The sequence below is a fragment of the Pinus tabuliformis genome, chromosome 2_2 (assembly GCF_031772625.1).
Source record: "Pinus tabuliformis cultivar Carrire ecotype Pingquan chromosome 2_2, CPIR1, whole genome shotgun sequence".
Lineage (NCBI taxonomy): Eukaryota > Viridiplantae > Streptophyta > Pinopsida > Pinales > Pinaceae > Pinus > Pinus tabuliformis.
Genome location: NC_142300.1, coordinates 133977021 through 134049109, shown reverse-complemented (window position 1 = coordinate 134049109; position 72089 = coordinate 133977021).

Here is a 72089-nt window from a genome sequence, read left to right as displayed (position 1 = left end):
CTCCTACTAAGAAGATAGTGCCTCCACATATTCAATGCATGTATGACCGCTACCAACTCAAGATCATGTGCGGGGTAGTTTTGATCATGCTCATTCAATTCTTGTGACTCATATCATACCACATGTCCATCTTGCATAAGGACTCCACCAAGTCCTCTCTTGCAAGCATTTGTACATACTACAAATTATTTGTCCAAATTTGTGATCTTTAACACTAGTGCATGTGTCAACAACTACTTGAGCTACTAAAGAATGACCTCACACTCCTTTTTCCATTCAAAATTCTTACCTTTCCTTTGCAATGATGTAATCGGATAAGAAATTTGTGAGAATTTATTGATGAACCTCCTGTAATAATATGCCAATCCCATGAAGTATCTCACCTCATCTACATTTCTAGGAACTACTCACTCCATGATGGCCCTTATCTTTTCTAGATCTACTGCTATGCCCTCCTTGGAAACATCATGTCCCAAGTAGTGTACCTTAGTTTGAAAGAAACTGCACTTGCTAATCTTAGCATACAACTGATGCTCTCTCAACAACCTCAACATTGCTGCTAAACGATCTAACATGATCTTCTTCATTTTTAGAATATACCAATATATCATCAACGAACACAATAACAAACTTATCCAAATACAGACACAACGCACTATTCATCAAGAACATAAACGTAGTTGGAAAATTAGTTAGACCAAATGGAACTACAACAAAATCATAATTCCCATACCTGGTGTTGTCACCTACTCTACCCCTCTTGAATTCATGCTTGAGAGGCCCTGTTTTTCATGAGATGAAGCAACATATTTAATTTTTTAGAAGGAGGGGCCTAAGAAGTGCTTAAGTACCAGAAGAAAAGGGATTAGACTTCAAATCAAAGGAAAATGGGAGATTTTAGAGGCCCAAAAGTCTTTCTTCTCTCTCTTCCCCCCTCGTAGTCGTAGCCCCTGGTCCCATGAAACAAAAAAGATAAAGGATACGAGAAAGGATCCAATGTTCTAATGAGGGGCTTGCTAGTTAAATATCGTGTAACTTCTGGGCGGATCACCGCTCATCTCCCCCTTGCCACCTTCCATAAATAGACTGGACGGGCGACTTGCTTGGACGTTAATATTCTTCTCCCCTCCGGAGTTGACTATTCAAAATTTGATTCAATGACATAGATTAAATCCAGGGGGGTAGAGAAGATGTTTGTCCTCCAACTATTCAATCTATGGAGCAGGATGGGGTCCACGCTACTAGGTAGATTTCATCCATCAACTCTATGATTTTAGAATAATGGAAAGATTTCAAAATGTATATGGTAACTCATGTTCTTCCCCCTTGCTTTTGTCCACTTCTCCACCCTCATTGTTGAATCCTTTCATGACATGTGTTGATCCTCTATGATGCCATCATGATATCACTTGAACTTTGGCCCCATTTTTTTTAAAAGGGCTTCCCCAACTCAATTTTTTATAATTTCTTCGTTGCTTCCAGGTGGTCGTCCTACTTGTAATCTGCAAAGAATTAAGTTTGCACACCCCATCATCCTGGCAACTCATCCTAATGTCATTTTCGACCTCCTCTCTAGTGACCAGGTAACCTTATCACATATACTCTATGATTTTTGTCAGATAACAATCTAAATTAAAAAATTACAGCCTCAAAGCCCTCGAAAACCCCAAGGACTCCAAAAGCCCATGATCCCAATCCTTCATCAAGCCTTGACCCCCTCATGCACCTACAAATACGAATTGCAAACCTGGTATACTCTTACAACCTGGATGACCTCCGATCTAACCTTTTTAGTAACTATGTTAGGGTGGAGGACCCCTTCCGAGTGGTGGAATTAGGGTTGTACTACCAAATTGCACCCTCTATGCATTACTTCCCAGAGTTTTTCTCCTAGATAGAAGTAGCCTATATCAACAAGAATACCTACTTCATTTCCTCCTAGGGGGTCAAAATCCTATAAATCACCCTAGAGGTAACTGAGAGAGCATTGGTGTACCCTTCTCCCCCCTGACCTTTTTGTAGTTCACTGACACCACCCTGATGTATTATTATTCTCTCCTAGCCAATAAGTAGCATCCCTTCTTACAAATCATCCTGGTTCCTAGGCTAGAAGCCTTTGTTATTGCTAACAGCTTCCCCATCACCCTCTATACAGATCCATCCATCCTATCTTATCCATCATTATTCATGTGCTGGGAGAAGAGGATGCCAAGATATCCAACAAATCCACGTTGGGCTTCCTTAAGCGAATTTTACAGCCTAGCTATGTGCTTAACAATCCAACTTACTTGTCTAAAGCCATCAGATTCCAAATTCACCACTTCTCCACCACTTCATACTTTAGATACTACTCCTTGTTGTTTTATCCATTTTTGTACTCTCATGTTGAATAATTCGAATGTTTGGGCATGAACTTGGTCTCTAGGGACAAGAAGAGAAACTTAGTCTTTGGTTGGGATGGTTCTGTTAGAAAAATAGTAGACTCTGATAACTATTCATAATTCATCTCCACCTATATGGCCATTGCGTATAGGATCATTCATGGTGTGTCTCCTCCTAGAGTTCTACCCCAACAGAAAGAACTCCTATAGCTCAACAAGGACACTAGGGTATGGGACTGGTATTTATTTAAAGACCATACAGAGATTAGAATTTATGGGTGTGAGCTCCCCCTATACCACCTTCTTGTTTTCATGCCTATGAGGATATTTTCTTTAGCATTCATTAGGAAGAGTCTATATACAAGTCAACTTGATTTTGTCCCTACAATGAAAGGACATCTTTTCAAATTGAGAAAATATGTGGGGTCTTTTGTTGTTAATTCTAGGAAGGCCTTCGAGCTAGTTGAGGCCTTTCTCAAAGAGGTGAAATTTGGCATAGGAGAGGTTTAGCACTGTGACCCTCATGGTGTCATTGCTTAAAGGGGATAAAAGATACAAGTTTTGACTTACTTACATGAGTCTAAGCCTGAGGTGGAATGGAACGCTGACATTGAATGATGGCCACTTAATACAGAGATGGAGATTGAGACTCTGTAACCTAAAGAAAAATCACACAAGAGGTCGTTGGGCCAGATTGGAGATACCAAGATGGTAGATGCACCCTCATCTATAAAGTCTAAGACTCAGGAAACAAAGGAAGAATAACTGGAAACTAGTTTAGTGGAGATAGATCCAGACCAACTAGGTTTTCATGTCTCATTAGAATATCTATCATAGTCCACTACCTCATCGTTTTCACAAGTAGTTGTTTTGGGTACACCATCTAGTACATCGCTCATAGGATCAAGATGGCCTGTTGGAAAGGCCATTGAATAAACAAATAAGAAAGTGAGGGAGGGGATGCAACAACAAATGGCATCTCATTTAGCCCCATATCACACCAAGTTGCTGGCTACAATGGATTTGGAGAGGAATCAAATGAAATTCTCCCTTCAGCATCCTCTAGCCTAGTCTTTGCCTTCAGTTGGACAATTAAAAACTTTGGATGTGTCTTTGGATTTGGCAAGTGTTCCCCTCCCAAAAAAAATCAATTTACATAGATAGGTTGGGAAATGTTGTAAAGTGAGATGAATAGGAATGTATTGACCATTAGCAAGGCATAAACACTATTGGAAAACATTGCAAATGAGCTAAAGAAAGAGAAAACCAACTCCTATGCCCTTCACATCCAAAATGAAATACTGAAGGAGCTGGATGTAAATCTTGGGGTGAATCTTGAAGATGGGTCAACTTTTGAGGCTCTGCACAAGAGTTCTTAAATAGAAATTTAGGAGCTAAGGCATAAGCTAAATATTCTAGGTAGCAAGCATGTCCAATCCAAGGAGATAGAACAAGTAGAAGAAGAAAAAAAGATCCTATCAAACAAGATCATTGACAGGAACAATGAGGTTGTAACCCTCAAGTAGTAAATAATTGAGCTACAATGGAAGATTGACTCACATGTATGTACAATGATCATTCTTGATGATCCCCAAAACCCTATTGAATAGCTTACCAAGACCCTTACTAAACTTCATCTTTTAGAAGGGGAATTGAAAAGAGTATAAAGAGATCTAGAGGCTGCCCAGAAGAAATGATCCCAGAAGGAGAAACAAGTAGAGGTCAACAGGACTAATGCTGAGATCCTCATTAAGGACCTACATGAATCTAAACAAGAGATCTCCAAACTAAAGAGTAATGTGAAAGGTAGCATGTCACCATTGTAAGCTAAACAATTCATGTGGGATGAAATCATTGAAAAAATGGGAAGGAACTGGGAATTCATAACCATGATGCATGAGAAGAAAACAATGGTTAAAGATTTTGAATACTTCATCCTATCAGGTAAGGAGGATGGAATAAATAATTCCTAGATTTATGGAAATTTCATTAGGTTTGTAAATGAGAGGCCACTGCATGAACTGATTCTTATCGATGTAGTAGATAGAGTGAGTGCCATCATGGAGATCACTAAGGTGGTCCAAAAGGAGGAAGCCGGAGTCAAAGCTGAATAATGATTGGGGGTAGTGGAAACGAATGTATTTTCTTTCAATGAGGAATTTGAATCATTGATAAGGGTAGGATTTCGAAGTGGTTTGCAATTGGAGGAGCTAAACCCTTGGGATCAATACAAAGAACGAATTGTAGAGGCCAAAGGTAGAGTAGACTCCTCCCACAAGAAGTCTGCCACTCTAAAGGGAATAACAATGGTAAATTGTCTCAAGAAGGACTTCCAATTACTTGGGTTGGTAAAAATGTTATTCAGAGACAGGATGGACTATTCAGACTTAACAAATATGAAGATCTCATATCACTTTTTCTTCTAGTCTCCTCAGCTAGATCAGGTACTGTGGTAGAGATGATAGCAATTCATTGATCCTCCCATACTCTAGAGCATTAACCCCATGATGCAACCTCCACACCCTGCCCAACAAAACTGAAGATATGTCCAATTAGGTCGATCATGACATTTTTATTTTTACTTCTATGTAAATATTCTATTTCTCAGTCAATTAGATTTTCTATTACAAACAATTATTCCATGGAGCACACTTAATTTTGACATGATGACTCTCTGTAATAAAATCAAGAAAGGATATTTTTTGTAACGGGTTCTCCTTCAAAGGCCCTATAAGACAGTTAGATGATATTTTTAGAACTTTTATGAATTCGTTTCTTTCCAATAGAGAAATGTTGAGTATTGTTGACAGATTATTACTATGTTGAATATTAATACAAGTTATGGGTGATTCTGGCTTATGAGAGTTTGTAGTATTTGTTCTTTCTATGTAACTTCCATGTTTGTTCCATTTTTCTATCAGATTATATCATAAGTAGCTATTGGATTTTTTTCTCATAAATGTATGGATTCGTTGAATTCAAATATTGATGTGTAATGCATGTATGGACATAGAAATTAAATCATTAAAGTGCACATTATGTATATTTGCATCTCATCCTCCATCCCTTCTTAATCCGATTCAATCTAATTTTTGTTGCATATGATTCTTAGAGATAAGACCTGTGTATTGAATTTTCTTATTGTTTAACTCTTATGCCCCATATACTACAATGAATTATTAAGATGCAGACCCAGGTGATGAAGGTCACTGTAGATTTGCATTGATGTTTTTGTGAGTTAATTTTTCATCATATTGTTATACGTTTCCTCTAGAGGAGGGTTATGAATCATCTCTATTCATGACATATTGAATATTGAGTGTGTGTGACAACTCTTGTAAACCTGCAAGCACTCATCTAGGATTTCCTAGGCATTGGTTTTTCCTTTAGCCTGAGGGTTGTCTCTAGGAGGCTGATTCTAGCCACAACACCTGCTCTGGAAAGTTGTCTTGTAAATGTACTCTTCCTTGATGTGTACTTGATGGTATCCTGATGTCAAGTCTATCTTCGATAACATTGTTTATCCCTTCAACTAATCAAACAATTAATCAATCCTCAGTAACTGATACCTGTTCTTGATGGTCACTTTGTTCAACTACCTGTTGTCAACGAATAATATGAGAGTACTTCAAAAACAATATCGGTGCACCCCATGGTGTTACAATTGGCATAATATACCCCTTGTCCAAAATTTCCTTCAATTGCAACATTCAACTCTACCAACTCAGGTGTACTCATACTATAAGGTTCCTTTGATGTTGGAGCTACCCCTGGCACCAAATCAATAGAAAAGTCTCCTTCCCTGTGAAGTGGAAACTCTGAAATCTCACTAGGAAAGACATCCTGAAATTGTTGTAGAACTAGGTACCTTCTTAAAACATATGCATCCTCAATTTCCTTACCTTTTTCACTAGAAATATGCAAGACAAATAACACACACCCTTTTCTGCGACTGTGCTTGGCATGCATAGCTTTCACCATCCTAGCTAATGTTGCTTTATTCTTGCCCTGCAAGATTCTTTATTCCCCATTGTCATCCAAGCACTCAATGGCTTTTTCATAACAATCCACCTTGGTCCTATCAATATACAACCAATCCATGCCCAACAACATATTGTATGATCCCAATGGTAATACCTTAAAATGTGTTGTGGTAGGAATATCATTCAAATAAAATACACAAGATTTTACCCAATAATGAACTCGCTATTTTGTACCTGTAGCCAACTGTACTAACCAAGATTCTGCATGAACTTATTTATTCAAACCACACTTATCTACCAAGTCAGGACTAACACAACTATAATTAGATCCAGGGTCAACCAAAATAGAAATAACTTGATCACAAATCTTACCATCGATGTCAATGACAGAGGCCTAATGATTATCTATTATCTCATGCTACATATATACAAGGAACACTTTGTCCAACATCACCAATAGTCTGCACCTTCAGTGCATTATATATCTAAGGACTACCACCTTGATTTTGTGGACAATATCTCTTAAGGTATTCGCTACCACATGTCTAACACTCCAGTTGTCCTATACCATCACCTCTATGCTATTGTTGTGATCCATGTCCCTATTTAACTACATTGAACTTATTTTGTGGTTTCACATTTTCTCTCTTCTGCATTCTAAGGTCTTGTTCATTTTTACTGCCATTTACCCTTACCTTTATCCTTATTGTTCCCTTCTCTCCTTTCTGAGATTCATTCTTAGGCTTTAACTATTCATAGAAATGCGTCAATTTCCCAATAACAACCTCAAGTGACTGAGGCTCATCATACTCATTCTAATATCTAAGTGTTAATGGAAAACAACTGACAAATCATTGAACTTTAGCCTTCTCATATTTAAGATAAGGCATATACCTCAATAGCTCCAAGAAGTTGGTTGTATACTCTTCATCTTTCATCGATCCCATCTTTAGCTCATAGAACTCTTTGGCCTTACTATCATAGTACCTTTCTGACAAGTACTTGTTCTTGAAAAGCCTCTTGAAATCATTCCAACTCAAGTCCTCAGTCCTGATGTCTCTAACCCAGTTCACATATTCCCACTAGATATCTGCTTTACCTCTTAGGTTGAATTCTGGCCTTCATGTTATCTGTTTAATTATACAACTCAAAGAAATTCTTCATCCCAAGTATCCAAGTCTTTTCATCTTTTGGCTTCTTCAAATATCCATCAAAAGTAGGTGGCCTTTCTTTCTTAAATTCATCTAGAAAGTATCCCCTATCACTCCTCCTATAAGGATGATAACAATGACGATCATAATGCCTATCCAAAACATAACTAGAGTCGTATTTGTGTCCATCATCTCTCCTATCCAGAGATCCAACAACCTTCCATCTCTCACTATGTCATCTCTATCCGACTTGTGACCACTAAGGGACCTACTGCCATATGCCCCATTAGTTCTTTCCTCATGTCCATAGTTGATCCAAAGTGGCCCTTTTTACTGAAATTATGACAAACTCTGAAGACATATTGCATTAACATCTACTTGTTTCTCTTGTGCCTGAACGATATTGTCATTGTTCACCTTACAACTCCTTATTTCTTATTTCAAGCTTCTCAATGTGTCTTCTAAATCAGAAGAGTTCCCAACACCACACTGCTCCTTTGATTCATAGGTAGAGTCTTTGTAGTTTACCATGTTTCTAGTCGTTTCTGATCTCTTTTTTGCAAGGCATATTATGTTAGCTAAAAACAATCACAATAAACCAACGTAGCTTATTAAAGTTCAGGGAGGATATCTTGTTTCCAAGATCAAACAATCAGCATAGTACATAAATAAAATAATCATGACAACATATATACATATAATACATAAGCATATAATCATGTAATCATCATTCTAGCTAAATTCTAGTCATCAATGCATGAAAATATCAACTACACATACTGTTAGGGTCCTATATTTCATAGGATGACTTGACTGTAGCTGTATTTTTGTATAAGAGATGTTGTAAATAATCTTCCATTTTGCAAATTTATTTCCAAAGAAAATAAAAAATAAAATAGAAAAGTAAAGAAAAGAAAAGGGGATATATGTGTGTGTGTGTGTGTGTGTGTGTGTGAAAATAACAAAATATCAAAATATGAAAAAGGAAGAAAAATAATGAAAATACCACATAAAAAATATTGATCCAAGTGAGCAAGTCAAAGTGCCACTCAAAAATTAAAAATTGCATTAAAAGTACCTTAGAAAATTTTCAATAAGGTGTGTAGCTTCTTTAAATGCCATAGTGAATTAGGATAAAGTGGATTAGTTGGTTTCATCACACTGTTTAAATGTGATTAGACTAGAATAAATAAAACTAGTTTATGTTACTAAATAAATCAACCAAACAATCTAATCATGGTTGAATTAGGTTAGTGAGAATAAAATTAATCAACCACAATGTTTAAACATGGTTAATTAAGCTTTAATGTTAAATAAACTGCCTAGTTAAATACAATTTTGATTTGTAATAAAGTTCCTTGGATTCGACATGTTTTGTCACCACATGATAAAGGTGAATGCAAGTTTCAGAAGCCACGATCTACCACACCAAATCAATGATGGGGGATCATATTCACACCCCCCCTTGAGCCCCTCCAAGGTTTAATCAATAGGGGGCATTCAAAAGGGTGGTAATCCATTTCAACGTGGCAGCTCCAGAGTACTCCTGCCCCCACATATATTCCCGCTTACCGCTTTGTCCCCCCTTCGCAAATCTTCGTCCCGCTTTCCCCCTTGCATGACCATTGAACTTTTTTTCTCCCACACCACTGACCTCCCACCATCTAGACTTCCCCATCCCCACCATTTGCTCATACATCATCCTCTCCCCTCCACTTACTATCTGCCACCTCATGCCTACAGACCCCACTACCCTTCCTCTAAAGTAACCTCCCACTATTACTTTTCCCCCAATGTAATATTGCCATCTGGCACTCCTACCACCACATCACACATACCATTGTTAATTAATGTTATCCGCTCCCACCATAACGGACCCGCTCCGTTGTAACAATAAATTAACAATGGTAAACATGTTTTTCTATATAACCCACCAAAACTTATTACATCGCCTCCTTTCTCCATTTTATGATAACAGGTAATCAAGAGTTCCAGTGCATAGTCAATCAAATCGAGTCTTCCTAGTGCTTAGTAAGTGATCCATGACATCTTTGTAACCAATCAACATAACCATTCACTTGAAACTAAGTACCTAGCCTTCAATTTGCACCCTAACATCAGATTCACCTACTTTTCCCTTCGATAATGGCACCTAGAACAAAATATAAATCCTCTAATGACAATCCTATGATGCCCCCTACCATAGACCTAGATCACCAACCATTAGTGGACTAACAATATAAGATTGTTGAAACCAATTGCGATTTTGACCAGTATGAGATTTAATGTTTGTTGAAGCAAACGTTTCTTGACCTCACTTATCAATTGGGCTTGTGGGAATATTCCCTGCCCCAATCCATCTTCCCATAGACCTATCACTTCTTAGAATTCATGTCCTAGTGCCAATTTTGATACATCCCTAGCCAAAGGGTAATTTTGTCCCATAACGGTGATATCCTTTTCACAATCATATGCTACAATTTCAAATTATAACTCCCTAAAGCCATTTTCAGTAGATTCCCTCATGGAATTCTACAAAAACCTGACCTTCCCACAAAGAGACAAGATTTTTGAGATTTTTCTTTGAGAGGATGCCCAATTACCTAAGAAAAATCCCCCCCACTCATCCCCTATCTTCCCTGAGATGACTAAATAGTTAATTGAAATTATTTTATGTATACCTGGGTATCAATCCGATTAGTGGGTTGATGAGGCCATTTTCTGTTTCCTATCAGTCTTTACAACTGTTGATAAACCCCCTATTTTCAGTTACAGCGAGTTCGTTGCAGAGTAAATTCATGACCAACTCCTCAAGTTCTCTATTGAGGGGACTTTTAACTATTCTTTAGTGTTGGTGTATTTATTTCTTTACCATCAAGCAGATATGTTTTCATTCCTTTTGTATAAATTAGATGATTATAGTAATCCATAGTCTGTAATCCTCTGGACCTCCCCGGTGAGGAAACCTAGTACACCTTCTCTTGTTATGTTGATAAATTCCTACATGCAGTTTCCAGTTTACTAAATAGTGATGTAGAGCCTAGGATAGTACCAGAAATACAAATAATTTTACATCTCAGTGAGCAGGCTAAAACATGGGATTGGTATTTATACCAAAATTATATAGAAATCAGAGTTTATGGGTGTGAGATGCTACCCTACAGGCATCCTAATTTTTTACCCATGAGAATATTCTCATTGGAATATATCAGGCATATGGTACATATGGATGATTTACATTTTGTTGCAGCAAAGAATATGTCCCAGTTTAAGGTCAAGGCACAGGTGGGACCATTTATTTGTAACACTAAGGCAACATGTAAAGAGGCATATTCACTCCTTAAACAAATGAAGTCCAAATTTATCTTTACCTGGTCATATGACCCATTTGGAATCATCTCCAAGTTGAGAGTGGAACAAAAAACCACTCCCTACACTCACACTCCAAGACCAGATATAAAGAAGTTCATGAATCAAAGTCAATGGGAGTAGAACACAATATAGGAGGCAGAAGAACATGTTATATATACAACAACCTCACAAACTCCAGTACCTCAAGAGAAAAAATAAAGGAGACCAATGGAGGAGGTTTTCACTTTAGTGACAGAGATTGGAGTCAAAGAATTGTGATATACAAAAAGAAGCACAAGACTAGTTCTCAGCCAATTTTTCAGTAGAAGGATGAGGAGCAGACCACCATAGTCCCAACAGACCATCGTACTTTTATAAGAGGAGAAGATATCTTGACATGATCTCCAACTTCCTTGACTTCCCAAGATCCACTAGATACAACGTAGACATCAGAATTGCTTCAGGACAAGGATGAACCAAATATCTTTAGAAAATATAGAGAAATTAAGAAGAAGAATGAGCACCTCAAGGCCTCCATGTACACCTAATTTTTGAAGGAAACAACCTCTTCACAACACAGGCTTTGATGAGCACCAATATTGCAGCAAGAATGTTGCAACTCCTCGGGCTACCAACTTTACTTCATCAACCTGGGGTTCGTACAAACTTGGAGGTGATAGTGATGTATACACAAGTAGATGCAATGGGTCCACTCTTTTGTCACTACTGAGTTGGGCGATAAACCACTAGGGTTTCTCAAACCAGCCTTCTATTAATTTAGAAGAAGTTTGATTACCAATTGAGAAAGGATAATTTTACCCTAATTGAGAGAATTGAAATGTTATCTACTGCACTAAAGAAAGACTAAAATAGATGCTTAAAACACACAACTCATCTAGATATTTGTTAAGATGCTTTGCTTCAGAAGAATTCTAAGCTAACACATGTGAAATCCTAACTGACCCAAGCATGCAATCTATTCTAATCAAACACTTAACTGTTGTGCACATGAATAAGCATAACAACCTTTTTCTTTTTGTCCTTTCTTGTGAAACTTGAATCCTAATTCTTCTTGATTCTATGGAATGTGGGTTAGGTGTGAAGGTAGATGGTTGTGATGGGCCAGAAGGCTTGGGAGGTAAGTAGGGGCTTTCTCCTATCTTTTGTGATGAATTTCTCACAAATAGGTCTCAAAACAAGCCACTATAGGTCATCCTACAGGATGTCTACAGGACGTCCTAATTCGCCTATAGGATCCCCTATTTTCCTACAGAAATAGGCCGAAAGCATAAGGATTGATTTGGACAGTGGTATGGAGCTTATGGGAGGTGAGTGAGGGAAGGAATAAGGCCAGAAAAGGGTTAGGACTCCCTCAAAACTCAAACCAAAGTTGTATGATGGTTGGATTTGCTCAACAAGCATGGAAAGTTGTCCTTGTGAAATGATAACTCGATTATGGACTTAGTGGCTTTTGGGGATCATGGATGGGTAAGGTTAGGTTGAGGCTACTGATATGAGTTCTTCCTACACTATTGAAACTCCTATATTATACATATCATTGTTGGCACTTACCCATAAATCATGTAAAAATAGGAGAGGTTTACATTAACATAGGAAAGTAGAATTTCATCATTTATTTTCCTAGTTCATGCATGGAAATTATTACAACCTATTGTTAAAACACCATGAAATCTAAGAAAAACCTGAAGTTACCAGAAATGACAACTGAAACCTATCTTTGAAAATTGAAATATGTTGACCTAGTTAGAAGAAAAAAACCCTAAATTTCATAAGAAACTAGAATTCTATCTTTTTGGGCTGAATGAGGGGTTTTCCTCAAACCATGGTCCCTGAAGGGAGGAATGAGGCAAGATCCACCTGTTGTCAAAATTTTTGATATTTATTTATCTCTCTAAAGTTGTTGTTAAAGCTATGCACAAATGGAAGAAAACTAATCAAATTCACCAATACTTGTAATGTAACAATGTCAAAATCATTTTAATAAGTAGTATATGAAATAACCTAAGCATACAAGTGCAGTAAGAGGAACCTCTGTTTCTAGGTTTGGGCCCTAACCCAAGAGCTTTAGCTTAGTGCTGGATCAAGGGAATTCTCTTTTTCATTAACATATAGAAAAATATACATAATAGTGTTTTTGTCACAATCCTTCAACTCGAAAGTGCTTAGTTATCTTGCTTAACAAATTTGAATCCTAATGAGGCTCTAGGCCTCCTTATTTATACAATTGAAGTTTCCAAAAAATTCCTTAAATACAAGGAAGCTTGGCTCCCAATCTCAAGATAAATTGGTTCTTAACTATCACTAGCTTGACTGCCAATGATCCTCATGACTCGATTGCCTGCAACTCCGAGTTGGTGTGATTTGATTGAGGGATCTATGAATGAGTTGGGATTTAATGAGGAAGATCCATCTCCTATAACCTCTCCTTCTTGTCTCATTCAAGTTCCTGCACCTTAATTATCCATTATTTTCCATAATTTTCTCCCAAAAACCTGCAATCAATGGACATTACAACACTAGACATAACATCTTACTTTTACTCATCACATTAAGAAAAATATAATTAATACATTTAAGGAATTATGAGAGAAGTTTATTTTAGTAAGCTTGGAGGTGTATTAAGGTCCGTATATTTTACCCAATGATGAGCTTCATCATCACCCCCTACTGAAAGTGTTGCTCATCCTCTGAGCAACTCAATATATGTCCATGTCCTTCATTTCTCTGGTGGCTTCCTTGACATCCCATGCTTTCTGTTGTAGTCTCTTCTTCCTGTGAATAAAATTCTTCCTTCCTCTCTATCTCTTTTGGCTACTTTCTTTCTTCTTCTTCTTTTCTTCCTTCCAACATTCCCAAAAGAAATGGTGGATTGAGCCTCAAGCCAATCCAGTTGACTTTGAGTCTTTGTAGTTCCTTCTTATACATTGGGGTTCTATTTAGTGCCTCTCATTCTGTCAGGAGAATGATATTCTATGATTTTTAGGCTTTAAGGCAAGGTGTTCCATCTCATTTGGAAGGCTTGTTGGCTGTCATCTCCTAGTAATCTAAACATGTCTTCAAAGTGTGTTACTTCTTGTTCTTGGAAAATAAGGTGCCTTGGTGCAAGCTTGGGGTCATTTGCAATGAGGTTGTGGGCATTGATGACATCCATTAGGTTAGATTTTTCTTCTCTGATCATAAGGGGTTTTTTCTCTTCTTTTTCCATTATATTTTTCATCTCAGTGGCTCTTGCCTCCTCATGATTAATCAATGATGCCAAGGCCATCAATTGCAAGTCCCCTAGCTTGGGATTTGAGTCCCATACATTTAGATCTATCAAGGCCAAATTACATAGGTAAAAATCAGATATTTTTTCTCTATCTTCCAAAGTACTTTGATTAGATATATTAATGAATTGTCTATAGTATTGGAAGGGCATAGTTCCTCTTTGTTCTAGGGTCTTTATTTGGAATTGTAGCCATTTTTCCTTGAGGTACAAGGCATGAGACTTTGCTGGCATCCTACACTGGATTGCCTCCATGGACAAACTGACCATAGTTTCTAATTGGATTTCCATTTCCTGTAACTGCTTCCTTAGCCATGTCTTCTCATCCTCTAGCTAAGATTTCAACATTACTTCTCTGTCTCTTATGTTGCTCAGTCCTCTACCCATCTCCTGCAATTTATCCTCCATGTGGCCTATATCCTCTACCCCTTTTGATTTGGAATTTTTCATCCACCTGTGTGTCCTTGCCCTCTCTTTTTCAATTTCAAATAATAGGGGAATGGAAAAATTCTACGCTATCACCCTACCTCCTTAAACGAACCTGTAGTAGGAGCTGAGGTTTGGCTATGGACTAGGTTCTCTCAATTCTTGGTCTTCTTCCTTTGTTTCTTGTTGAGTGATACCTTCGTGGTCTCTTTTATGTGTTTCCTGTAGGTTTGACAGAGTTTCCTGTAGGATCATCTCCACTTCCTGTAGGTCTAACTGTGTCTCCTATAGGGGACCTTTTCCCTTTAATGAGACTGACCTTGTGATAGGCCTCCTAACATAGGTAACTGGAGACTTGGGAGAAGCTTGTTTTGATGATCCTTCTCCTTCATTTTTCAAGCAGTCAAATTCAGAAAAAAGCATGTTTTCACTTTGCTCACGGCATTGGCGTGATTGTTTTAAAAACAATGGCGCTAACAACGTGATTGGCGGATTTCTTAACCCCCAGTCGGTGTGGATCCATGCCCGAAAATCGCGTTGACTGAGGGCGATTTCTTTTTCCAAATCCTTCCCATGAAATCCAAAAAATGGATAAAAACAAGTAAAAATAGTATGAAAATGGAGCTTAAGGTCTTGTCTTTTACCTGCAGCTGACAACTTGGCAAATGACCTCCTGGATTTTCTACAATCTGCTCCAGAACAATTATGACACAAAAGGGTAAAAATATCTTCACACAAAGGTAAAATGGTAAATGGTAAAACATAATTAATTTTTCCCAATTTTATTCATTTTGATGAAAATATTAGGGTTTTTAAAGTGTTTTTGCCCTATTTTTCCTCAGAACTGCATAATGCATTTACCTTTCTTGTGCAATGATAGGTAACAGATTGTTGACGATGATACTAGAGTCCCATTTAAGCTCTTTTCTTGGATCGTAAAACTAAAATGAAATGATCGCTGAGTAGTTTTCCCTTTTGAATCTTAAAGAAAATAAAATGGGGGGGGGGTTGCTTTCAACTCTTTTCTGAATTTTTAAACATGAAAAGATTCCCGAGATTTTGTCATTTTGAACTTGTTAAAATATTCAAAATGTCATTTACCCAGTATATGTTTACCCATTTTTCAGGCTAGGATAAACTATTTACGAAAAAGGTACTCCTCGACTAAAATGTTTAAGCGGTTCTCTCAAGTATCGTTTTATACCCTTTTGGGGCTCGAGAGACATAAATGTACAAAAAGGGACCATGTGGAGTTTTCTTTTCTGTGTCTTTTTCAAACTCTATAAACATGAAAAAGATAATGAGTTACACCTTTGTCAAACTCGTTAAAGCATTAAACAACATTGTATTCATCACCATGAAAACTGTGAGCTTCTCCTTCCTAGGGCTCATTAAACTTACTAGGTCAGATTCATCCAAAGGATGAACTTACAGTGCAAGCACATGCTATCCCCTTCAAGCTCGCGATCAAAAATAATTTGGGTACCTGCCAGAAATGGTGGGGGGGGGGGGGAATTGGAAATCCTATTAGTCGTGTCAGAAGCTCACTATTGAGCATGACACTCTCTGTTTCATGTTGGGGTGGGATATCTCCCCTTCATCATTGAATTTCTTGGGTTGGGCCATTCACTTGACCTTCCATTCAATCTCTACCACATCATCATGACCACCAATCCCATGGATCTGAAAGCTGCCAAACTCCAGAATCGTGTCACCGATATGTTCAAGAGTTAGTCCCTCTGCAGTTACACTTACTCCTCATTATTTGTACCATCTGCAATAATTTGCATCCCTTTGTCTTGTGTCAATGATGTGGTATACATCATGGCCCTCCTTTGACATGGTCACTTCTTATCGACTTCAGCTCATTATCTAGGAAGCAGACCGAGAGACTCCCTTCTAGTACCTTAGAGCTTGCATGCCCTAATGGAAAGTTCTTCACACTCGATGACAAGTCCACGTCATTGGCTTTCGATCGGGTGATTTCACGGGTGTTCAACATCAGTTCCTTTATTCACATTCCGTGAACTGTGCTGTCAGTACCTTGAGATCCATTGTCATTATTGATGGTTTCTCTCACACTTGTTAACAATTCACATCATTGACCGATAATAAAGCGACTTCTTCGCATATTCGACTTCAACACATTCATTTGGGTGTTAGGATTTGTACTTTGATCAGGTTGTTTGGAGCATAGGACCCTAGGCTAAGATTTCACAACTCTAGGTTGTGAGGTGATGTGACATGGTCATCTTGATATACATGTCTCTTTCAAATGGATGGCTACAACCATACCATGAGTTGTTATATGTGATCCTTCTCATTACTGAATGGTTGCAACCATACCTTGCTTTCGCTATGATCCTTTATGCTAGATGGTCGCACCCATGCATTGGATCCATTTACATGATCATTCTCTAGATGGATGCATCCATACCACGATTCATGTAATATTATTCATATTTTTTAGTGATTTATATGTATCTATGCTTTCTTGCAGGTTCTTCGATGACAGACTCTGGTTCCTCGCACGCACTTGTAAAGCATTTCAGTCCTCATTGTAGTTCGGCCTTCATGCTTTAGGGGGCATCTGTTAAACAAAATTTTGTCACTATCCTTGTATTCCCTGTTCCAGGATCCTGGAGGACCTCTAAAGTGAACCCTACATGCTTTTCCATCATGAAGAAACTCCCATTTTGTCCCTCTTCATGAGAAGAACAATTCCTTTTTGCATCATTTCCAAAAAATATTTTGTTTACCCCAATTTACATGACCAGTGCTAATGACCCGTGTCCTCATCATGTCAATATGTAGAGATTACAACTCTCCCTAGTGCCATTTAAATCGATTGATCCCTTTCTCAGTCGTGTCGATCAGATCGATTGAGCCCTTTCGTAGTCGTGGCGATCCTCTTTTGGAAAGTTCTTTAAATATGGAGCCAAAGCTTCTGGCTCTAGATGCTTCGTAACAGAAGTCTGGTAAATGGGTAGGCCATGTGGAGTCAAGGAGGTAAGTTTTGGCTCCTTTCCCCTATTATGATGGAACTAATCCAATAGATAAGGCTTTCTCCCATGAGAAGAGGAACCATCTCCGATCCATCCAAGCTATATAAACCTCTCTTTTCCCAAGAAAAAGCTAGTTTTAGTTTGGAGTTAGAATAATCAACAACATATCTATAGTTTGAAGTTTTATAGCATATGTTTGAGGGATAATAGTGTGTCTTGGTGTGACTTCAGACTAGAGAGAAAGAGGCCTTAAAACCTCTATTGTTGGGGTTGTTCATGAAGTGCTAGAAAAAGTGTGGGAACCCAGATACATTAGAGGAGACTAGCAACGTTAAGGCACCGGTTGTAATCCCTTTTTGATTTATATAAATGCTACTATCTATTGATTTCCTACATGAAGTTTCATTTTACATCTTTATGGCTTAATGTTCCTTGACCTGTTAAGTAGGTTGAATACAATATTGTATGCTATTACATTTGTTATTGGTTGTTGTTTGCTTGTTTCAGGTGTGCAATGGAAGGAAATGAAAGATAGCTGGAGCAAGGAAGCAGGATCATCACCAAGTGGAATAGTGTTCTAAGAGGTAGGCCCTCTTAATTGATTCTAGCTTTAGGAAATCTTCCATAGATTGTTTGTTTGTGACTGGACCCGCTCTCTCGGGCTAGAGGAATTGTTTATGTCCACACTTAGAATTTACCTGCATCACAGTCCTAGTGAGGGGTATGAGTGAAAGGGAAAATTCTCTAGCCAAATCATCATCATATCCTCTCATCCTCTAAAAGAGCCCCATCCATTGGTTCCTTGTGAAAATTTCCACTACAAGAGGATGTTGGTGGATCCTTGTTGTGTTTGTGGGTTCTCTCGTGTTGAAACCTCCTGTCATCTTTCCCTGGTAATTGTGGAGGCTTGTGTGGACACAATTCAAAAATTTTGGTAGGTGAGGGAGTTTTGAATGTTAACTTTTAGTTATGTAAAATACAATTATCCTATTCTAAGATGCACTGCAATTTCCTACCCAAATTGAGGATTTTTTTCAAATGGAAAATATGGAAGGTAGAGCTCCTACCTCACTTTGCTACGTTCTAGTGAGGATACCTTGATTTCACCTACCTTGGTGCCCACTGACAGCCCTGTAGGTTGATTCCTCTATATCATGTAGGCTTCCTGTGCTATAGATGCTAACTGTTACCTGTAGGTGCTGCTTCAGGAAGGCCAAGAGCAAACTCTTCATTCGATGAATTCTTGAAGTTGCTTTTGCTCTCTTTGTATGGGAATCGATGTTTTATTTCCATATATGGATGATTGTGTGGGGTGTTGTGCTGCCTATCTAAGTATGAGCACCTCATTTTAGACTGTTGGTCCCACTATCAGTCCAATATTCTACCTTACCTCATAATCATCTCCCACTCCTTTCCTCCGTAACTTAATCATTTTTGGATTTATTCCCTTTTTATCTTGATTTCAATTTTGCCACATGTGGAGTGGTCTAACTGTTTTCTTCTTGTCTACTAGTCGAAGGTGGCCAAGTTAGCTGGGCACCTTTACTTATAAAACCAACTTTCACATAATCCTACAGTTTTTTTCATATCGTACTATCAAGAGAGAATGAGTAATATTACATACCTATGGGTAAGGTGCTTCGTTGATGATGTATGCTGGAGAGTGGTGCCTCTTTGTTGTGCTTTTCAATTTGCATATTTTTATGTGTATTTTCCTCTTTTGATGCTTGTTTCTTTTGATGTGTAGGTGTTGGACCTTATTGTTGGTGATCTTCTTGCTGCCGTTGAGCTCTGGAGGAGCTTCTTCATCCTTGTAGTCCCAGTTCTAAAGATGGATGCAAAAAGTGTGGTTTTCTTTGTGGGATAGGTTGCTATAGGAATTTCTACAGGATACCTACAGGATGTCCTATAGCTTCCTCTCCCTTAAACTTGCATATTGTTTCTCATCTCTAAAGCATAAGGGATGTTGAAATGAGTGGAGAAGGGTGGTCAAGAATGGTAGGTGAGAGATATTGCCTCTAGGTATGGTTCCTCTTTCCCTCTTCTCTCTCTCTCTTCTGTTTTTTTCTTTTATCTTTTTTTTGTAATCTGTATTTTTTGAATTGATTTCTTTGATGGATGCAGGGATGACATGGTGATGAAAGGATTGGCTATGGTGTGGTGGAGTAAATCTTTTTTCATCTAGACACTGGCTTGTGTCATCACCTTTCTCTTAGACTATCCCTCTTATGGTTTTCAAGGTCACTATCATTCCTACAGGAAAATCCTGTAAGATTACAAGGAATCTTGTAGAAAACACAGAGTTTGAATGAGATGAGCTGGAGGGGTTTATAAATGGAAGACTAGTTGAATAGTGGAGGATATGAAATGGGTGGATTAAAAAATGGATCTTGTAGGTCCCTCTATCCTTCTCATGGTGTGCTTATCTTCCTCTTATTAACCTGCAAAACGAAATTTCCATCTTTTGTAATTTTCTCTCTCTTTTTTTTGTAAAACAACTAGTTTGCCTCCAAGGAGGTTTTCATCCTAGTTTCCTACCATGGGTGCCTCAAAAGAGGTTTTTACCGAGAGATATTTTTATTTTTCCTCTTAAAAAAAAAAGACCCTTGGGCCATCTCAAGAGGTTTTCAACCCAACAGTGGGACTCAGGTGCCTCATGGAGGTTTTCACCTAAGCCTCTTTATTTATTCTCTTTTTATTTTTTTCTTTTTCTTTTTCTTTTCTTTTTTTTTTCTTCTTCAAGGAATTGGTGGGGTGGCTACTAAAACTTTCTCCACCACCATCATTGTCTTGCTAATGCTATTGATGAATTCCTGCTTTGACAAGGGCTTCCTGTAGATCTTTAATCTATACCGATTGACAAGCAACAAGATAGCCTCTGCATGAATAGTTCTTATCTACACAACACCATTATCATGACACTTCGCTATTACATAAGGCCCTAACCATCTAGTTCTTAACATGCCTTTAAAATACTTGTACTAAGAATCATACAACAAATCCCAATCATCTTCTTGAAATTTTTTGTCTTTTATATTATTTTCATGCCAAATTTTCCTTTGAACTTGAGTCACTTTTATGTGTAGGAGGGATTGCATCCTAACTTCATCTAACCCATTTAGATGGAGAAATATTTCTTGTTGTGCCCTGGTGATATCTAGATTCAATTGTGCTACAATCATTAAGGTGTTATATTCATATTCAATGGACATCAAGGCTTTCTTCCCATAGACCAACTCATAAGGGGTAAAGATAGTGGTGGTATTCCAGGTGGTATTGTAGGCCTAGGTGGCCTCAACTAATCTATCATTCCAATCCTTTCTGATGCTACTGATCACCTTGGTCAGAATGCCTTTTAGTGCTCTATTGGTTACCTCCACTTTCCCATTAGCCTGTGTGTGGTAAGGAGTGGATGTTCGATGCTTGATCTTGTGTTGGATTAACAAATTTTCAATCATGTGAGATGTAAATTGATAGCCTTGATCAGTGACCAATTCTCTAGGGTACCTAAACTTATAAAACACATTTTCCCTTAAGAATTCAACCACTTTTCATTTTGTTGCTTCCTTGATGGCTTTGGCTTCAACCCACTTTGTTAAGTATTCAGTGCACACAATGATGTACTGCTTCTGTTTGGATGGAGGGTCAATGGGTCCAATGAAATTCATGCCCCAGTTATCAAATGGATTGAAATTCACTTGAGGTTACAGAGGCATCTCATCCCTTGGGGTAGGTCTCCCCATCCTTTTGCACTCATCACACTAATTGGCATACCTCGTCATATCTTGGTGAAGAGTGGGCTAGTAATAACCAACTTGTAGTACCTTGAATGTTGTTCTTTTGGCTGCAAAGTGACCTCCACAAGGCCCATCATGACAGGCTAGGAGGATGTTAAAGACTTCCTCCTTCCTAACACATCTTCTTAGAATTTGATCCAGACCTAGCTTGAAGAGATTACCCCCAATCCAAGTGAATGGGGCGCTCTTCCTTATGATCCTACTCTTTTCCTTGGAGGAAAGGTTTGGTGGAAACTATGTAGACACCAACTAATTTTCTATGTTAGAAAACCATGCAGAGAGAACTAAAATGGCAAATAAATGTTCATATGGTAACTTATCATAAGCTATTCCTTCATCCTCTACAGGAAAAGTCAATTTGGATAAAAAATCTGCAACAAAATTCTCCTTTCCAGGCTTATCAATAATAGTTAAACCAAACTATTGTAATAAAAGTAACCATCTAATAATCCAGGAATTTACATCAGGTTTATTCATCAAGTATTTAATTATAGCATGGTTAGTATGTACAAATTTTTGGTAACCAGTAATGTAATGCCTAAATTTATTCAATGAATGCACAACAACTAGGAGCTCTTTTTCAGTCACTATGTAGTTCAACTCAGCTTTCGAAAACTTCTTACTGATGAAGTAAATGACATAAGGTAACTTGTCATCTATTTGGCCTAGATCTGCTCCTAAGGCTTTGTGAGAGATATCACTGTATATATGAAAAGGAAGAACCCAATTTGGGCCTCGGAGAATAGGTGAAATAGTCAACTTGTCCTTTAGGGTGTCCAAGGCTTCTTGACAGCTTTCTAACCATACAAATTCGAAGTCTTTGGCCAATAACCCAAATAAAGGAGAAGCTAACTTGCTGAAGTATTTAATAAATCTCCTATAGTATCCAGGTAAACCTAAAAAAATTTGGCATCCCTCTGTTTTTGCAGATTCGGGACCCTTTTGATAATGGTCATCTTATTTGGTCTACCTATAATCCTTCCTAAGATATTGAGTGGCTTAGAACAATCCCTGCAGTCATCAAGAACTCACATTTCAATGAATTTGTTCAGTACCTTACCCATGTTAGAGAGAGTCTCCTGGAAATCACACCCATATGGTGTAAAGTCATTCATATAATTTTCTACTACATCATGGACTAGCTCTACAAAGATACTCAGGACCACCCTCTGGAAAGTGGCAGGGGAATTGCATAGACCAAAAGGAAGGACCCTATAAGCGAAAGTACCCCAAAGAAAGGTGAAGGTGGTTTTATCTTGGTCCTCTGTGTTAATCTGGATTTGGTTGTACCCACTGAACCCATCTAAGAAAGATAAAAACTTTTTCCCTGCCAGGCCATCTAACACTTGGTCAATGAAAGGTAGAGGGAAATGGTTCTTCTTTGTTGCTTTATTTAATTCTTTGTAGTAAAAAAAAATCATCCACTTTCCATTTTTCTTTCGAACCAACACCAAAGGATACACCCACTCACTCTTCGAGATAGGGTAGATGAATCTTTCATCCAACATATTTTGCAACTCTTCTTTGACTATATCCTTGAGAGATGGATTCATTCTCCTTTGGGGTTGTCAGACTGATTTGCAACCTTATTTGATATAAATGTGGTGAGTACACACTGAGGTGTGAACTCCCTTCATCTCTTTGTAATTCCAAGCAAAGGCATCCAAGTTCTCTCTTAGCATATTACATAACTCCTCTTCTTGTTATACAGAAAGAGGGGATGATTTTCAGTGTTCTTTCAGGGCTGAATTCTATTGTCTTGACACGAGTAGGGTTTGAATAAGCTAAGAGTATATCAATATGATGGTTGTTCTTGGTTTCCTTCACTACTTCCTCTAGAGACAAGGTGTTGGGTGTTGGATTTTGGAGGATGTGTTCAATAAAATCATCTTCATTCAGCTATCCTCCTCCCATTGCAGTTTCTAGGGTATAGAGTTGGGTAGAGTAGACTTCATATTCCTCCTCTTCTAGCCATAAGGGTAAGTCATGTTCTATAGATGGCTGATCAGGAGGGTATAGGACCAACTACTTGGATAGATGCCCATTTTTTATAGTCATGTTTCCAGCTCTGCAGTTGATGTAGGCATCGACAGTGGCTAACCAAGGCCTCTCAAGTATGATAAGATAACCATGAAATTTTGCATTAGGCTAGAGAACTAAGAAATCTATAGGGTAGTCCCAGGAGTCAATGGAGACCATCACATCCTCAACAATCCCCTCAGGGGCTACTATGGATTGATATGCAAGCTGCAAGACTATCGTGGTATTTCTTAATGAACACTGGAGATTCAATTTGAGCATGGTGTCTGTTAGTGTCGGTCTTGAGCCCTCCATCGGTGATCAAAAGCTTTTGGCATATGCATAAGTAGGTGTCTCATCAGTGTCAGTCTTGCATCCCATTAGGCATGCCATAACACTGATGGAGGAGCTGGTCTTTTGTTCCCTTCTTGGTTTTGCTGGAGCAGGTCATGTCATTTAATGAGCTTGTGTTATACTTGTTTATTTTGGTCTTGAGATCCCAAGTCTTAGGTCTAGGGTTTTAAGTCAAAAATCACTGCAAAGTCATGAGTCAAAGGTTCATGTGCCCAGAAAACCAGAAGGAAGCATGTACATATGTTTCATTAATATTTTTCATCAGTTGCAGCTCATTTATACCTTGGTTTTAAAAACTCTGTTTTTAAACCCAAGGTCATGTGAAATTTGCAAAAATAAAGAAAATTTTCAAAATTCTCCAAAATGCCGGTAATAACCCTGGTCTCCTCACTAGCATCCCTCAGATGGCTAACCTGCAAAAAGAACGGAATTAAAACATTCAAAAGGCCAAAATCAGGACAAAATGAACTCAAAAACAGTGTTAAAATGAATGCCAAAGCAAAAACATTACAAAGTGGGTTTGGTAAGTTAATTTTTTCAAATTTGGGCATATAAAGGCCAAATTTCCCTCTAAGGAGCCTCATTATGCATTTGAGAGCAAGAAAACACACTTGAGAGGTCGAAGAAGGCGATTTGCAGCAAAATTGGGTATTTGCCTGGTGCGCGACCACTCAGGCAGGGTGCGCGACCACTTGGGTGGGGCGCGACCACTCAGCGCAATTTTTGCTATGTAAATTTACAAGGGCGCGACCACTCAGCAGGGGCGTGACCACTCAGCACGGGGGCGCGACCACTCAGGTCAATTTGCCCAGGAACCTCCAAAATCGACCCAAACTCTCTCTCATTCACTCAATCGGTCGAGGTAGGGTCTCTTTATACATTTGAAAGCTAGAGATATGAATCCATGGGCTTGATATGTATGTTATCACAGAAAAAATGCATGGAGAAAGGATAGGAATGATTGTTTGTGTTGTAGGCATTATGCTAGGGTTATGTTTGTTTTTCAAGGTTTATAATTCCTTTTTCCCTCCTTGGTTTCCCATTTTGGTTCACAAATGTCAGTGTGTCTCTCTCTTTTATCTCATTTGCAAACTATACTAAAAATCCCATCCCAAAGTTCCTAAAACCCTAACCCCTCCTCAAAACCCTAATGCCTATCTATCCTTCCCAAACCCTAATGCCTATATACCCTACTCAAACCCTAAAGCATTATCACACAGCAGTTAATAAAACAAAAGATATATAAAAACACAGCAAAGATAAAAAGAAATGTTATGAAAAAGAAAAGAGTATATATATATGGCAAATGCATGTGCATGTTCGCCACAAAAACAGAGTCAAGTATTACCATGCCATAGCCTAGCCACTACAAGAGCAAAAAGACATATTGTTGTGTAAAAATCAGAGGCAAGGATGCTGTGTAAACATTCATGCCAAAATCAACAATATATAGCTGTACATGATGCTCAAAATGGACAGTTTGCTGTGATAGGGTTTGCACAGGAACAATTGTTGCATCTCCCCAATTTTAAACTTTGTTTTCCCTACTTTTCCCTTCATTAAAATCCCAGTTCAATTGCTCTATTCCTTCCCTAAAAATCCCAGTGCAATTGAAATCCCTCTTCCCTTTTGTCAACATGTAACTAAAGCCCCTTTTTCCCTCATGACAAATGCAAACTAATGCTTTGTTTCCCCTTAGCATCAAAAGCACATAAACTTGAAAAAACAGAGTATGCTTATAAAGTACAATCAAAGACAAATTAAAGGAGCAGCCTGTTGATGCTAATGATTGATGCTACCCCATACCCCTATGATCATGTTGTCCTTTACCCCATGTTAAAAAAAATATATTGTCCTTTCCCTTGGTGATCATTACACATATTTTCCCTAATAAAGTATTTATTTGCAAATGATTTCCAAAATGATAAGAGATGAGGAACATGTTTGATATTTTGTGAATCAATCCTTTAAATTCCCTGTTTTTATATATTTCCCTTTCCTTATTAAAAGTCCCCCCCCTAACATTTCCTTCATGATTTTTTCCCCTTGAAAACAACATACTTCTCAGCATTTTGCAGGCAGGGCAGCAATCAGTGGTGTTCTTTTTCTCCACCTTGCTCAATAACATCATGTCAACCACTGAAACTAATAAGCAAGGTGATGACCGGTCTTCTTCTTCGGAGTCTGAGGTACAGAGGCCTCGGAAGGGTGGCAAAGGTGGTCATCATAAGAGAGAAGAGCCCACTTCTCTAGCAAAGTTACAGGCTTGCCCTTTGGCAGTGACTTTTTTCCAGTACATGTCATGTCTTGAGTTTTGTGAGAGGCTGGCCCTGATTCAGCACCACAGGGAGTTGGCCCGATTATTTGTTTTGCACCTTCATGATGGGCAGGTCACTCTTGCAGGGGTGAATTTGTACTATCTCCGGAGGTGATTTCAGAGGCTACCAGGATACCAAATGTGGGTGAGGTGTGGCCCAAGCGCAAAATGCTGGATTATGTTTATTTTGAGCCATATGTCAGGCCAGCATTCATGAGTCATTTGTCGGGGATCTTTCCTTTCAAGTTCCTCCGGGCGGAGTATGCTTCTATTATGCGGCTTATCATGCACTACTTCACATGTGAGGGGAGATTTTCTCGGGTCTTCTCTTATCACATTCGCTTGCTGATGCACTTCACCCGGGTGAGGATGATGAACATCTCGGTTTTCTTTTCCCATGATATTCAGAGGATGGTGTCAGTGTTCCAGAGGCGGTCTCCAGCTCAGCAGTATCGGAGTTTGTGCCATCACGGTCTTATCCAGCTTATTGTTGGCCATCAGTTGACTCAGCAGGGCATTGCATGGGCAGACTTCATTTCTTGGGATTTCTTCACAGAGCCAGCCAGAGCCACAGCCCGCCACAGCCAGAGGTCATTTTTGAGGAGGGAGGTCCTTCACATCAGCCTGAGATCACTGTTCCGAGACACATGGCTTCCTCACCTCACCTCACTTATCAGAAAGGCCCGAGGGCCTTGTTTGCAGCAGCTCGGCGAGTACTTTCTCCACAGCAGGTGGAAGGGGTCTCGCCATCATCATCAGCTACAGGTCAGCGAGTGTTATCTCCACATCAGGTGGAAGGGGCCTCGCATTCTTCATCAGCGGTACGAGAGGGCAAACAGCCCGTGACAGAGGAGGAGAGAGCCATTGACATGCCGGTTGACATCATTGATCTTAATGTTCGCTCCCCTACATCAGATTTGCACGAGATCATCTGACAGAGAGAGGCGGAAAACCGCTTGCTGCAGGAGAAGCTTGATATGGCCAAGTGGACAATAAATTACTTGGAGCAGCGCAACAAGCAACTAGAAGAGGAAAAAGAGTTGGATGAACTATGGAGAATTCGTAGCAACCGAGACTTGAACCGTAGGAGGCCGGGTGACTTGTGGCCTAGGGACCGGGAATCAAGGCTCATCAGTTCAAATGTACACTTGCAGCAGCTGTTGGAGAAATCCAACCGAGACAAAAGGTTGCTCAGACACATGAAGGATCATTATTGGGCAAGAATGCATGTTTGCAAAGCAAGGATGAAGATCCTTCAACGGCGGTTGAACGAGGCTCTTTCGAGGAAGAAGAAGGCCAACCCACTCCGTATCTTGGCTGAGGCATCATTCACTCACCATGATACTCATTAGTATCCTCCCAGCAGCAAACACAAGAAATTTTGAGGATTTTGAGGCATTTTTGGCATTTTTTAGCATTTTACAGGTTTTGGTCATTTGAGTGGTCTCACCCCCCGCGCGACCACTCATGGGGACAGCTCAGATTGAGAAAAACTCTACATATTTGGATTTTTCATGACAAAATACACTTGGATATGGATGGGTTTCAAATTTTACGGAGATTTGGGCCTCCAAAAGCTCAAAATACATGCAAATTTTGACTTTCTGCCCCTTTTTTGAGTTGCAGAAAGCTGCCTTGGGAGAAATGATTTTTTAGGGGTCAAATCAACTTCAAATTCAGAAATTCTACTTGGGTTGGAAATTAGACTCCCATACCTTTCCAACGAGCTATCTTGTACCTGATTTGGACACCGGGAAGGCCTTCAACCAGAGCTGCAAAGGGGCGCGACCACTCAGGATCAGGGGCGCGACCACTCAGGGAAAATTGCCAGATTTGACCATTTCGGCCAGCAAAACACTGTTTTTACTCTTGGATGACTTTTGGGCATGTAAATAAGAAACTTTGGTGTGATTTTCATGGCACATGGATGCATTTACTCTCCTTTGACACTTCTAGAACTTTCTTTGATGTAAATAGTGAAAATTTAATGCATGGATTAGTTTCCTAAGTTTTAGAGGCAAGTTGTTTTGACTGCCTATTATCTAGTTCTTAGTTTAGAATTAGTTCAAACTGCTCCTAGGAAGCTGAGCTCGACCCCTAGAGGTGGGGAAAGGAGTTAGATCAGCTATATGATGCCTTCTCATCCTCATTTTGATGGTTGGACTCTTGAGGGAGAAGCTCTATTGTATATTTTACTTGTATCTCTGCAATTTGAGGAAAAGGAAGGCCAGGGTTTTGCAGACATCATTGGGATTCTTGTGGACTATTGTGTTGATGGTGTGTTCTCTTATTGTAATTGTAAGTGTGTTTATGTGTTCCATCTCTTTCTTTACTGCAGCTTATTAAACAAATGAAGTGATAAAGTTTGAATTCATGCTTGCCATGCTCAGCTTTCAAATTTGTTTAATGTTTATGTTTTCCACTGTCCAGAGAGGATTCAAAGTCATTGTTTGCCCTCTTTAGCTCCCTCTCTTTCTTCCTTGATCATCCATCTCAGCTTAAGGCATCAGCACAAACTTCTTCCTTGCCCCAAAGACCCACCTGCAAAAACTGAGCTCAATCCCCACACCCTGAATTGCCCTCCCTCCAATTGCCACCAAAAACCCCAAAAACTTTAAATCAACCCTCCTTATCAGTTTACTAGCCTAATATCAGTGTTCCTAATTGGGTCAGCTCATCCTATTGAAAGATCTACCGAGTTTGACCGGAGAGAGCCTTCTCATATCCCGTAGGGCTAGCTACGAGGTGAAATGGTTTGATGTTGCCTTGAAGGTTTACCTTCCTCAGCCTAGGGTGAAATCTCAAGCACTAACAGTGTCCTTAGTAATTATATTAATGGTAGCCCCAAGATAAATCAAGGTATGTAGGACAATGGTGCCATTGATGTGTACATCTACTATAGGGCTTCCAGGGTCTAAATAATTTGGACAAATTACCTATCCCAGCATTAACTCAAACATCTTTCCAATGACATCAATGGTAGGGGTGTCTCTTTTTTTCCTCCATGGATGTTTGAATCACTTCTCTTTACTGTTTTTTGTAAATAGGAACATCCTAAATAGCTTGGAGAAGTGGGCTTTTGACATGTAGATTTTTTAGTTCACCCAGAAGTTCATTCTCTTTTGGGGTAGGCTAGAGTGGATGAGTTAATCTTTCAGGAAAGCGTGGTGGATTCACTCTAGGCATACTTTCCTCTCTTTCTTCCTCACTCTCCCTAATTGGAGATGTAGGTTGATTATCCAGAAGCACTCTCCTAGATCTAATGTTGATCTCCTAAATTTTCACATCGTAAGCAGGGTAGGATGTCTCTCCATTGTATACGTGTTGTGCCTGTCTGTTTTTCAGGTTCGAATTTGGTTGGGCAGGCATATGAGTTTTTTTAGGTGCGGCAGGGTGTAAAATTCATGGTTGAGTATGAGGTGAAGTAAATAAGGCTATAGAATTGTTGTATGGGGGCCTCCACCCCTGGGGTGGTGCATTCCACTAAGGTTGTGGAGGTGTGTATGGCTGAAATGGCTAGTTGGTCAACTGGGAATGATATTGAGGTGTAAAATACTAGGTAGAAGGTGTAAACAAGGAGGGATGAGTAGGGGGGGACCAAGGGGGAATGGATGTGTTTTGGTTAGCGTTGTAATATGCATAGGATAACCCTTGAATACCCTGCTAGTATATTAAAGGCCCATGAGGCCTCTTTTGATTTATGTAGCAGAGTTCTTCAATCACCCCTTTAGTTACTTGATACACAACTTTTAGTCCATATAGAGAAGGGCACTTGTCTGTGGAGTGGTTTTCTTCACAGACAGAGCATATTTCTATAAGGTTTAATGGACATTCATTCCTAGGGCTCTTCCTTGTGCATCTAGGGCAGAAGATGGCCAATGCTCTATTTTCTTCCTCATGCTTCCTCTAGATTTGCATAGTGTCCATCTGTAGGGAAAGGGTTTGCAACATTTCTCTCTTAAAATCTTCAAACATGTTTCCAATTTCACCTTCTATAGATATGTTGGAAGAGGATCAACTGGCCATTTTTTGACTACCCCTACCCTTTTTCCTAGCTTCCCTAGAATGCTTCTTAAAAATGGTCTTTATATCTTCATAAGGTAGCTGGTAGATGTCCCCTCGTGGTAGTAGGTTTAAGGTATCCAGGAGATCTTCCCTGATCCCCCCGAGTAGGACTAGCTTAAGTGACTTAGGATTAAGTGTGCACTTGACCCTTTTATAGCTGAGTTGGAATCTTTCCTCATAATCCTGTCAGGACTCATCATGTCCCAAGGTCATTCTAAAAATTTCCTCTTTGGTGTCTTTGGACCTACAATAGTCCCTATGCTTGTTGTTGAAATCTTGCTGCATCTGATCCTAGGTGGTGATATTATCCCTAAGTAAACCCATGAACCAATGCAGAGTTGCATCCTTGAGAGCGGATGGGAATAATTTCAACCTCTGACCATCAGCGGTATAGCAATAAGTTTTGATTATGACAATGAATTTAAACAAGAAAGTATCTAAATATTTTGAGATTAGGTTGTTAGTGTTAGTGTTGTTAGCCTATCACCTGGATCATTTTTTTTTTTTTACCATGATCTTTTTAGGCTTTCGTCATCAATTTTTTATGTTACTAGGTTTACACAACAAATTTGGTTATTGCATGGTTAGTCCAAGATGGAGTCATTGTCTAAAATTTCACTCATGCCGGTTGCTTATCATACACCATGAAAATGGGTCAAGTCATCATCATCATTCCATTAGGTCTTAGGTCATCCATTAGGTCACAAGGGTCCCTAAGGTCCACCATTTCCATAAAAATTCAGAAAAATTCAAACATAAAAAAGCAAAGAGTTGAAGAATGAAACATGATATATTCACATTTTGATGACATCAAAGCTTCAAAAGAAGCAAGTACCAGCACTCAGGAGATGCAAAAATTACATTTGCAATGGTAAAGGTAAAATATGCCTTTAAAAAAGTGAAATTAGCTCACAAATGAGGATTAGTTTCTTTTCTCTTTTTGAAAAAGTGAAGAAATTACCCCTATATAAACTCAAAAAGACTTAAAACCTTTTCATTCATGTCTCATTCACTCCTCATCACTAAGCTCACTCACCTAAAAAAGAAAAAAATATCTTTCCATAGGAGAAATTGGCTAAAAATTGAAGGCGCTTCGCGTAGATACATTGCACTGCACTTTGGAGGTAGGCACTGTGCGTAGGTGAACTGTGTTACACTTTGGCGCTGTGTATAGAAGAACTGTGCTACGCACAGGACAGAGTGCCTGAAACTCACCCAAATTTTACCAATATTCCAATTTTTTCTTTCAAACTCGGTCAAATTGATTTCTAAGGCTAAGGAACAAGCAAGTACATCATTTCGCTCTATTTTTGCTTTCCCATTTGCATTCCATCTCAATAATTTCTCAAGCTAGGGTTTGTAGCAAAGTGCCATGGGAAATGCTAGGGTAGAAATGGTTATCACAATTTTTCATCTCCTAAACATGTAAATTGACATTCTACACCTGCACACATGTATGATGAGTCATTTTGACCAATCCATCCACCTCCAAACTAAGTTTAAACACTAAAAAAAGAAAACCCTAGCTCATTCCTAGAGTTATTTTGGGCAAATCACATCATAAACCTTCTTGGTATCACTTACAAGCAGCCACATTTGTTTACTACTTTCCTCACTCATTTCCATAATTTTTTCAAAGCCATCTCATCTTTCACAAAACCCCTCCCATCATTTTTTCAAAATCTCTCACATATCCCTTCATTTTCATACTCACCTCACATTTATTTTCACTTCCTACTGCTAGGACTTTGTGTCATCATGGAGATTGATTCTTCACTAGAAAGAAGGAGAAAACACAAAGGAGGCAGGATTATCAGATATGAACCATCAGATTAAAACCAAATCAACTCCTATCCTTTCACCAAATAATGCTTTGAAGATGTTCACTGTTTGGAATTTTGTAAAAGAGTAAGTGAAGCAAGGTTTTTTGACCAGATGACAGATTGGGTAGCTACACACTTCAAAGGGGAAAATATTGTCATTACTGATATTGAGTTTAGCTTCTCAATGGCCTCCATCTCACTAGCAACTTGTTTACCAAACAATGGCGACTACTGGTTCAAGGGAATGATTCTAGATCTTAAAAACTACAAGCCCTTCTTAAAGACTCCATACAGAGATACACATACTCACCTTATGCCTTTCAAATATTTTCTTGAGAAGTATGGCCCTTTAATGAAGACCATCATGAGGTTCTTTACCTATGAAGGTATATTCTCAAGGTTGTATGCATATCACATTCGCCTCTTGATGCACTTCACATCTCAAAAGCCACTCAACATGTGCAATTACTTATTTAGGAGTATTTCAAAAATGTCTGAGAAGATACAATTGAAGGATAAAGATAACTCTCCAAGCTTGTTCCTTCGCAATCTCATCAAAACCATTGTCCTTCATCAGTTGGTAGAGAGGGGTATGGCTTGGGAATCCTTTTTAGAAATAGCTTCAAAATGGCATGAGGAAAATGCAGCATCTTAGTCCCCAAGTGCACCAAAACAACAAACAGAGATTGGGTCATCTAGCAAAATAGCAGAGAAGATTCAGTTACCTAGGCCAGAGGTCACCAAAGTGTATAAGAAAGGGTAGAGGCTTGTGTTTTCTTCTCATAAAGAGAAAGGGGCCAAGACTTCTTCATTGACAAAGCAGGCATCGACAAAAAAGGATAAGAAGACAATTGAGCATGAATTTTAGATTATTGATTTAGAGGAGAAAGATGAGGCTTCAATTATGAGGCAGACTATCAGGGACAAGGACTACCAAATCAAGGAGCTGGAAATAAATATGGAAAGAGAAACGTTCATTATATCATTCCTTGAACAAGAAAACAATCAACTTAAAGCAAAAGAGTTGATCTTAGAAAAGGAAAAAACTAAGTTAATGCAGACAATTGGCAAAGGTAAGGAGGTTGTGACATAAAGCGAGCTTGAAGAATCATAGGTGAAAGGGAAAAGGAAAATACCAAGAACCAGAGGTCTCAAGGAAGCTTTGCAAGAGGAACAAAAACAAATATTACTTAATGAAGACCTTGACCTAGAAGAAAGAATTGCCCTAAACACATATTTCATTCAATTTGGAAGTAAATAGAGGATCTAGAATTTCAAAATAACCAAAAAGCTCAATTCTAGTGATGTCCGTGTAATAAAATATTTCCAATTTTAATGAAATATGTGTTCCTAGAGTTACATCAAGATAAAGAATATTGTCTCAACAGGGTAAATGAACACTTAGAGAAGCTTTTGAAGAAGGAAAATAGAGATAATCAAATGCATAAAAACATGGCACATCATTATCAAGCTCAAAACATGATCACCAACATCAAAGTGAAACAACTCAAAAACAAGCTCAAGGAGACCAAAAAGGATCAAAAATATGAGGGAAACTTGGAGATGCTTGCTAAAGAATCCATGAAGCTATAAAAACTCATTTTTACACCTTCCATCCAATTTTGAGCTAATTCTAATCATTTTGTGTTTTTTGGCAAATTTTGGTCTAAATTCAGAAATTTACCCTGTCAAGGCATTGCGCTTTTTCCTTAGGCATCCATTTGAGGAAAGATTTAAATTTTTGGAAAGGTCTTGGCATCCTCTAAAAACCCATTTTCCTAGATTTTGCAGAGGTGGCTTAGTTTGGGAGAAAAAGGCAAAAAAATGGTAAACAACTAGCATTCTGGACCATTTTTTGACAGGCGTTGCGCTTCTGGAGTGATCTTGGAAGAATGGATTTTTGAAGGTGTTCCCGTGCTCAAAATTCATAAATTCTAACTGTTCTAGAAACTAGATTTGAACGGCTAGTTGACTGTTCTCTTAGATTTACATTCTGACCCATGGAAGGCACCTAAAAATCAGCTCAAAGTTGACGCTACACTTCTGCACTTTCTGTGTTTTTAATAGTAAAATTTCACAGTGTAAAATTTCTAGTTTCTAGTCTGACTTGGTCAAAGTCAAGATTCTCTATGTAATGGCACAAGTTACAAGGCTAGGTGATGTAGGAATGAACAAATGCATATCATAGGCTATTTGTGATGTTTATTATGCCTCATAAAAGAAGAAAACTCCTAATCAAACTCTTCATGAGGTGTTTGAGTTGCACCTTCTCACTCTCACCTGTTGGTTGAGAGAATCTTGGAGTCAGTTCCTCCACCAAGGAATTTGACTCTTGAAGGTGGGAAGGTGGTCTAAGAGAGTGTATAAGTAATATTTCACCTCAGGAGAAGGTGGTGGAAATTTTTGTAAAGGAGCCTTTCATTGTAGTCATCTTTCAGCTAATACAGAAACAGGTTGCAACTATTTTCAAGGAACTCTAGCCCAGTGAGTTCATGGTGCTTGTACTTCATTCTTCGTTTTTTCTCATGGTCAAAAAATATTTATATACGTTATATCTCTTCTTTCTATGAATTCCGTGTGATAAAATACTCAGAATTCTTGTTTTACAAACTCTGTTATCTAGTTTTCATGGTTATGTGTTTTGTCTTCCTAAGCTAACGAAATCATGTTTATTTATGCTCATTAGTTTATGCCACATTATATCCTGTATACTACACTGAAAAGTACTCAAGTCACACCATGGCTTCTGAAATCTAACTCCTTCTTATGCTTTCTCTTGTATTCCCACAGCGTAAACCTACTTGTGGCTCCAAACCCTAAGTTCAGCAAACCCTTTAAAAAGAAATTTTTTACGAACAACTACTCATATCTAGTCCAAAATCCATTTTCTTTAAAGTCATATCACTATTAAGAGACTTAGAGAGATCCCTCTCATGCTTAGTAGGGCTAACTACTAAGCTGAAGTGGTTTGAGGTTACCCTTATCGATTTCATTTTCAGCCTAAAATATTGTAAGGAGCAACATTTTTGGCGCCGTTGCTGGGGAAATGATTGTTAAATTATCCCTGGGAAAAAGCTTAAGAGCTTTCAAGAATTGGTTTTGTACCTCTCAGTTTCTAGTATCTGAAGATAGGCTGAATTTATAAATCTCATCAATTTAGAGTGTATACATTCTGGCTTCCAAAATGCATACCAGGTCAAATCTTGACCCAAATCCAACCTTCATTGTTGAAGACCCTGAAAGACTACTCAGAAAAATTAGACTACCTATCACTAAAAGTGCAGTTCAAAAAATTAAAAGAACAACTTCTCTACCTAAAAAATTGTTCACCTTTGAGAAAATTCCATTCAAAGAGCAAATAGAATTATCACTTACAAGGTCTAAATCTAACTCCTGCATCTCTGATACAACACTAGAACCTTTAAAGGTTGAAACTCACTCTCTTTCTTCAGTATCTTTCTCTGCTAAGACTGATCATGAACTTGATAAGCTTCAAAGCCTTGTTGACCAACTCCAAATCACAACCGAAAAAGATTTTTTTCAACACCAACTTGAATACATAGCCACAACTTCATCCTATTTTTCACCTCCAAGCTCATCTACCACATCTCCTAAATCTTCAGTTTCATCATCTTTCCTGCCTCCTCTGTTCATTCCATCCTTGCCTCTACAACCCATTTTAGTAGTTCCATCATCCTCATCACAACCTGTACTTACACAACCCATTGTAACACCTTCACTTTCTCCAGTAGTCATGGAAAGATTTGTGCCTCTTTTACTGCCTGCTCAACTTACTACTTTTCCTCAAAAATATGGTCAAAGACTTCCTTTGTTTGATGGAAGTGGAGAAATTATAGCTCGGCAGCATGTTGACAAGTTAATAGACTTCATTGATTTAGAAGAAATTAATGATGAGAATGCTGAAATGAGGATTATCGCTCAGAGTTTCTCAGGAGATGTTAAGAAATGGTTTCGAATTTTGGCTACAAATTCCATTAACATTTCTCAAAGATTGATTGAATTATTTCTAGCTCATTGGCAAGAGAAGAAAAAACCATTACAGATATTGGCTGAATATAATTCAATGAAAAGGAACCCTAATGAAATAGTTCAAGAATTCACATCAAGATTTAATCTAGTGTACAATTCTATACCTGATGATATGAAACCTCCCCCTGGTTTGGCTCTTCTTCATTATCCTGATGCTTTCGATCCAGAGATGGCCTATCAGCTCAAAGAAAGAAACCCAACTACTCTTGAAGAGATGCAATGGAATGCAATCAGTGTTGAAGCCAATTTGCTCATTAAGAAGTCAAAATCAAAGCCAGAGAGGGCAGAAAAGAGAGTTATTTTTAGAGAAGAACCTACATCATCTTTTGATGAAAAGCTTGACATCCTGATAAAAAATATGGAAAGGATGATGGATAAATTATCTATAACTAATCGACAAGATGAACCATCAGTGAGTATCCTAACTTTTGTGGATAGCAGCAACAACAGTTCAGAAATCGACAGAGAGAGCAACGAAATCAAGATCCTCAATGTCAAGTAAAAGCCCCATTTCAGCAAAACTATATTCAAGGCCATGAAGAAGATGAAGAAGAAATTGTAGAAGCAAATCACTTCTTCCAAGAAGATGAACTGCCTACTTTCCTAATAGAAGAATATAAATTTTCTAAAGACTCTTTTATACCAGATGACCAATAAGTTATGCTTGCAAGTGAAGATTTGTGGGTTGATAGGACTGAAGAGTACCAAATAGGATATTAGAATGCCCTCAGTCATATCCAAAAGCAGTATATTTTAAGAAAGAAAAATGTGCCTGTTGCTATAATTAAGAAAAGACAAAATTTGCAAAAGGACACACCAAGCAAAGAAACCCCTCCTACAGGATAGAATAAAGACAAAGCTATTGTCACACAGAATAGGGATAGAACTAATGAAGTCTCCACTAACAATGTGAGGAAGGACAAAGAAATGCAAACTGAAAGCCAAACGAAGGAAACTCAAGCTAAAGACCAAATAGAAAGGAAGGAAATCCCTTCAAAAGATATAGAAAATCAATCTAATTTTATTAGTTTGGAAAATGAAATTTCTAAATTAAATATAGCCATTCCCCTCACTGAATTGGTAAGGAATGACAAATACAAATTCTAGATTGAAAAAATGCTTAGGGTTGATCAGATGTCTGATACAGTCAATGTAATTGATGATGAGCCAGCTATCCTTTTTGGTCCAACCTTAGAAGGAGCTCCTGAAGATAGTGAAATTCCATCTTTTTATCTAAGTCTTAAACTTCATCACCTTATCCTTCATAATGTTATGCTAGATTCTGGCACCTCTCATAATTTGATGCCTAGATTCGTCATGGATAAACTGGGACTGAGAATCACCTGACCTTACCATGATGTTTATTCTTTTGATTCTGGAAGAGTGAAATGCCTTAGCGTTATTAAAGACTTGGTAGTTTCCTTAGACCAAATCCCAACCAAAAATGTACTTATGGATGTTGTAGTGGCTGATATTCCTCCTAGGTTTGGCATGTTACTTTCAAGATCTTGGGGAGAAAAATTAAAGGGCACTCTGTAGCTTGACTTTTCATATGCCACTATCACTGTTTTTGGACAACTTCAGAAACTTTATTGAGAAAAGAAGATGAAATTTATGATCAGAAGTAAGGAAAATATAGTTAATCATCCTATACATGTTGTTCATACTGATCTTGACTCTTTCATTCTGTTTAGTGATATGGATTCTATTGATGATGAAAGTCAGTAGTAGAAATCTCAGAAGTCCCCAACCTAATGGGCAACATACATGAAACTATCACCGCAAAAAGTAAAGAGTTTTCTGAGGAATCTAGATAGCCTGCAAATCCTATTGAGGAGATTCAAAGAATATTGCAGAAAATAGAAAGTTCTGAGCTAGACATTCAAGATCCTAAAAATCAAGAAATTTAGTCTTCAGAAATTCTTTTTCCAGATGAAGAAAATGGTCTTTGGACCATGGAGCTTGATGGTGCATCGGGAATAGGAGGAGCATGAATTGGTGTTTGGAAGCTTGGGCCATTACATCAGCCAAACAAAATCCCTCCAAATGTGAGAATGAGTTCTTACAAGCTGGCGTTTGAATGTTCAAATTATGAGGTGGAATACGAGGCATTGATTGTTGGCCTCAAAATTCTAAAAAAGTTGGGAGAAAAAAATATTTATGTTTATGGTGAATCTGAGTTAGTGATAGAGCAAGTCAAAGGGGAATACCATCCCAAACACCCAAGAATGAGAGCTTATCGCAATGTTGTACTTGATATTCTCAAAACTTTTCCATAATATACATTATCTCTTATTCCTAAAACTCAAAATCTCATAGTTGATTCACTCGCTACTGCAACCAGTATGGTGAAAATTCCTTTTCATTCTAATCATAAATACTCCATCCATGTTAAGTATCACCCGGTGGTCCTAGATAACATGAGGTTTTGGCAAGTATTTGGTGATGATAATAAAATAAATAGTTTTCTGCATTTGGAAGGAGAATTTCAGAATTCTCACATTGATGATGCATACAATCTTGATGATTCTCACATTCATTCAACTGACACTGAAGTATTACAACTCAAGGAAAACAACATTCCAAGAATCTTGGTACCTTTGGAAGAGTTATTTGAAAAGGATGATATAGCCAAGAAGCCCACCATAGTTCCTACTAAAAAGGGAGTAGAAGATGTTAACATTGGCACAACTGAGAATCCTAAATTGGTCAAACTACCAAAGTTTCTATCTCCTGGAAAAAAAGGTAAGTACATGTCTTTAATGAAGGAGTTTTCTAATGCATTTGCTTGGGATTACTCTAATCTAAAATTTTATGATAAGAGTATCATTCATCACATCATCCCTATAAAGCTGGATCAAAATCCATTTCGCCAGAAATTGAGAAGAATCAACCCCAAGTTGTTGCCATCAATTGAAAAAGAGGTAAATAAACTTTATAAGTTTGGAATAATTGTTCCCATTTGATTTTCTGAATGGATGTCTAATCTAGTACCTATGAGGAAAAATACCGAGGAAATTCGTCTATGTATTAATTTCAGAAATCTCAATAAGGTGTCCCTGAAAGACAAATATCCCCTGCCTAAGATGGATCACATGCTTAAGAAGGTGGTGAGATCCTCTAGGATGTCATTTCTTGATGGATACTCTAGGTACAATCAAATTCTGGTACACAAAGACAATCAGCTTAAGACACCATTCACAATGCCATGGGGTACATTCATGTATGCCAAGATGCCTTTTGGGTTGAAGGATGCAGGAGCTACCTTTTAGCGGGCTATGGACATAACATTTGCAAATGAAAAAGATATATTTTTGGTTATCCATCTTGATGATCTAATAGTATTTTCAAAATCTGATGAAGATCACTTGCATCACTTGAGGATTGTTGTTTATAAATGCAGAAAATTTGGCATCTCACTTAACCCAAAGAAGAGCTTGTTCGCCATGGAAAAAGGTAAGTTACTAGGACACATCATCTCTAAAGATGGAATCTACATTGATCCTTCCAGAGTGGAGGCTATTCAGCAATTATACTTCCTTAGGAACAAGAAAGAGATTCAGTCGTTTAATGGGAAAATTAAATTTTTTAGGAGATTAATTCCCAATCTAGTTGAGCACTTGAAAGAAATGACAAATATGTTGGAAAAGGATAGTGAGGTAAAGTGGTCTTTAGAGGCTAAGAAATCATTTCATGTGGTAAAGTTTGCATTATCTACTGCTTCTATTCTAGTTAGCCCAGATTATACCTCAGATTTAATCATTGTTTCTTTTGCTTTTAAGCCACATTAGCAACAGTCCCAATGCAGATAAAAGATCAGAAAAATGAATAGCCTATAGCATTCTTCAGTTCTTAGGGTCAAACCCTAACCCCCTTATTTATGTAATAGGATCGAGTCATAGTTATAGTTAAGTAAAGAGTTAATAAAGTTGATATTAATAATTGTAAGTGGTTGACCCGCATTTAAAGAAGGGACCACAGTTAGTTGCAAATGGGCCATGGTATTAGATAGATGGTATTAATAAGAACCATGGTATTAACCCATGGTATTGCATGTATGGATCCTATATAAAGGATAGAGACTCCCCTCGAGGAGCATCATGTCTTATTTTTTAATTGAGCCCAGCTCTATTGGAGGTTGCCCCCTCGAAGAGGCAAGCGAACATTGCTTTCCTTTTTGAATAATAAAATACATGCTATTATTTATTATTATTCTATGTTTTAGGTATATTTCTTCACATATTTGGTATTCTGGTATCTTCTCGCAAGTAAAGAGCATAACAAGTGGTATTAGAGCACTTTCCAAGGTTGCTGGGATCTCCATTGTTAGAAGAATTTTTTTAGCTAGAGGTGTGTTCCAGCATCTTTAAACCACGAGATCTGTCGTTGAGCGCATAAACCTGTGGATTTGGGGAGGCATGCATGCAGGAAATACGAGAGGTGGTCATGCTTGTTGGACTCCCTTGTAACCCATATGGGTACCCCTTCAAGTAGTAGCGCATTAGATATAACCGTGAAGATATTGTCTTCCAAGTGCCCTTTGGGTATATCGGAAGCCCCCTAGGCTCTCTTGAAACCTCGCCATAGATAAACCGTCGGTCGTCTTGCTACTATAGTACACCGAGAACAGCACTCAGGGAGATTACTCATGCATATGATAGGGTAGTAGGGTTGTATGGCTAAGGGTATGGTTGATCCTCCTTGGTTAGTGCCCTGAAAGAATTGGCGAGTACTACTGTCAGACCCCTATGTATATTACGATCTGTAGCACCTAACACTCCTTGAGACCATAGTTCCTTTATCTCCCTCTCAATCAAGCATCATCTTTTCCAAATCAGATCTAGCAGGTGGGGTCCTGTCGCAGCCACAACACTCAGTTCCGCCATTTAGATCTCTCATATCTTCCATTCAAATCTATCAGATCTACCAATCAGATCTATCAGATCTGCCATATGGATCTAGCCATTTGGTTCTGTAGCAGTTGCCACAATCAGATCTGCTATTCAAATCTAGTAGCAGAGGCTCGATCACTGCCACATTCCTACTCATACTCTGTAGTTGAGGATTCGCTGACAGATCTGACTATTTGTGTGGGATCCTATACCTGGGCGTGATTCTTGCAGGACATTGGGCAAAATTTACTTTTTTGGCATTTGGCTACTATAGTATTCCTAAGCGAGGAGTAAAACTCCTTCTGGAGTAAAAAAAAAAAAAATCAGGACCCTCTTGAGGCGCTTATAGGAGACTTAGCCCATAAGAATCAGGACGATGAGTTGAGCAAGGTGGTACCATTCACTTGTTAGCATCAAAAATTTCGGGTGGTCCCAAATTTTATTTATTTATTTCATAGTAAAGATAATTGCATTGGATCGGTGCATGGTACAAACCAGAGCTCAAGCTATGCCCAATGAGAAGATCGACACCCTTGAACAAAATTTGGACGCATTAATGACGATGATCAAGACCTTAGCTGACACAATCACAAAGGGCATGTCGGAGGAACAATTGGAGGCATATTCTTTTAATGAAAACATTAAGGGAAAGTCTAGCCATTCTCTTCACCTCTTTGGAAACCACCAACAGTCACAACTGCGACCACCCAGGCTGGACATGTATAAATTTGATGGCACTCATCCGGCCACATGCCTGGCACAAATGGAGCAATATTTCACATTGAATCATATCGGAGATGATGCAACTTAGTTAAGTGTGGGTAGCATGTACTTGGACAATGAAATATGGCAATGGTGGCAGTGGCATAAAAGTTGCTATGGAAGGCCTGTGACTTGGTAGGTATTCGCAAAAGCACTTACAGATCACTTTGACCATGAATCTAATTTTTTGGGTCATCTTACTAAGCTCTGACAGACAAGAACAGTGCAAGAATACATTACAGCCTTTGAAGCCTTAGCCTTCCGCACAGGAGATCTACGAGATGAGCTCTACTTGGAATGTTTTGTCAGCGGTCTCAAAGAAGCCATACAAGCCCACGTCCGACTGCAACACCCAATCTCATGGCTAGATGCTTGCAAGATAGCTCGTGAAGTAGAATGCATGTTAGTGGCTCAGTCGACTCGTCCAAATTTCATAGCCAAGGGTTGCCCCACCGAGGCTCTAAGCACTACCCAAACACTTAAGGTTCAAAAGGTGTCACCAGCAGAAATGGCGGAAAGAAGAAAGCAAGGATTGTGTTACTATTATGATGATAAATACTCCCTGGGGCATAAATGCAAGGAACCCAAATTCTTTCAAATTGATGCTATTGATCACAGTTCATCGGAGGAAGCCCCACCATTTGAGGAACCAGACGAGGAAGATGAGGACAACCAACCAGACAATGTGCTCCCAGCTACACCTGATGAACTAGTTATCTCACTCCATGCTTTGGAAAGGATTTCTTCTCCCCAAACTCTCAAAATCAGAGGTTTTATGAAGCATAACCCTATAGTAGTCTTGATTGATAATGGCAGTACCCATAACTTTATCCATCAAAGAGTCGCTAAAGCAGTGCATTGTTTTGTCAAAATAGTCTCTAATTTCTAGGTCCAAATTACTGATGGGGGAACAATGAAATGTGAAGGCCGTTGTGAAAATGTCAAACTTCAAATGGGGGATTATCAGTTAAAGACCCACATGTTTTCCATACACATGGGAGGGTGTGACATTGTCTTGGGTGCTGAATGGCTCCGCACACTTGGCCCAATCACAATGAATTTCCAGGAGTTATATATGAGCTTTAAGCATAACAACCACACACATACCCTCCATGGACTCCAGGAAGGTGCTCCCTATATCATCAGCTCACATAGGATGAAAAAATTGTTAAATAAGGGCCACCATGGAGTTATAGCCCAATTTAATGCCATCTAGGCCTTCAAACCCACTTCTCTTCATATTCATCCTGAGATGCAATAGATCTTAAACAACCATCTGTCGGTCTTTGACAAGCCTCATGAGCTTCCACCCTCGAGAGGGGAACATGGTCATAGAATTACTTTGGTCCCAGGGGCCCAACCACGAAATGTGCACCCATATAGATTTCTGTTCATCCAAATAAATGAAATTGAAAAAATCACCAAGGAACTACTAGAAGCAAGTGTCATTCATCCTAGCATTAGTCCTTTCGTCACCTATGGTCATGGTGCTCAAGAAAGATGGGGAATGGTATATGTGTCCAGACTTCAGGGCCCTCAACAAGTTGACGGTCAAAGATAAATTTCCCATCCCAGTTGTCGATGATTTGTTGGATGAACTAAATGGGGCTTAATTCTTTACTAAGCTCGACCTTCCCTCTGTCTATCACCAAATTTGCATGAAAGAAGTAGACATTCCAAAAGACTACTTTCCAAACTCATGAAGGCCATTATGAATTCCTGGTCATGCCATTTGGTCTTTGTAATGCCCCATCCACTTTTCAGAGCCTCATGACCCACTTTCTCAAACCATATCTCAGAAAATTTTTCCTTTTTTCTTTGATGACATCCTCATCTACAGCCACACCGCCACACATCTTCAGCATGTAGATATTCTCTTGTAATCGCTCCGAAAGCATAAATTATTTCTCAAGATGTCCAAGTGCTCTTTTGACATGGAAGAAGTTGAGTATTTGGGCCACATTGTGGGGTGTGAAGGTTTCAGGGTGGACCCCAAAAAGATCCAAGCAATGTAAGATTGGTCTCAACCAAAGAACTTGAAGAACTTGAGAGAATTTTTGGGTCTCACGAGCTACTCTTGTAAATTTTCCACAATTATGGTCGCATTACTAGACCCCTCACTCACCTTCTCAAGAAAAATTCCTTTCTCTGGAATGATGAAGTGCAATAGGCATTTATAGCTCTCAAACATGCCATGTGTTCCACTCCTGTATTAGCACTACCTGACTTCACCAAATCATTTTTGATTGAATGTGATGCTTCAGGTACAGGTATTAGGGTAGTCTTAATGCAGGAAGGTTGACCCTTAGCCTTCACTAGCTAACAACTAAGTGGGACAAATCTAGGACAATCTCCTATGAGAAGGAGACGATGGCCATCTTACATGTAGTAGATACCTAGCGACCATACTTATTGGGGTGGCGTTTCCAAATCCGCGCAGACCATCAAACTCTTAAATATTTTTTGGAGCAATGCCTATCCTCACCACAACAAAATAAAAGGCTAGCCAAAATGTTGGGATATGATTATGAGATAATTTACAAGAAAGGGCATGAAAATGTCATAGCAGATGCGTTATTGCGCCAATTTGAGCTGGAAAGCACCCTGATCTCAATCTCCCTTCCCATTCTAGAATGGATTGAAGAGGCTTGCAAGGAATGGTTTTCACATCCTTTACTCTCCCAACTCATTAATAAATTGCAGGCGGATCCAAATTCCACAACAGGATACTCTTGGTAGGATGAGATTCTTCGCTACAAGGACATAGTCATGATATCACCAAAATCCGTCCTCAAAAGTCGCATTTTGGCAGAGTTTCACTCATCCCCCACTGCAGGCCATTCAGGCTTTTAGAAGACTTATGCTCGCACTCGACATTCATTCTTTTGGACATGCGTGAAAAGGGACATTCTTACTTTTTTAGCTGAGTACGACATATGTCAGCACCACAAAGGAGAAACAGTCAAATTCCCAGGCACATTACAACCATTTCCCATCCCAGCCTCAATCTAGATGGAGGTTTCTATGGACTTCATTATGGGTCTTTTGAGGTCAGGAAACAAGTCAGTCATCATGGTGATTGTGGATAGAATTTCTAAGTATGCTCATTTTTGTGCCCTACCCTACCCTTTTACACCGACTTTGGTGGCTCAATCTTTCACGGACTAGATCTTCAAATTGCATGGCATGCCCACTTCCATTGTGTCTAATCATGACCCAATCTTCACCAGTAACTTTTGGCAGGAACTCTTCACGCTACAAGGTACCCAACTACAACTCAGTACTTCCTATCATCCCCAAAATGATGGTCAAACTGAAGCAGTCAACTAATGTCTGGAGACCTACCTTAGGTGTTTCACTTGAGAAAAGCAACATCTATGGGTATAGTGGTTACCTCTAGCCGAATGGTGGTATAACACTAACTATCATGCCACCACCAAAATGACTCCATATGAAGCAGTTTATGGTTAACTCCCTCCTTCACCTACTTCTTTTATCTAGGGATGCTTCAAGGTACAAGCAGTGGATCAACTCCTACAAAACCTCACAACCATGCTAGCCCACCTCAGAGAGAATCTCCATCAAGCTCAAAACCGCATGAAGCAACAGGCAGATCAACATCTTTCAAAACGCCAATTTCAGGAAGGGGATCAGGAGTTTTTGAGGCTACAACCATATAATAAAACATCACTCAAAGACAAGGGTTGTCATAAATTATCCCCAAAATTCTACAGATCATATCAAGTACTTCAACACATCGGAGAAGTAGCCTACAAGATAGCTTTGCCACCCACTGCAAAAATCCATATAGTCTTCCATGTCTCATGCCTCTAAAAAGTGATTGGGAACCATTGCCGAATTCAAACCAGTCTACCAGAATTGGATGAAGAAGTTTCAATCTAGTTCCAACCTAAATAGTTTCTTGACACGCAAGAATGACACATGCGTGGCCGCACGATCAAGGAAGTCTTCGTCAAGTGGAAGGACACCTCTCCGGAAGATGTGACCTAGGAACCAACCACTGTCCTTCAGCAATTTCCGTAGCTTCAGCCTTGAGGACAAGGCTATTTTTATGGGGGAGGGCATGTTAGGGTCCAACCCTAACCCCCTTATTTATGTAATAGGGTCGAGTCATAGTTATAGTTAAGTAAAGAGTAAATAAAGCCCATATTAATAATTGCAAGTTATTGACCAACATTTAAAGAAGGGACCGGAGTTAGTCGCAAATGGGCCATGGTATTAGATAGATGGTATTAATAAGAACCATGGTATTGACCCATGGTATTGCTTGTATGAATCCTAAATAAAGGATAGAGACTCCCCTCGATTAGTGTTGTGTCTTATTCTGTAATTGAACTCAGCTCTATTGGAGGTTTCCGCCTCGAAGAGGCAAGTGAACATTGCTTTCCTTTCTGAATAATAAAATACATGTTGTTATTTATTATTATTCTATGTTCTAGGTATATTTCTTCCCATATTTGGTATTCTGGTATCTTCTCGGAGGTCAAGAGCATAACACCAATCACACTATAAGAGATGAAACATTGAGATACAATATTATTGAAAAATAGGAATTGGCATTGGTAAAATCCCTCAAAGTTTTCCGAGTTTATATTATACATTCACATACTATTGCTTATGTTCCTACTGTAGTGGTAAAACAAATTCTTGCACAAATAGATCCAGAAGGCAGAAGAGGAGAATGGATTGCAACAATGCTAGAATATGACATGGAGATCAAACCTATAAAGCTCATCAAAGGAAAAGGGTTAGCCAAGCTTATGGCAAAATCAAATCTACATGCACTGGATATTAATTTTATGGTTGCACTATCAGAAGAGTCAGAAGCAAAGGACCTTTTCTTGCAAGTGTCTAATATGTTCATGTCTTCACCTTGGTACTCTGACATTGTCTATGTCTTGCAACACTTGAATCCTCCTCCAAAATTTCCCAAAAGTAAAGTTAGATCACTGAAACTCAAAGCTTCATAATATTGTCTTTTGGATGGTGTTTTATTTTGGAAAGATCATGGAGGTGTGCTCCTGAATTGTTTAATAGAAAATGAAGCTAATGATATAATGAAGGATTTTCATAAGAGAGATTGTGGAGATCATCATTTTTGGAAAACTACAACAACAAGATCTTAAGAGCTGGTTTCTATTGGCCCACCCTCTTTTCTTATACATACAAAATAGTCATGAGCTACCATGAATGTTAGATTTTTCAAGGAAAGAGGAAACTTCTGCCATTAGCACTACAACCAATTTTGATTTCAGCTCCTTTCTAGAAGTGGGGCCTCGATTTCATTGGCGAAATCCATACATCATCTTCAACATAAAACAAATGGATATTAATAGCCACCGACTACTTTACAAAGTGGATTGAAGCTATCCCAACCAAGCAAGCTACTGATTCTGTCATCATTCAATTTCTGGATTCTAATATCTAGTTTAGATTTGGCTACCCACAGAAAATAATAACAGAAAATGTTGTTGCTTTCAAATAGAAAAAAATGGTGGATTTATGTGCCAAATATCATATTGTGCTAGGACATTCCACTACATATCATCCACAAGGGAACGAACTCACTGAATCTTCCAACAAATATCTGGTCAACATCATCAAGAAGTTCCTAGAGGCAAACAAGAAGAATTGGCATAAAAACTCATCAATGCTTTGTGGGCGGACATGTTCAGCACCAAAAATTCAATAGGCATGTTTCCTTTCCAGCTGGTATATGGAGTTGACATAGTATTTCCTCCATCTCTTGCTGTCCTAGTAATGAAAATCCTACAGGAATTGGATAGTGGAACTAATGACATACAAAGGAGAATAAACTAGATGATTCATTTACAACAGACAAGACATGAAGTTTTTTAGAACACATCCAAACTCCAGGAGAAAATAAAAAAGATTTATGATTGCAAAACTAAGGAGGAAAATTTCAATTTGGGAGATGTAGTCCTTTGGTGGGATGCTAGAAATGAAGACAAAGGCAAACATGGTAAGTTTGAGAACTTATGGAAGGGACCATACAAAATTTTTCATTTAGAGGAAAGAATGCTTTTTTTTTTGGAAGAGATGTATGGAAAAGACTATTCAGGAGGGGCGAGAAATGGTAGGCTTCTCAAGCACTACTATGTCTAAAATCCAGAAGAGTCATCATCATTGTACATACCGGTGTGTATTTTACTTCTAGCATTTTAGATAGTTGTCATTAGAGTTTGAAGCCCAAAGTGAAGGCACTAAGGCTCTTTGAGTCAGTACTGTTTTCATTTATTTTTATTTTTATTTCTTTTATCAGTCAAAAAATCAGTTTTTATGCATGTTGACTCTAGTGCCCAATGAATAAGGCTACTTGGTCTGCAGTGTTCTTGACAGCTCCAAGGAGCCACCATCCCCAGTTGGAGCCAATGTTAGTGTCAATCTTGTTAGCCTGTAACTTGGATCAAAAAATTCTTTTACCATGATCGTTTTAGGTTTTCATCATCAAATTTTTCTATTACTAGGTTTACACAACAAATTTGGTCATTACATGGTCAGTCCAAGATGGAGTCATTGTCTAAAATGTCACTCATGTTGGTTGCTTATCATACACCATGAAAATGGGTCAAGTCATCATCATCATTCCATTAGGTCTTAAGTCATGTATAAGGTCACAAGGGTCCCCAAGGTCCACCATTTCCATAAAAAAATTAGAAATAAGTCAAACATGACAAAGCAAAGAGTTGAAGAATTGAAACATGATCTATTCACATTTTCATGACATCAAAGTTTCAGAAGAAGGAAGCACCAGCACTCAAGAGATGCAAAAAGCACATTTGCAATGGTAAAGGTAAAATCTGCCTTCAAAAAAGTGAAATCAGCTCACAAAGGAGGATTAGTTTCTTTTCTCTTTTTGAAAAAGTGAAGAAACTACCCCTATATAAACTCAAAAAGATTCAAAGCCTTTTCATTCATGTCTAATTCACTCCTCATCACCGAGCTCACTCACCTAAAAAAGGAAAAAATCTCTTTCCTTAGAAGAAATTGGCCAAATATTGAAGGCGAAGTGCGTAGATACACTGCATTGTGCTTTGGAGGTAGGCATTGCACGTAGGTGAACTGCGCTACGCTTTGGTGCTGCGTGTAGAAGAATTGCACTGCGCAGAGGACAAAGTGCCCGAAACTCACCCAAATTTTACCAAAATTCAAATTTTTTTCTTTCAAACTTAGTCAAATTGCTTTCTAAAGCCGAGGAACAAGTAAGTACATCATTTAACTCTATTTTTTCTTTCCCATTTGCATTCCATCTCAACAATTTCTCAAGCTAGGGTTTGTAGCAAAAGTGCCATGGGAAATGCTAGGGTAGAAATGGTCATCACATTTTTTCATCTCCTAAACATGTAAATTGACATTCTACACCTACACACATGTATGATGAGTCATTTTGACCAGTCCATCCACCTCCAAACCAAGTTTGAACACTAAAAAAAAACCCTAGCTCATTCCTAGAGTTATTTTGGGCAAATCACATCATAAAATTCCTTGGTCTCACTTACAAGCAGCCACATTTTTTTTACTACTTTCCTCACTCATTTCCATCATTTTTTCAAAGCCATCTTATCTTTCACAAAACCCCTCCCATCATTTTGTCAAAATCTCTCACATATCACTTCATTTTCATACTCACCTCATATTTATTTTCACTTCCTGCTGCTAGGACTTTGCGTCATCATGGAGATTGATTTTTCACCATAAAGAAAGAGACAACACAAAGGATGGAGGATTCTCATATATGAACCATCAGATTGCAACCAAATCAACTCTTATCCTCTCATCAAATAATGCTTTGAAGATGTTCACTATTAGGAATTTTGTAAAAGAGTAAGTGAATCAGGGTTTTATGAGCAGCGGACAGATTGAGTAGCTACACACTTGAAAGGGGAAAATACTGTCATTGTTGGTATTGAGCTTAGCTTCTCAATGGCCTCCATCTCACTAGCAACTAGTTTACTAGACAATGGCGAATACTGGTTCAAGGGAATGAGCCTAGATCTTGAAAACTACAAGCCCTTCTTAAAGACTCCATACAGAGATACACATACTCACCTTATGCCTTTTAGATATTTGCTTGAGAAGTATGCCCCTTTAATGAAGGCCATCATGAGGTTCTTTACCTGTGAAGGTAGATTCTCAAGGTTGTATGCATATCACATTTGCCTCTTGATGCACTTCACATCTCAAAAGCCACTCAACATGTGTAATTACTTATTCAGGAGCATTTCAAAAATGTCTGAGGAGATACAGTTGAAGGACAAAGAGCACTCTCCAAGATTTTTCCATCACAATCTCATCAAAACCATTGTCCTTCATTAGTTGGCAGAGAGGGGTATGGCTTGGGAAGCCTTTTTAGAAACAACTTCAAAATGGTGTGAGGAAAATGCAGCATCTCAGTCCCCGAGTGCACCAAAACAACAAACAGAGATGGGGTTGTCTAGCAAAATAGTAGAGAAAATTCAATTACATAGGCCAGAGGTCACCAAAGTGTATAAGAAAGTGCAGAGGCTTGTGTTTTCTTCTCACAAAGAGAAAGGGGCCAAGCCTTCTTCATCGACAAAGAAGGCATCGGCAACAAAGGATAAGAAGACAATTGAGAATGAATTTGAGATTATTGATTTAGAGGAAGAAGATGATACTTCAATTATGAGGTAGACTATCAGGGACAAGGACTACAAAATCAAGGAGATGGAAATAAATATGGAAAGAGCAAAGTTCATTATATCATTCCTTGAACAAGAAAACAGTCAACTCAAAGCAAAAGAGTTGATCTTAGAAAAGGAAAAAACTAAGTTAATGCAGCAAATTGGCAAAGGTAAGGAGGTTGAGACATCAAGTGAGCTTGAAGCATCACAGGTGAAAGGGGAAAGGAAAATACCAAGAACCAAAGGTCTCAATGAAGCTTTGCAAGAGGAACAAAAACAAATATTACTTAATGAAGACCTTGACCTAGATGAAAGAATTGCCCTAGAGGTATATCAAGATAAAGAATATTGGCTCAATAGGGTACATGAACACTTAGATAAGCTTCTAGAGAAGACAAATAGAGATAATCAAATGCTCAGACACAGGGCGCACCAGTATCAAGCTCAAAACATGATTGCAACTTCAAAGTGAAACAACTCGAATACAAGCTCAAGGAGACAAAAAATATCAAAAAGATGAGGGAAACTTGGAGGTTCTTGCTGAAGCATCCATGAAGCTATAAAGAACTCATATTTACACCTTCCCTCAAATTTTGAGCTAATTCTGAACATTTTGAGTTTTTTGGCAAATTTTGGTCTAAATTCAGAAATTTAGCCTTTCCAAAAGCGCATTGCCTTGGCGCTGCGCTTTTTCCTTAGGAATCCATTTGAGGAAAGGTTTACATTTTTGGAAAGGTCTTGGCATCCTATAAAAACGTATTTTCCCAAATTTTTCAAAGGCGGCTTAGTTTGGGAGAAAAAGGCAAAAAAGTGGCAAAAAACTAGCATTCTGGATCATTTTTGAGCGCTTCTGGAGCAACCTTGGGAGAATGGATTTTGAAGGTCTTCCCTTGCTCCAAATTCAGAAATTCAAACGGTTATGGAAACTAGACTCGAAGGGATAGTTGACCGTTCTCTCAAATTTATATTGTTACCCCTGGAAGGCACCTAAAAGTCAGCTCAAAGTTGGCATTGCGCTTCTGCACTTTCTGTGTTTTTAATTGTAAAATTTCACTGTGTAAAATTTTTAGTTTCTAGTCTGACTTGGTCAAAGTCAAGATTCTCTATGTAATGGCACAAGTTACGAGGCTAATTGATGTAGGAATGAATAAATGCATATCATAAGTTTTTTTTGATGTTTTTTAGGCCTCATAAAAGAAGAAAACTCCTAATCAAACTCTTCATCAGGTGTTTGAGTTGCACCTTCTCACTCTCACCTGTTGGTTGAGGGAATCTTGGAGTCAGTCCTCCACCAAGGAATTTGACTCCTGAAGGTAGGAAAGTGGTCTAGGAGAGTCTATAAGTACTATTTCACCTCAAGAGAAGGTGGCGGAACTTTTTGTAAAGGAGGCTTGCATTATAATCATCTTTCAGCTAATATAGACATAGGTTGTAGCTATTTTCAAGGAACTCTAGCCCAGTGAGTTCATGGTGCTTGAAATTCATTTTTTTTGTTTTCTCATGGTCAAAACATATTTATCTACATTATATCTCTTCTTTCTATGAATTCCTTGTGATAAAATACTAAGAATTATTTTTTTACAAGCTTTGTTATCTGGTTTTCATGGTTATGTGTTTTGTCTTCCTAAGCTAATGAAATCATGTTTATTTATGCTCATTAGTTTCTTCCACATTATATCCTCTATACCACACTAACAAATACTAAAATTACACCATGGATTTTGACATCTAGCTCCCTCTTGTGCTTGCTCCTGTATTCCCACAGCTTAGACCTACTTGTGGCTCCAAACCCTAAGTTCAGCAAACCCTTTAAAAACCATTTTTTTACAAACGAATACTCATATCTAGTCTAAACTCCATTTGCTTTAAATTCATATCACTATTCTGAGACTTAGAGATATCCCTCTCATGCTCAGTAGGGCTAGCTACTGTGTTGAAGTGGTTTAGGTTACCCTTGTCGATTTCCTTTTCAGCCTAGGAGATTGTAAGGACTAACACAGGCCATGGAAGTGAGGAAGAGAATAGGGGCTAATGTTTTTCATCTTGGCATCCCCATTGGTTTCTCTGATGGTAAAATCACCCTCAATTCTTTCTCTATCTCCCCTTTCATTTCTATTTTTAGCCATTATGTCAGTTGGAATGGGTTCTTCCTCTTCCCCTATAGGCTTTTCAAAAATCTTTGGTTACTTGCCTAAAGGGTCCTCTAATTCATAACCATTGAATAAAAGGGAAGGTTGGTTTTTTGAAGTGGAAGGGGTATTTGGTAGAAATTTTCCTAAGTTATCCCTATTCCTACGAGGCATGAAGAAGTGTTTTGTTTTGTTTTTTTTTCAAGCATTAAAACTAATTGCAGAATAGAAAATAAAACTGAATTGAAACTAACTGCTGAATAAAATCACTTATAGAATGGAAAGGAAATCAAACCAACTTACAAATATCTTGAAAAAATGAAACTAATAATCGAATGAAAGAGATAAGAAATGGAAAAAAGAAAGTAGAAATCACATCTACTCAAACACCTCCCTAGCAACAATGTCAAAATGTGATGAGCACCAGTATTTCAGAAAGAATGTTGCAACTCCTGGGGATACCAACTTTACTTCATCAACTTGGGGTTCATACAAACTTGGAGGTGACAGTGATGTATACACAAGTAGTTTCAATGGGTTCAATCTTTTTTCACTATCGAGTTGGGCAATAGGCCACTAGGGTTTCCTCAAAATAGCCTTCTATTTATTTAAAAGAATTTTGATTATCAATTGAGAAAGGAGAATTTTACCCTAATTGAGAGAATTGTAATTTTATCTACTGTAGTAAAGAAAGACTAAAATAGATGCTCAAAACACACAACTCATCTAGATATTTGTTAAGATACCCTTTTTCATAAGAATTCTAAGCTAACACGTGTGAAATCCTAACTAACCCAAGCATGCAATCTATTATAATCAAACACTTAACGTTGTGCACATGAATAAGCATAATAACCTTTTCCTTTTTCTCCTTTTTTGTGAAATGTGAATGCTAATTCTTCTTGATTGTATGGCAAGGGGGTTAGGTGTGGAGAGAGATGGTTGTGATGGGTCAGAAGGCTTGGGAGGAAAGCAAGGGTCTTCTCCTATCTTCCATGATGCATTTCTCACAAATCGGGCTCAAAACCAGCCACTAAAGATCGTCCTATAAGATGTCCTAATTCACCTACAGGATCCCCTATTTTCCTATAGGAACATGATGAAAGCATAATGAGTGATTTGGACAGTGGTATGGAGCTCAGGGAAGGTGAGTGAGGGAAGGAATAAGGCAAGAAATTGGTAAGGACTCCCCGTTATAGACATTTTTGGGCACTGCAACCCCAATCAAATATGTCCATAAACCAAGCGCTCCTAAGTCCCTAAAAGTGTTGTTCCAACCCCTAAAAGAACAAGGTTAACTGATTACATCATCTCCCAAAAGTTCTCCACGAAAAACTACTCAGAAATGGTCAAAACTGGACCATATTGATTGCTTAGTGCTGAGGGAGCTATGCATCCCACCTAAATTCACACAGGAGGTGCGATGCATACTGAAAAGCCCTTCTATAGGGTACGATGGGCAAGAATAGACAAGTGGCGGACACAGTTTCCGAGGTGGATGATCATGGAATCTTCCAGAAACTTCTCCTATGACACTTGCCTCTCAGAATCGCCCAAGGATGAGTAAGAGATCAATGAGATCTCCAAGTGGAAACAAGAACTATCAGAGATAAGACACTAATCCAAGACCTAGAGCTGACTCACACCTCTGCAAATATCTATATATAGATCTCTCATCCCAAAGATCCAGAGGTTTTGGAGAGGCTGGAATTTTGTATCTGGTAAGGAAGTGTTGTTGGTTTCTTGGTGCAATATCATAGTGTTGGGTGATCTAAGCTTTTCATGAGGTGAAGAAGGGCTTTCTTGCTGAGAGGATGATGCTAAGTTAGAACAATTGGTTGTAATACTCTTCGCTCTTTCTTGATTATCAATAAAGCTATTCAATTTTTTCTCCACATTCTTGTATGATTGATGTTATATGCATTTGTGTGGTCAATATATATCTGGTCCTATATTGTTTATGATAATAGATCTATGTTCTTGGATAGCATTATGCTGCTTTGATTCTACAGGTGCTCTTTGAAGCTGGGTAGACGAGGAAGTGATAGGCGAAGACCTATCAGAAGGGAGAGGAATCAAACAAGGAACCAAGCACAAGATAGAGGTTGGTATCCTTATTCCCCTCTTATCTATCTCCCATAAAGGAAAACGAAAGTAGTTTTAGTTTGTTTGTTTCTAAGGTAGCTACCAGCCTTAGTGGGACTAGCATATTTGCATAGACACTAGTTTTCCTGATAACAAAATGGTGACTCCACTGGGGAGTGAATAGATTGTTTGTTTATCTGCATTTGTTTACTTTATAAACTTACAGACGGAGCCTGAAGTTAAGCCAACAAGCCTTCGAACTGCATTTTCTATGCAATTGCAAAGTAGATCAATGCTACTTCAGTCTATCTCCGGGTTTTGTTTATGAACTGAACAATTGAATTACAAGCTCTCTAATTGTCCTTGTGGTGGCTCTAGTAACCTCTTTAGATCTACCTCTGTGATTGATTTACTGATTATCACTTGCTCGGCCTAAATCCCTAAACTGAGCTGCAAACTGTGACCTGGAACCTAGTAAAGTCTCATCCTTGGTCCAGCACACTATCTCTTCTGTGAATTCTAGATGCATCGCACTTCCCGAGTGTAGTAGGTGTGCTGCATCTCCAGTTCACTGTGTTACAGGTGTGCTGATCAGACAAGGCCTTTCCTGCTCCTAGATTTGGTTTCTGTGTTCACTCTTTTCAGCTCTATTCAAGAGTTTTGCTGCCTGTAGTCAATACACCTCTATTGAAACCCCCTTCCTTGCCATTATTCCGCCTCTATTGTGCAAAGGACTGTATATTTTTTTTTATGTATTTTGAGCCATTTTCAGTTCTCTTTTACAAAGAAGTAGTGTAATCGTACTGACGTTTCTTGATTTGAAAGTGTCGCAAGTATCGTTTTCAATCATAGAAGAGAATCTGATTGTTCTTGATATTTGATTACACTGTTACTCTTGTATCTGATTTGAATTAGTAGTTTTTCAAGTGTCGAAAGCAAGTTTTCATTTCCAAATTGCAAAGTGTCATCATTGTCCTCATTTTGTCCTGAAAATAATCTTGTTAGTAACGTCGCTTTGAAAAATAATTCAAATTTGCGCTTAGCTTTCTTTCTATAATTCACACATTAAGAAGGTTGAAAACAAATACATGCACGTGCATTTGAATTTAGAGTGTTTGTGGTTTGATTTAGGACAGTTCATATAATGTGTGCTCTCTGCTCTATGTTGAAAGAACGCCATCTCTCTTTCCTTAGTAGCTAGGATTTTCATTGCAAAAAGAAGATTAAACGACTGTTTATCATCTTAGATTACATTTTAGGAATTGTACATCTACATCATGCGGTGAACCTGAAAGGCAAATTTCTTAAGCAAGATCAACTGTAAAATAAATTTAATGAATCTAAAAATGCTTTGGAACCTAACGCACAACATCTAGAAGTCTAGGCTAGAGACTTATTCCGGTGTCATAAAGCCTGGTAACTGTTGTTCTCATTGTTGGTTGGGTTATTCCTCCACCTTGAGATGATAAGTGCCAGTACAGACTTGTGCTCCCATGTACCATCGAGTATATATTGGGAGACCATAATAGGCTTTATCCTTTATCGATAGGAAGCTGTGTTTGCCGCCTATCGATCGAAATGCATTGAACACAGCATTCGGGAAGATTGACTGTCGTACCGTAAAAAGTATTCTGCAGTTTTGTGATTGGTTTGGTAATCCCTCTGTCTAGATTTCCATAGCAGTCTCTTTCGTTCCTTTTCAGACTCCTTAAAGGAAAAGGTCCATCTGAGCACTTATCACTTCAGGCTCATTAAAAATCGAAGGTGACTAGAGTCATCTTTTATTTTTTCTCGACTCTTAAAAATTGAAAAAGCAAGTTGTGTCAAAGCGTCTAAAATTCATCTAATTTGGAAACATACTTCCCCTTGATTTTTAGTTGATTGAGTAATCTGCAATTGTGGAAGAAAGTCAATCAAAATTGCTAGAAAATCTTTTGGATAGACTAGATATGTCTGAACAACCATTGACATCCAGGACTGTGTCATCTGACGCAACAGCGGCAAAGCCTTCTGCTACTACTCCAACGATGTTCACTGGTATACCATCTGTCCCGAAAAGTTATCAAAAATAAGCCGGAGTCCAATCAGGGACTGTTTCAACGACATGGTCAGTTCCTATTTCTTCATCCAAATTATCATCTGGTATTTCTTATGTTGAAACTCAACAAATTGATCCAATGCGTCTTCAAAGGCCAATCTACCCTTTAAGTACTAGATTGCCACCATATGGAGGGCAGTATGCCTTTTCATTGTTCCCTCCCGGAGAACAACCATATGGGAGTTTACAACAAAGTTCAGGTCAAACTAGAATTACATCTAGCGGTTGGGTACCAATACTGCGTCAACAACCAAGGGTTGTATATTCAATGCAACCAGTCCACCATGTGTCGAATATTCCCACTATACCTGCTATGGTGACTGCGTCACAAGTACAAGCGCTACCTGTTGTATGTCAACCCCAAGATTCTCAGGTTGCAATACAACAACCTCTTGTCTCAACGACTCAATCACAAACTCATGTTAGTGCCTCCTTATCTCGAGCGACTCAGGCTCAAACAAGTACTATGACTCCTCATCTTGGTCAATCGTCCAGTATTGGGCAACAACAAATGGTCCAACAACCATGGCTGGTTCAATCTCAACAACCACCATTCTAGCAATCATATCAAGGACTTGAGCAACAAGTATTTGTAAGTAATGGGCAACCGCATTTCCAAAGCGGTTATCAACAACCATATTATAATGGTTATGCCCATCAACCTTATCAAAGCTACCAACATCAAATACATTATGCTGGTATGCAAAGACCCAGTACTTAGGTGATTCCATCTTATCCTGGGTATGCTTCACCTAACCTGAATCAACAGTTGCCCTTTGTAGCAACTCTAGAATTACCAGATCTAAACCGGCTGACGAATGATCCAACTGCTTATGCCCCTTGGTGGCCGACGATTCTGCATAAACTTCTGTCAGATATTCCTAAATTTAATGGAAATCCGGGTGAAGACCCGTCGAATCATGTGATGACCTTTCATCTGTGGTGTTCATCTAACACTCTAAACGATGATTCGATTAGGCTTCGCCTTTTCCAGCGAACGTTAACTAGTCCAGCAGCAAAATGGTATATTGAATTGCCTAGAGCTTCATTCGATAACTTCAGCACCCTAGCCACAACCTTTTTAACCCATTTTCAGTTACCAATAAGGTATGAAACAGGAACAGAGCTTCTTACCAATTTCAAACAGACAACGGCCACTCACATATCTGATCATATTCATGAGTGGCGACATCGTCACAGAATGGTAAAAACATATGTTCCTGATCAGCTGCTAGCTGAATGGTTTATTAAGTCATTATTACCTTCTATCACAGAAGATGTGGAAAAGGGAGGAGTCATCACTGAAGAGCAATTTATTGCTCGTGAACAATATCTAGACTTGATCTATACTCAGTCTGGAATGCTCTACGATAAAATACCTAATGCTCCTAGATTGGAATTTTCTGTTCCTCCCCCTCCTAAATCAAATAAAGACTCTCATGCCAGTGATGGCATGATAGGTACGACAAGCACGAAATCGACAAAGGCTACATCTAAGAAAGCCCGTAAGATTTCTTATCAAAATGCAAATGAAGAATTTCTCGCCTCGGAGGTAAATGTCGTGTCAACCGACAAGGGCAAACGACTGAAGCAACTAGGGGGCAAGAAGAGAAAGAAAGGGAGAAAAAAGAAGCAGGATGAGTCATCTCCTAAAAAACCTTCTTCAAACCCTTCTGGGCAAAGGAAACCCCCTGCAAGGTGTCAGATATGCGATGAGGATCATCGGACGAGAGATTTTCCACATAAAGCTGAAGTTAAGAAACTCTTTAAGAGTTCAAAAACCTTAACAATATTGACTGATCCATTTCCAAACCCAGGAACCAAACTAGTTGCTAATCAAAATGCTTCCTAATCCCAAGTGCTTATGTTTTCTATCTCAAAGCACCAAAATGATTCTTTGACAAGGAATAAAGATTACGAGAATCCACAGCTGTCGAATAATAAGGCTAATGAACAACCTAGTAGTTCGACAACAACTTTGACCGAAACTATGCCACCCATCATTCTTGAACCAATGATAAAGCCACCAAAGGGAGTAGTACACAAATCAACATTTAATCCTCGTGCCAAAGTAGCATAGAATTATAATATAGGAGAGGACCTGGCCCAATCGCCCTTCGCTATGTCGACACTTGAGGTACTGCAAAATTGCCTCTCCCAAAAGCAAGATCTATTATCAGTAATAGGTGGGATTGACCCAATGGATTCCAATCTTGTATCCTTTAATCACAAAGTATATGACCCTCAGTTACCAGCTCAACTAGCTTTCCTTATTCAAGTGAAAGCCCTCAACAAAACTGTTCATCGAACAATTATTGATGAGGGCATCTACATGTATTATGTTGATGAGTTGCTGGAAAAATTTAGGCTCACCACCCTTGTCGCAATCATCAACAATGTTAAAATCATTTGATGGACGATCATACACTCCATACGAGATTTTAGGTAACTTGAAAGTTGAACTAGGGGGAAAAACAGTAGAAATTGATGTTGAAGTAATCGACGGAAACCTTGATTAGAACATCCTACTGGGAAGGCCCTGGATATATGCCATGGCCGCAGTTGTGTCGACTTACTTAAGGAAGATTGAATTTCCCTTTCAAGGAGGAATTACAATCGTCAACCAACAAACATTTCTCCCCAACAGTTCACAAGTTACGGGAAGCATTCCAATGATCCATGGAAGCAATAATTCGCTTCAAAATATCGGAGTAGGTCTCCTAAATGACCCTGCCTTAATGGGTACTTTTTCCCTACCGCCTCTGAGTAATCTGTGGAATTGGCCACAGTGGAAACCTGCAATATGAAATATTCTATATCTAATGGATTCAGAAGATTCCTAAACATTTTGTCAGCATGGATCATCACCATTTTATAAATATTGTAGCAATCAATTTTCTTGGCCTAGGGGGAAAACCCAAATCAATGCTAATTGAGTGTTTGGATAGATAGGTCTAAGGAATATGGTACCTCTTCAGATCCTTGGTTGCATGTACATTCTACAAACAAAGGAATCATTCAGTCAATGATGTTAGGAGAGGCACCACGGGAATATTACCACCATCGTTCCCATCTCCCGAAGTACAATGAAGATTATTCCAATGACCTTAATCATCCTTCAATTTTTGATTTTCTATCAAATACTGTAAAAACGGTAGATTCTGAGGACAGTTCTTATCTTGTGTCGACCTCGTTAAAAGATGAAACAAGGAGTCATGAGGATAGTTCTTTTGCTGTGTCAACTTCATTAAAAAATGAAACAAATCCCTTTCCAAATCTCAAAGGTAAACCTTCATTCCAACCACTGAGTTGAATGCAATGAAGCTTGGGGAGCATGCACCTCGATTTGTGTTATTATGCTAGAGGCATGCAAACTTATCACGAGTAGTGTTACTGCAAGGTTCAAGCTCGTTAAAAAATAAACCCGCCACGAGCAGTTTTTATGTGGAGTTCAATCTCATTAAAAATTAAACATAAGCAATGAGCAAATGTTTCCCCTAGATTTTAAGCTCATTTATTAAAAAATAAACCAATTCCCAGTAAATAACCATCGTGAATGCATTATCATCAGACTTTGAGCCTTGGTCGTGTTCTCATCATCACCTCCACTCTATATTGGCCGATCATTCACCTCCATTTGATTGTTTACCCTTTTTGAGGAACAGCAGCGAAGAGTGATCCTGTTAACCATCCTTGTGACACTGCCATGATTGGAAAATTCCAAACCTTACCTGGAATCAGCTGCTACTCGAATTTATCACTCGTTCCTCAAAAAATGAGTCTCCTTTAAGCTATTTTCATCTGACTCATAAAATATGAAAGGATTGCCGAGCAATTGGCCTCTCCATCTCGTTAAAAGGACCGGAAGTGCTATCCCTCCTTTAGATTTTAATCTTTTTGGACTTGAGGGATTATTACACAAAAAGATCAAGCACTTGTTTTGTTTGGCTCGTTAAAAGTACCAAAGATTCATCCCTTTTGTATTATTTTATACTTTTTCGGACTCAAAGGATTATATGACGAAAAAGGATCATTGGAATTTTCTTTACGTCCCTTTTTCAGACTCTCTAAAATTGAAAAGGACCGAGTTATCCTTGTCGTTAAACTCGTTAAAACTGAATAGCGACAAAATTGTCCATACAGACAAGAATGAGTTTCACTATCGCTAGGCTCGTTAAAACATAGCGATGGGTTTGCCCGAAGGGAAAATTATAGAACAAGCATATGTTATCCTCCTCAAGCTTGAAAAAAATAAAGAGGTACTGGTTAGCAATGACTGGGGAAAAATTGGGAAGAAAACTTGAAAAACTTTATTGGTAGCAAGTCGCTCTTGAACATGACACTTTCACTCCACATCCGAGTCGGGTTGGGTTGTTCCGCTCACTGGTCATATCACCATTGGTCCATAACACCATCCATATTTGGGGTTAACGCTACCAATCCATCATGTCAGTTTCGGCGATATGTTCAAGAGAAGTCGCTCAGAGAATTCACCTGTGTCTCATCCACTGCAATACATTTATGCTCCATCCTTTCATGACCTCCACCCTGAACCTTATATCATCAAATCATTTTCACCTCCATTAAAATCATTTGCTCCGTTCCATGTCATTGATGTGGGATTCACTAAGGCCCTCCTATGACGGATCGCTTCTTGTCTACATCAGCTCATTATCCAGGAAGTCGATCTAGGAACACCCCTTTCAGTGCTTTGAAGCTTGCATGCCTCAATGGCAAGTTTCTCACTTCCGGTGACAGGTTTACATCAATGGCCTTCAACCGAAAGATTTTTCGTGGTGTTCGATGCCAAGTCCCTTATTCACACCACGTGAATTGTACTGTAGTACCTTGAGGGTCATCATCATTATTAGTGATTCCTCTCGCGCCTGTTAACAGCTTACATCATTGGCTGGTAATTAGGCGATGTCTTTCCATGTTCGACTCCAGAACATCTCTCACATGGATCGACTTGTACTTTGAGTGAAGATCGAATGAGATTGAAGACCCCAGATCAGTTCCATCCATCTGGGCCGCGATATATATTTAGGAAAATAAAGACATCAAATGTACATCATTACTGCACAGATAATCATCCAATCCGAGGGATGATGGCTCTACCAGAATCATCAGTTTGCACTCAGACGATTGTCTGTCTTATGTACATAAAAATTAATTTATACAGCTGAGCATGGGAATGCCCACCTCGGCTAGATCATGAAAATATTATGAATATAATGTATTGTATTGTATCCTATTACAAGTCGCCTTCCAGCTCGAAAAAACTTCGGATCCTCATGATAAAGCATTTCACCGGACATCAAAAGATTAACGAGCTCATGCTTTAGGGGGAAACTATTATAGACATTTTTGGGCACTGCAACCCAAATCAAATATGTCCATAAACCAAGGGCTCCTAAGTCCCTAAAAGTGTTGTTCCAACCCCTAAAAGAACAAGGTCACCTGATTACATCATCTCCCAGAAGTTCTCCACGAAAAACTACTCAGAAATGTTCAAAACTAGACCATACTGATTGCTCAGTGCTGAGGGTGCGATGCATCCCACCTAAATGCACACAGGAGGTGCGATGCATACTGAAAAGCCCTTCTATAGGGTGTGATGGATGAGAATAGACAAGTGGTGGAGACAGTTTGCGAGGTGGATGATCATGGAATCTTCCAGAAACTTCTCCTGTGACACTTGCCTCTCAGAATTGCCCAAGGATGAGTAAGATATCAATGAGATCTCCAAGTGGAAACAAGAACTATCAGAGAGAAGACACTAATCAAAAACCTAGAGCTGACTGACACCTTTGCAAATATCTATATATAGATCTCTCATCCCAGAGATCCAGAGGTTTGGAGAGGCTGGAATTTTGTATCTGGTAAGGAAGTGTTGTTGGTTTCTTGGTGCAATATCATAGTGTTGGGTGATCTAAGCTTTTCATGAGGTGAAGAAGGGCTTTCTTTCTGAGAGGATGATGCTGGGTCAGAACAATTGGTTGTAATACTCTTCGCTCTTTCTTGATTACCAAAAAGGCTATTCAAGTTTTCCTCCACATTCTTATATGATTGATGTTATATGCATTTGTGTGGTCAATATATATCTAGTCCTATATTGTTTATGATAATATATCTATGTTCTTGGATAGTGTTATGCTGCTTTGATTCTACAGGTGCTCTTTGAAGCTGGGTAGACGAGGAAGCGAGTGGTGAAGACCTATCAGAAGGGAGAGGAATCAAGCAAGGAACCAAGCGCAAGACAGAGGTTGGTCTCCTTATTCCCCTCTTATCTATCTCCCATAAAGGAAAATGAAAGTAGTTTTAGTTTGTTTGTTTCTAAGGTAGCTACCTGCCTTAGTGGGACTAGCAGCTCTGCATAGACACTAGTTTTACCGATAACACTCCCTCAGAACTCAAACCAAAGTTGTATGATGGTTGGATTTTCTCAACAAGCATGGAAACTTGTCCTTCTGAAATTATAACTCGACTTATGGACTTAGTGGCTTTTGGTGAGCATGGATGGGTAAGGTTAGGGTGAGGCTGTTGATCAAATATATTCCTACAATTTTTAAACTCCTGCATTATACACGTCATTGTTGGCATTTACCCATAAATCATGTCAAAACAAGAGGGGTTTACATCAACATAGGAAAGCATAATTTCATCATTTATTTTCCTAGTTCATGCATGGAAATGGTTGCGTTCTATTGTGAGAACACCATGAAATCTAAGACAAAGATGAAGGTATTAGAAATTACAACCGCAACCTATCTTTGAATATTGAAAGATGTTGACCTAGTTAGCAAAAAAAAAAAAAAAACCTAAATTTCATAAGAAACCATAATTCTATCTTTTTGTGCTGAATGAGGGTTTTCCCTCAAACCATGGTCCTTGAAGGGAGGAATGAGGCAATATCCACCTATTATCAGCCTTTTCGATATTTATTTATCTCTCTAAAGCTAATGTTAAAGCCATGCACAAATGGAAGCAAACTAATCAAATTCCCCAATACTTGTAATGTAACAATGCCAAAATCAATTCAACAAGTAATCTATGAAATAACTTAAGCATACTCGTGAAGTAAGAGGAACCTCTGCAGCTAGGGTTGGGCCCTAACCCAAGAGCTTCATCCCTTTGGCTTAGCTCAGTGCTGGATCAAAGGAATGTTCATTTTCATTAACATAGCAAGAAAACCACATAACAATGTTTTTGTCACAATCCTTCAACTCGAAAGTTCTTAGTTATCTTGCCTAAAAAAATCTAAATCCTAATGATGCTCTAGGCCTCCTTATTTATACAACTGAATTTGCCAACAAACTCCTTAAATATAGGGAGGCTTGGCTCCCAATCTCAAGATAAATTGGTTCTTAACTATCACTGAATCGACTACGAATGATATTCATGACTCGACTGCCTACAACTCTAAGCTAGTGTGATTTGATTATGGGATCTTCAAATGAGTGGGGATTTAATGAGGAAGATCCATCTCCTATAATCTCTCCTTCTTGTCTCATTCGAGTTCCTGCACCTTAATTAGACATAATTTTCCATAATTTTCTCCTAAAAACCTCCAATCAATGCACATTAGACCACTAGACATAACATCTTACTTTTACTCAGAAAAATATAATTAAAACATGTAAGGAATTATGAGAGAAGTTGATTTTATTAAGCTTGGAGGCGTATGAAGGTCCATATATTTTATACAATGATAAGCCTCATCAGGCTTCTTTCAACCTTTGATAGAGAAAAAGGGAAAATGAAAATTGCATTCCTTCAAGCACATATTCCATTTCCCAAGACTCTAGTTGATTACAAGAAAGATTTTTTCTCCTTTGATGCTGAGAAAATTCACCCCATTCACCAAATAGACCTACAAAAACAAACTAGAGAAATGTGGTATTCGACCTTAACCAAAACTACCATGACAACTTCCACGTTGCATGCCTCCCTCAATAATATACAGTCACAATTAAAGCTTTACAAGTTTTCATCTTTGGCTAAGGACACTAGGATTAAATCATTGGAGGACCTGGTAATTAAACTGGGGTATGACCCCAAAGATGTAAAAGCAATGAAAGAAATTGTGAGGAGTAAAGATGCAGACATAACAACATTGACGAAACAACTCAAACTTCCCTCCACTGAGGATCCCCAAGCTAAGGAAGTTGGGGAGCTTGATAAAGAAAAAGAGAACATGTTCTAAATAATAATTGAACAAAGCATCCAAATTAAGGATATGGAAGTGGAGATGGGAAAACTGGTCAAGGAAAAGGACCAGTGATCACAGCTAGCTATAGTGCCTCTAACAACAATCCCTATTTCAGTATCAAAAATAGTAGGATCATCTACATCGACTGTAACACCAACAAAGAGTATAGATTCCCTAAATGAGTTAGTTAAATCCATGAAAATCCTATCCATTCAAGGGTAGGAAATTGAAAAGTTAAAGGCTCAACTGAAAACTCTGCAAGATCAGAAACTACAAGTAGAAAATTCTTATGTAGCGGAATTGCAGAACACTCATAGGCTCACTCTAAAGATTGAACAGTTAGAAAGTGAGTTAACCATGGCCCATACTTTGACACATGCAAATAAGACTCTTAGGGTCCTATAATTTATAGGATCTGAAGGTGATTGAGTATTTTATCTCAGAATCTCTTATTATAAATAATTGTTAATCTGCAAATGATTTCCAAATAAAAGAAAAAATAGAATAAAAAACCAAAAGAGGGTATAAATAGAAAAAAAGAGGAAAATAGAAAACATTGAAAAAAAAGAATAAAATATTGAACCCCATCAAAAGAAAGAAAAACGAAAAGAATATAATACTGAAAGTGTTGCAAATATAGATGCCACTACTAATAATGAGTTTTCTTCATGATTGATAAATAAAGGTTGAGTGTAGCTTGTTTAAAATGCCACACTGACTAGTTACTTGTTTAATCATACAATATAATCATGGTTAAACATGTTTTAAATTTATGTAAACTAGGTTAGGGAATAAATATTTTCCAAACAATTTAATCTTGGTAAATCAATAGTTAGGTAGAAAATTACTTTGATTCAACTGTTTAATCTGAATCAATACGAGAAATAAGGGATAGGATTTAGTATTTTTTCATTTTTCATAAAAGAAAATAATTATGGGTTTGCTATTCTAAATGCACCCCTCTAGAAAAATAGAAATGTTAGTCTAGTTAAAGGGTAGGCAGAAATAGTTAGTTTTATAAATACACTTATGTGCCTTTTACCCTAAGTCTCAATGACATTGTAAAAAGGAAAATGCAAGATGGGGATAAAGCGTTTTTGCATGTTTTATATTTCTAATCTTTATCCTAAGTTCAAAATAAAAAAACAAAGGAACATATGGACAAATTTCTTTTGTCGTTTTTGGTTAAAAGGGCCGACAATCAGAACTTCAGGATTCACCAATCTCCATGATTGACGATCCTTATCCTTTCTTAGCCCCCCCTCTCCATCCTACCTTTACCACCCGGAGGGGGTGGGGATGTTCTGAAAAGGTGGTATTATTCGTCGGGCCCCATCCATATGTGTCACCTTCCCCTCATCTACGCAATCATGTACCTACCATGACACCTCTGCCACTCATGTCCCAACACGTTGCATAGTCATTTCTCAATTAAATGCTCTCTAGATAGAATTACCATTGGGCATTAAATTTACCTTCCCGGGTAACCATTCAACCTTTAACGGTCCCACGCAAAACCTCCAACAAAAATTACCCCTCTTCCTTTAAAAGATTTCGAACTATCTTCTTTCTCCCTTTCACTGTTTATTCCCTATAATTCCTAGTTTCTTCAAAGTGACCATTTTCAAATCATTTGCTAAAAAATACTAGATCGAAATTTATAGTGCTATATCTCCTTCCTCTGACAACTCATTACCTCAAATTCTTCCCGGTAATCTTTCCTTTCAATTATTGTTATCTTTCACTGATCTAATCATGCCTCCAAAGAGAAAAAACTAGGAGAAACCTGTAAATCCATTAATCCCTCCCTCCATATATTTAGATCACATTCCTTTCACTGATAGGGATTATAGGATCAGTGAAACACAGTGGGAATGTGAATTTTTAGGGTTGTACTATTGGCTGGAGGACAAACATGTTGAAAAAACAGATGAAATTAGACTCTAGAAGTCTAATATTCCTAATTACATTTTCCCTCTAACCTTCCATGCCCCTGAATTCACCAAGAAATGTCATTCATGTTATGTCCCTAGCCAAAGAGCCATTATGGCCCCATCTGGTGATATCATGTTTACAATTACTGCCCAATCCATAGAACAGATGATGCTAGCTCCCCCTATGGAAAACAATGCCCCATTCTCTTGAGAAGCCCTCACCCAACTCTATTAGAAGCTTGATTTTTCCATCAGGGCCAAGATTTTTGAGATCTTCTTACTTGAAAATGCCTAGTTACCAAAGAAGAATCCTCCATACCCTTCCTCAATTTTCCTTGATTAAGCTAAACAAATTATAACCATAAATTCATATATTTTGGGTTATCATTCTGATCAATGGGTAGATGAACCCATTTTAGGCTTCCTTTACATCTTTTCCACAGACAACAAACCATCCATTTTGTTTAATTTCAGTCAATTCTTAGCTGAAAACATCCATGAGCAGTTTTTGAAATTTCCAACAGAGTAAGTGTTTAATTACACTTCAATTTTAATTTACGTGCTTCTTTTTTATCAAGCAGACAAGTTCAGTTTTGATATTCAAAATCTAGATGTTGAGGGAAACCAGTAGCCTGTGATATTTTGGATGTCATTAGTCATGAAAGAACAACAAAAATTCTCATATAAAAATTTTATTGATGAGTTTGTACACCCAGCTATGAACATCCTAAATAGTTCGACACAACCTGGAATCAATGAAGACATCAAAAGGGTTTTGCATTTGCTAGATCAGTTCAAGATTGGAGATTGGTATTTATACCAAAACTATATAGAAATCATAGTTTATGGATGCAAATTATCGCCATATAAACTTCCAAAATACCTCCCTGTGAGGATTCTTTCCCTGGAATACATTAGACAAATGTTAAATTATGATGGCATTCACTTCATGGTGGCAAAGAAGAAGTCCCAGTTTTGCATAAAGACACAGGGCGGCCCATTCGTATGCAATACTAGGACAACAAGAGGAGAAGCAGACAAAATTCTTAAGGAGATGAAATTCAACCTGAGTTTCACATGGTCTTATGACCTTTGGGGTATCACTTCCAAGTTAAGAGTAGAAAACAAAACTACTCCCTACATCCATACCTCAATGCCTGAGATAGAAAAGTATGAATGGGAAGAGAATACTTTGTAGGAAGCTAAAGAATAGTTGTTTTCTACTTCAAATTTACAGAATCCTACTCCTCGAGAGAAAACTAGTAAAAGACAAAGAGAGGAGGGATCATCATCAACAATAGGTAGTGAGGCTAAAGACTTCAGAATTGGTTACAAGAAGAGAACAAAGATCACTCCTAGTATAGATGCAGAAAAGGAAACAAAAGACCAAGCTGCCATTATAATTGGAGACTCACCACCTCCAACCAACAAGTTTGTTACATCTCCTATTGGAACTTCAGCCTCACAAGGCCAAAAATATACAGAGCTGGATTCATAGAATGTCCAAGGAGAGAAGGAAAAGAGTGTTTTAGACAGGTACAGAGAGATCAAACTTAAGAATGAAATTCTTAAGAACAACACCTAAAATCAGTTTTGGAAGATGACCTCTAGCTCACATAGTAGATTATTATCATATTTTGACACAGAGCAGGGAAAGATGCAGATGGCCTTCCTTGAGGCCCAGATTCTACATCCAAAGACATCAGCAAATTATAAGATTACTACATTTGAATTCAACACCAAAAGGTATCCATCCCATTGATCAAATGGAGATGCATAAATAGACTGGTAAGATGATTTCTTCTACATTAACTAATACTGCCATGTCATTATCTAAGTTGCAGTTTTCATATGCCAAAATGCAGTCCCTGAATGGAAAAAGTGTCTTCTTTAGCAAAGTAAAATAGGACTAAATCTTTGTAAGATTTGGTAATCAAGATAGGATATGATCCTAAAGACATAAATGTTGTAGAGAAGATCATCAAGAAGAAAAATGTGGACATTGCATCATTGAGAAAGCAATGAAAACGGCCAGCCACAGAGGACCCCTTGACTAAAGATATTGAAGAGAATGAAACACAAAAGGCTCACATGATGAAGCTAATCATAGAGTAGAATATCTATATTAGACAGATGGAGGCAGAAATGGAGAAAATGATTAAAGGGAAAGAACAGAGCCAAAGGATGGCCTTACTCCCCTTAGATTCCATACCCATAAGTTAGCTCCTAGCTACAGAAACAACAACTGCAAAAGCTTCTTCAACTCAAACTACAAGCACTGAACATGTGACAAGGACACTATAGAATATGTCAATCCAGTCATAATAAATTAATACATTACAAGGAAAGCTCAAAGCTCTAGAAGAACAAAAGGCTAGAGTTGAGGCTTCTCATCTAGTTGAAGTGCAGAAGTCACAAAGGTTGCTAGATAGGTTACAGAAGGTGGAGAAGGATACATAAATTAGTCAGACCTTGGCCCAAGCCAAGTAAACCATTTGGATGGGTAATCTGGAATCTATGAATGATATTTGGCCATGTCTCCAAATCATTTTTGAACATAAAGAATTGATACGAAAGGCCACTGAAACCATTGTTTAGGTAAGGGAAAAGTTGGGAGATATGACTTCAGAAGCATCCAATATCATAAAATTGTTGAATTCGAAGACTAAATATGAACTTGAAGAATTAGGAATTAGTGATAGGATTGCCACCATCTTGGAGGTCAAAAAGGTTTTGACTAAAAGAAATCTCATTGATCAATTAGAGGAAAGGTGTGAAACGCTAGAGCTGGGAGTGAACATGATTGAAGTGTTGATTCAGAAAGGACAACCTAGCTTATATGTGATTAATGATAAGATGATAGCTCAAGAATATTATGCTCTGAACATGAAGGAAGTAGCCAGAAGAAATATCAACTTTAGTGGGATAAAAGGCAGTATGAAAGAAAGAGCATTTTTAGAAACTATGGCAAATGACTTCTATATCCAGAATGAGGTAAAACACATCTTCCCAGAAAAACAAACATTTGACAAATATACCAACGTTGATGAGATTTACTGGAGGGTAATTAAATTAACCATACCATATGAAAAAAGGTGGGAAGAACTTTGTTATTTACTGGATTAAAGGGTAATTCAAATGCAGTAAAAACAACAGCCAACACAACAATGAGCACAATAGTCAGCACATCATTGCAACACAGTTTTGAGGCTTATTCATCAACGAATCCACCAAAAGAGAGCCACCCCTCCATGCAGTTTTCTACCTCACCTATGTTTCCGCTAAATAACAATTTTATTGTTTATAATTATGCTAATAATACATTGTTGGTTGAGACAATGATTTTGTAATTATTTGTATAAATACTTCACAGTTTAAAGTATTAAGGGTTGATTTTTGAATATAATTTTCCTCTGCAAAAAATTGTAATTTTCCTGTTGTTGGACACATCAATATTACAAGGACATTTTCACAAGATTCATGTAGTGTACCAAATGGTGATATTTTTCTTCAATTTATGTGTTAGATCATTGTTTTCTTTCTTTGTTATCTCTAAAAAAATTAATTACTTAACAAACATTGTGACGAGTAGGAAATGTTATGTAGAGCACCCTATTCTGGCTGTTAGTAATTTACATGTTTTATGCTGAAGTCAAATTAAGGAATTCTTAGTTGCTCCTTAATTTCTATTGAATCTTACATTTTTGGTGTCTCATAATCCATTCAAATTTCTAAAATATCCAATTAGTGTAACCTAGATTTCCCTATGAAACTCCTCTAAAATTTGATGCAAATCTAGTTAAATATTTTGACTCCATAGACCAATGGAATTATAACAATTAAATCAACCAAACAATCAAATCAAAACAATTAGTACAATAATAACTAGCCTAAAATTTACATAAAACAAAGCTAAATTTTACAAAGAGATCCCTCTCTGAAGCTGGCAGGGCTAGATCCCAACTTCCAAAGTGGTTTGATGTTGTCCTATGTGTTTACTCCCTCATCCTCAAAAATACATAATGACAATAGAGACCATATGGATAGATATTAATGAGGAAATCAATGAAATATGGCCCTCAATTAAAATTAGATTTTAACGTCAAGAGTTGATTAGGAAATCAGAAGAAGCAGTTGCAGAGATAAAGGAAAATTTGGGACAGAAGCCTAGAGAAGGAACAACACTGATAAGGATCTTAAATTCAAAAAATAAGGAGGAGTTAGAAGAATTAGAAGATGCATATAGAACAAAAACAATTGTAGAGGTGAGGAGGGTCCTTACTAAGAGGAACCTGATGCTGCATTTAGAAAACAAATGTCACAAAATGGAGTCTAATGTCTAGAAATTTCATAGAAAGTTTAATTTACTTAATCTTAAATTATTTCCAAGATTGATAGGAAATGGAGACCAAATGATCAGTTTAAGGACTACTACCATAAGCTATACACTATTTCCTGAGATAAATCACATTTTACAGGCATTAAAGGAAGCATCGCATGGAAGGATTTTCTGGAGGCTATAGAGTTTGATTTATTCATCAAGCATGAGATCAAGCACTTGTTTCTCATCAAGCCTACTTTCCAAAAGTATACTAGGTAGATGATACTTACAGGAAGTTAATAAAGTTTTCTATCCCAAGTGAAGAGTGTTCGGATAAATTATGTGAACTGATGGAGTAAAAAAAAATCACCTTCAACAACAAGAGAGCAGGACAACACTTCTTCAAGCCCAGTCATCAACAACATCCCTCGAGGATAGTGCTAGCAACCACAACAGTTTCATATCTCCTAGAAATTAGTTCTGTTTTTGTAAAAAAAAAAATTGAGATATTTTGTAATAAATCTTGGTATTTTATGTCAAGATATTTTGATAGAATTTGTATAAATACTTCATAATTTGAAGTATTGATGTCGGGACTCATACTTAGAAATACTACCATTCATTGTAAAGATTTTTACTGAGCTCAAGTGGCCATTTCCATTAATACAAAGAAATTTGTTACATGGTTCATGTGTCATAGCTGTGTGGTGAAGTTCTTCTTACTATCATCTTGTATTTTCTCTATTTTCATATGTCTTTCATTTCTTTATTGTTTTTAAGAATATTAAGTACAAAATTTGTTTCAACACACTTTTTTCTAGCTTAAATCAATAATCAATGTTTTCCACTGAAGTCTAAGTATATAATTTAGGTAGAAATGCTCTATATTTGAAGTGATTCTTAATCTTTGCCTCCTTCTCCATTTCATAAACTACAAAGATCTTGCAGCATGCCTATCTTTCCT